General features: G+C 32.7%; 2 protein-coding genes, 2 long non-coding RNA genes and 1 pseudogene across 7 annotated transcripts in view; all 5 read left to right on the plus strand.

Moving 5' to 3' along the window:
• The first annotated feature begins 11,008 nt into the window (after window positions 1-11,008).
• On the plus strand, window positions 11,009-29,775 carry LOC128156702 (uncharacterized). Of its 4 annotated transcripts, XR_008239755.1 has the most exons (7): window positions 11,068-11,214; window positions 11,587-12,816; window positions 13,481-13,551; window positions 15,711-15,876; window positions 15,973-16,038; window positions 19,486-19,546; window positions 28,176-29,762. It is a non-coding gene; the product is annotated as an uncharacterized LOC128156702 (long non-coding RNA). The 4 variants fall into 4 exon arrangements; XR_008239757.1 differs by lacking the exons at window positions 11,068-11,214; window positions 11,587-12,816 and adding an exon at window positions 11,009-11,054 and having other exon boundaries at window positions 28,176-29,571; XR_008239754.1 differs by having other exon boundaries at window positions 11,587-13,551; window positions 15,973-16,051; window positions 28,176-29,775.
• A 1,439-nt stretch (window positions 29,776-31,214) lies between these two features.
• LOC128191890 (uncharacterized) lies at window positions 31,215-40,032 on the plus strand (annotated as a pseudogene).
• A 7,069-nt stretch (window positions 40,033-47,101) lies between these two features.
• On the plus strand, window positions 47,102-49,105 carry LOC128164269 (uncharacterized). Its single transcript, XM_052828080.1, has 4 exons — window positions 47,102-47,191; window positions 47,284-47,562; window positions 48,253-48,444; window positions 48,534-49,105. Exons 1-4 carry the CDS (start codon window positions 47,104-47,106, stop codon window positions 48,668-48,670), a joined length of 696 nt encoding a protein of 231 aa, XP_052684040.1. The 5' UTR covers window positions 47,102-47,103; the 3' UTR covers window positions 48,671-49,105.
• A 2,558-nt stretch (window positions 49,106-51,663) lies between these two features.
• On the plus strand, window positions 51,664-53,663 carry LOC128188483 (uncharacterized). Its single transcript, XR_008244159.1, has 2 exons — window positions 51,664-52,262; window positions 53,017-53,663. It is a non-coding gene; the product is annotated as an uncharacterized LOC128188483 (long non-coding RNA).
• Window positions 53,664-65,023: 11,360 nt separating this feature from the next.
• The window catches only part of LOC128160571 (uncharacterized), a 10,229-nt gene continuing 3,163 nt past the window's right edge, over window positions 65,024-72,089 (plus strand). Inside the window, exons 1-9 of the mRNA XM_052823908.1 lie at window positions 65,024-65,080; window positions 68,432-68,478; window positions 68,677-68,737; window positions 69,145-69,312; window positions 69,931-70,071; window positions 70,395-70,562; window positions 70,860-70,909; window positions 71,605-71,659; window positions 71,956-71,994. Coding sequence (XP_052679868.1) covers window positions 65,065-65,080; window positions 68,432-68,478; window positions 68,677-68,737; window positions 69,145-69,312; window positions 69,931-70,071; window positions 70,395-70,562; window positions 70,860-70,909; window positions 71,605-71,659; window positions 71,956-71,994 — 745 coding nt within the window. The 5' untranslated portion in view covers window positions 65,024-65,064. The remainder of the gene's footprint in view (window positions 65,081-68,431; window positions 68,479-68,676; window positions 68,738-69,144; window positions 69,313-69,930; window positions 70,072-70,394; window positions 70,563-70,859; window positions 70,910-71,604; window positions 71,660-71,955; window positions 71,995-72,089) is intronic.

The following is a 72,089-nucleotide window of genomic DNA, read 5'->3' on the forward strand; positions in this document are numbered from 1 at the left end:
TTCATTGGATGGTCAAGCGTCTCTTTTTTTGTCAATAGCCAATGGAAAACTTAATGACTTCAATGTAATCGGAATCAGTATTTGATGAAGCACACAATTTAAATGATAGAAAATTTATTAATTATTTGAACAAAATTAAATGTAAACATAGAAAGAAAACATACTGATCATTTCTATGAATTGCAGGAAGTAAGTTCTTTGGAATCCCGATTATAGATATTTTTACAAGTAATTATTTTAATTATTTAAACCACTGTTAACGGAAAACAAGAGGTCTTAAAAGTAATTAACGCACAGGGATTTTCCTACAATGTACACAGTCATGCAATTAATTATTATGGGAATCTTTACGTATGTTACTTAATTCTAATAGATCATATTTTTATTTCTTGTTCTTTTCAATACAATGTTAAATTACTTTGAAAAAAAAAATCCGAAATAGTAATTACAACTTTCTTTTTTAGTTTAATAAGTATTTTATTCAAAAATATACATATAAGTATATAAATGAATCTGGATTGAACAGCAGGCAACACTAGCCTATATTAGTTCTCTCCATCTGAGATCAAGGTATAAATATTTATAATACTAATAGTATTAAAAAATTAAAAAATTAACATTAAAAAAAATGTACATTGAATACACTCTTTTAACATGACTGAAACGGGGGGTTTCAATGTATTTACTTAATGCAATACACAGAAATACATCTAAGATTACCAATCTTAATCAATTTTTTCTTCGGGAACAAATAATTAGGAAATTCACTATCCAACAACCAAGCCCCTGTGAGAAGATCACGAACCGACCGTGGATCACTTATCTACTCGCGCCGGATCTCCTCAGCCATGTGCGATGGATGATCATCATTTAAATGTTTAATATTTAGGGGTTGTTGTTGTTGATTTAAAGCATTATTTGTACAGTTTATAAAATATTTTACATAAACAAACCAACCATTAATTTATGTCTGACGGTGTTCCGATTTGGAGTAATATCGTTCATTAATATTCATTTACACTCAAATTTAATTAAATAAATACTAAATGGACAAACTTTGATAACATAAAATTAAAACAGTTCTTGTATCTACGGCTATATTAACTCAAACACGTTCATATGCATGGAAATGTGCGTCTCGGTGTGCGAATCTTGTGTATTAAACAAGCATTCTGAGAGTATTGCATAAGCAATACACGTCCCCTACCGGTTTGTATTATTCTATGAAAGCTTCCAAGCACACAACTATTTCAGAGCTATTGTAAACGAGATGTCATGCTTTAATCAGAGATAAAAGAACAGAGGAAATTAAAACTATATAGTTGATATAGAAATTAAATAGGAAATAGGTAAAATAATACTCTTTATTTCATCTCCTGTAATTTCGCCAAGTCTATTCTGTATTCGCTAGTAAAAATTTGTGAAAACAATGCACTGTTATGCACAATATCATTTCTTACCGTCTTCTGTACCCCGAATCAAACCAAACAGTTAAACAGCCCAACCCGACAACGAACCCGATTGTAATAATAATACAAAAAAATTTACAACACAATGCTTGACACTATTTTATAGAATTCATTTGTTTGTTAGAAATGATAAAAGGAATGGTACAGGAAAAGGAATGGTACAAGTAACGCACAGTATACTGACTACATACTGACCTCGTTTAGGACACAGACCACAATTATTTTTCCCTCTTATTCCTTTATACAAAAATAAATCATATAAAAAATTCCACCGGCTCAAACGAGTTCAAATACAGCATACCTATAGAATGACACTAGTCCAACAACATATCTAAACTACAGGAAAATCAATCGAGAGGGGACTGAGATATGGCCCCTAAAATAACCCCTACCATGAAAAATTCACTTTCACTTTGGAATTTGTGTAAACATTGGCCTCTTTACACCCTTTCTATTGCGCCTGTAAAGATAATTTTTCTAAATTTTTTCCTGCCTGTATTTTTTTTCAAACCTTCTTCTTTCCATCCATGCCATAAAAGGAACCAAATTCTACCATTTAGTACCCTTAGGAATTTTTGAAATAATACATACATTTTTAGAATGGAACTACTTGCGTGATCAATGAGCACGGGGTAAAAATAGTGGTATGTGACCTAATAATTACACAATTCTTCTTTGATTTTGATGAAACTTGGTAGGTAGACACTTATACCCATAATACACCTCCCTGTGAAATTTGGCGGGAATTGTATATTCTGCATCAGAGTTATAGGCCTTTGAAATCTGGTCCAGGAAGGCTGAAATAACATGCAAAATCTAGCACGTTACACACAATATTCAAATTTCAAGAGCTACATTTAACATTAATTATTTGTCAAAAATTTCATTATTCTATTACATTTATTAACCTAACATGTCTACATGATGATGCTAATGATGATTTAATTCTTTTACACCTGGAACTATTTTTTGGAAATTTTTGAAAAAAATACCCCAAATATGGCTAAATTTTTCAGAAAATGCCAAAAATGAAACATTTAATCACATGCCATGAGCTTGAAAAAATATCTAAAAAATTCTGCATTAAGTTTGCTATAGAAATCAGGTATTTTGATAAATATACAGTGGCTAATCAGTTTACATTAAGCAGATAATCACATAGAACCATTCACACATTTTCAGGAAATGGCACTTGCTGACCAAAGTAGATTAACTCAGAGTACACAGGGCTGATATGGATAGGCATAAAATGCCTTTTGAAACAAAACTAACAATTTAGAAGAATTTAGAATGAATTCTATTTGTCCATTCATTACATATACACTGAATAAATTACTTAAATGTACCCTAATTCATAAGGAGCCTTGGTCCATGAAAACTGTACTCTTAAAACAAAGGGAGATAACTCTACACATCAAAATCCAAAGTAGGGATTTTTTACAAACATTAACGAGAAACTATTTTAGAAATTACAAGTCCATCACCTTCTTTCAGCATTATTTGGTGTGATTAATCTTGAGGAGATCATACCTTTTGTAGCGAGGATTCACCATTCAAAGTCATGGGTTTCCACATACATTGTGCATTTAGAGGTGAAAATGTCTGGTATGTTACCATGAACAATGATGACCAAGACTCAAATTAATGATGAGAGTGCCAAAAAAATATTACTACAGTATTACAAATAGTAAAGCTTCTAGCAGACCTCATATATCTTGGGCAATCACTGTTCAATGCCAGCAACCAAACTCATACACATGCTACATTTGTTGGTAGTTACATTTCTAGGACACAAAGAGGGGAAAAAACTGACATAATAAGACTTTAAAGCAGTAATTTAAATAGAAGTTTGCAAGGCATTGATAATTTAGATGCTAAAATGACTATTTCTAACCAGTAAAATGTATATGTCTCATATAAATATCTATACATGAAGGTTTACATATTCTAAAGTACTGAGGAAAATGTTGTGATGCCTACTCACCATCAGATTTCAAGTGTTAAATTGTAAGAAAATATGAATAAATTAATAAAATCAACTTACCATTTGTTGTTTTCTTCATTATTTCTCTGTCAAAATGGTGTTAACTGGGGGGGGGGGGGGGGGGGGGGGTGCAGGTGCCCCTTTACCAGCTTGTATGTCCTGTCATGCAATCTGCTAGGCAGTGAAATATGTCATCATTCATAGGAATCATAAAGTAACATAAGCCCTACTTTCCTCCTTATAATTTAATCAAAATAATATTAAAGGAAATATATATATACTTTTACATGTAATATGATTAATATGAGAGAGAGAGAGAGAGAGAGAGAGAGAGAGAGAGAGAGAGAGAGAGAGAGAGAGAGAGAGAGAGAGAGAGAGAGAGGGGGGGGGGGGTATATTTAAGGCTTTATAACTTAATGACAAATCGACCAATTCTTTTATGATTTGGGTGATAAGTAAAGTTAACATTAGAAAGTGTTTTTAGACATTTTGCAAGTACTTACGTCCCCTGTTTGACTCATTGATGACACCATGCTGTTCACACCCCGTTCAAATCCATTTCACACAATTTTTACCGTTGTTTTTTCATATTATCTGCCAAAATTGAAAAAGAACCCCACAAAATGTCATTATTCATCTTAATTGTTTGAAAAACAACGAAAAATTAGACTTAAGTTGATAAACGTGGATTTTGACCTTTGACCTGATAGGACACAGACCACAATTATTTTTCCCTCTTATTCCTTTATACAAAAATAAATCATATAAAAAATTCCACCGGCTCAAACGAGTTCAAATACAGCATACCTATAGAATGACACTAGTCCAACAACATATCTAAACTACAGGAAAATCAATCGAGAGGGGACTGAGATATGGCCCCTAAAATAACCCCTACCATGAAAAATTCACTTTCACTTTGGAATTTGTGTAAACATTGGCCTCTTTACACCCTTTCTATTGCGCCTGTAAAGATAATTTTTCTAAATTTTTTCCTGCCTGTATTTTTTTTCAAACCTTCTTCTTTCCATCCATGCCATAAAAGGAACCAAATTCTACCATTTAGTACCCTTAGGAATTTTTGAAATAATACATACATTTTTAGAATGGAACTACTTGCGTGATCAATGAGCACGGGGTAAAAATAGTGGTATGTGACCTTTATTCAGTTACACACCGAACCCGATAACGAACCCGAACATATAAAAAATTAATTTTCTCGAAAATATGTCAATCAGACGCTACAAAAGTGTAAACTTGATCTGTAGTTTGACATTTTGAAGCTGTTCAGCAAGTTTCATATTATTCCTCAAATGCATAAAGAAAAAAGTGTGGAAAACTGAAGTGGGACAGACAGACGGACTGACGGACGGACAGACAGACGGACGGACGGAGCAGGGTAACAACAATATACCCGAACTTTCTTTAGAAAGTGCGGGTATAAAAATCTATGTAATTGTAATTGCAAGTAAAGTAATTGACCCCAACCCTGATTTCAATGATGATTTATTGTTTTTAAAGCTTTTGTTTCAACTTACCGTATATATCACTTAATTAGACAGGTCTCTTTTAATTCATATTTTGGAGAATTACTTACCAGAAATGCCAATTCCTATCATGGAGAATTACTTAACAGAAATGCCAATACGTACAAAAAGTTTCTTGATGTATTGAGTATTCTTAACCATGTATCCAAATGTCAGTGATTCTCCATTTTGCTCATATGGTTTTGATGAGAATAGTAATACTATATCTTTATTGAAAATTTTTCAACCTTGCAAGAAACAATCTTTTGAAGGAATTACAAAAATTCAGCAATTGCATATAATAGATACACGCTGCTTGCATAAGGAAATGCACAATTTTTTAAATTACCCCATAACTACATAACGTCACTGATGCGTATTACAATACCTTTATTTGTATGATTATTATGTTTTTATTTTAAAACAAGCTTAATTCTTATAGCGCGAGATCTTTTACTTCAATGCTAGTAAGAAAATCTTCACAACATTCAGTGATATTTTAGCATGAAAATGTGTCATCGGAAGTATACATATCACTAGACGTTCAGCAGGTTTTGATATTGTGATATTATATTTGTAACGGGATGGGAGAAATAATGACGGACCAGACTGGGTTTCGAACCCGGGCCCCCTGAATTTCTAGTCAGGTGCTCTACCAACTGAGCTATCTGGCGCCGGTATTCGAACCGGTCTGACCGTCACATTCCTCCCCCCTTACAGGTATCACAACACTATTTTTTCGAAGGTTCACGTCAAAACATGGCTGAGTGAAAATAATTCCCGAATTCCCCTTCGTTTTTAGGAGTTTTCCGCCAGCGACAGGGACTGTACTTTTTTATGAGATAAAAAACAACATGTAAAATGCCTGATTTTCCCACCTATGTAAAAATACGAGGTCACTTGAATTTTTGATGCCAGTTGTTTAGGCAGGGGGGTGAAAGGGCTCGGACATGATTTTCAAGCACATGTGTAACTTTGATGTAAACAAACTCTCGTGCCTTTGTGGATGGCTGTGTGTTTTTTGCTACTAAATTGGTTAGGAACAATTGTTTTAAAAGTTGTAAAGAGGAATTTTCCCAGAAGTTTGATATAAACTTGCTACCCGTATCTAAAGTTGCGTAATTTTGGTAAGAATATATAGTAAAAATTAATAGTGTTGTGCAACCTGAAGGAAAATTGTTATGATGTGTTTTAAGTCATAAAGTGGAGTTTTTTGGCGTTCTATCGATGTGTGTAGATTAGAAATCACCAACAATGAGCCTTTGTGGCCGGCACCTCTCTTATTTTGCTGTCAATGGCGCATACAAAATTAGCCCAGATTTCCTCTGAAATTTCGTAGAACATCAAACAGCGACCCGATTATAGTGTATCGGACCGTCCAAACTGCCCCAAAAATATACAGCAGCTTATCCAGAAAGTTGGTTTTATCGTCGTAAATTAAAAAAGCTTCTATGTAATACGAATTTTGTGTAAAATGAGTTATTTAGACGCTTGTATGGTATACAGAATCTATAAAATTATGCCCCTAAAACGCCAATATTAAAGTGAAATATGAATTTAGCTATGATTCAGCACCCGCATTAGTTTTATTAGGACCTGACAATGCTAATTTATATGAAAATGCACGCCAATTCTTAAAAATTGAATAATATAACGGCAGTTTTTCAACCCCTCCCCCTAAAGGCAGGGTCCCCTAAACTTGTACATGTATATATTCTCGGGTCGTCATGATATAAACAAGTTTGCATTGTCTTGTGAATAGACATGCATATTTGCACAAATTAGAACCAAGAAATTCATTCAAAATTAACACGCCGTGAAATTACATACAGTATAACTTTTAACATATTTTCATAAATCAGAGGCCACCGCGAGCACCATGGTTTTAATAATCGCTCATAACTTTTTGATATAGCTACAGAATTCAGTAAAACTTTCCACATGTGTTCCACAATAAATGTTTTTGTGTTTTCAGATTTTATTTTTGCGAGTGTAAAATAATAGATTACTTGCAGGTATCACAACACTATTTTTTCGAAGGTTCACGTCAAAACATGGCTGAGTGAAAATAATTCCCGAATTCCCCTTCGTTTTTAGGAGTTTTCCGCCAGCGACAGGGACTGTACTTTTTTATGAGATAAAAAACAACATGTAAAATGCCTGATTTTCCCACCTATGTAAAAATACGAGGTCACTTGAATTTTTGATGCCAGTTGTTTAGGCAGGGGGGTGAAAGGGCTCGGACATGATTTTCAAGCACATGTGTAACTTTGATGTAAACAAACTCTCGTGCCTTTGTGGATGGCTGTGTGTTTTTTGCTACTAAATTGGTTAGGAACAATTGTTTTAAAAGTTGTAAAGAGGAATTTTCCCAGAAGTTTGATATAAACTTGCTACCCGTATCTAAAGTTGCGTAATTTTGGTAAGAATATATAGTAAAAATTAATAGTGTTGTGCAACCTGAAGGAAAATTGTTATGATGTGTTTTAAGTCATAAAGTGGAGTTTTTTGGCGTTCTATCGATGTGTGTAGATTAGAAATCACCAACAATGAGCCTTTGTGGCCGGCACCTCTCTTATTTTGCTGTCAATGGCGCATACAAAATTAGCCCAGATTTCCTCTGAAATTTCGTAGAACATCAAACAGCGACCCGATTATAGTGTATCGGACCGTCCAAACTGCCCCAAAAATATACAGCAGCTTATCCAGAAAGTTGGTTTTATCGTCGTAAATTAAAAAAGCTTCTATGTAATACGAATTTTGTGTAAAATGAGTTATTTAGACGCTTGTATGGTATACAGAATCTATAAAATTATGCCCCTAAAACGCCAATATTAAAGTGAAATATGAATTTAGCTATGATTCAGCACCCGCATTAGTTTTATTAGGACCTGACAATGCTAATTTATATGAAAATGCACGCCAATTCTTAAAAATTGAATAATATAACGGCAGTTTTTCAACCCCTCCCCCTAAAGGCAGGGTCCCCTAAACTTGTACATGTATATATTCTCGGGTCGTCATGATATAAACAAGTTTGCATTGTCTTGTGAATAGACATGCATATTTGCACAAATTAGAACCAAGAAATTCATTCAAAATTAACACGCCGTGAAATTACATACAGTATAACTTTTAACATATTTTCATAAATCAGAGGCCACCGCGAGCACCATGGTTTTAATAATCGCTCATAACTTTTTGATATAGCTACAGAATTCAGTAAAACTTTCCACATGTGTTCCACAATAAATGTTTTTGTGTTTTCAGATTTTATTTTTGCGAGTGTAAAATAATAGATTACTTGCAGGTATCACAACACTATTTTTTCGAAGGTTCACGTCAAAACATGGCTGAGTGAAAATAATTCCCGAATTCCCCTTCGTTTTTAGGAGTTTTCCGCCAGCGACAGGGACTGTACTTTTTTATGAGATAAAAAACAACATGTAAAATGCCTGATTTTCCCACCTATGTAAAAATACGAGGTCACTTGAATTTTTGATGCCAGTTGTTTAGGCAGGGGGGTGAAAGGGCTCGGACATGATTTTCAAGCACATGTGTAACTTTGATGTAAACAAACTCTCGTGCCTTTGTGGATGGCTGTGTGTTTTTTGCTACTAAATTGGTTAGGAACAATTGTTTTAAAAGTTGTAAAGAGGAATTTTCCCAGAAGTTTGATATAAACTTGCTACCCGTATCTAAAGTTGCGTAATTTTGGTAAGAATATATAGTAAAAATTAATAGTGTTGTGCAACCTGAAGGAAAATTGTTATGATGTGTTTTAAGTCATAAAGTGGAGTTTTTTGGCGTTCTATCGATGTGTGTAGATTAGAAATCACCAACAATGAGCCTTTGTGGCCGGCACCTCTCTTATTTTGCTGTCAATGGCGCATACAAAATTAGCCCAGATTTCCTCTGAAATTTCGTAGAACATCAAACAGCGACCCGATTATAGTGTATCGGACCGTCCAAACTGCCCCAAAAATATACAGCAGCTTATCCAGAAAGTTGGTTTTATCGTCGTAAATTAAAAAAGCTTCTATGTAATACGAATTTTGTGTAAAATGAGTTATTTAGACGCTTGTATGGTATACAGAATCTATAAAATTATGCCCCTAAAACGCCAATATTAAAGTGAAATATGAATTTAGCTATGATTCAGCACCCGCATTAGTTTTATTAGGACCTGACAATGCTAATTTATATGAAAATGCACGCCAATTCTTAAAAATTGAATAATATAACGGCAGTTTTTCAACCCCTCCCCCTAAAGGCAGGGTCCCCTAAACTTGTACATGTATATATTCTCGGGTCGTCATGATATAAACAAGTTTGCATTGTCTTGTGAATAGACATGCATATTTGCACAAATTAGAACCAAGAAATTCATTCAAAATTAACACGCCGTGAAATTACATACAGTATAACTTTTAACATATTTTCATAAATCAGAGGCCACCGCGAGCACCATGGTTTTAATAATCGCTCATAACTTTTTGATATAGCTACAGAATTCAGTAAAACTTTCCACATGTGTTCCACAATAAATGTTTTTGTGTTTTCAGATTTTATTTTTGCGAGTGTAAAATAATAGATTACTTGCAGGTATCACAACACTATTTTTTCGAAGGTTCACGTCAAAACATGGCTGAGTGAAAATAATTCCCGAATTCCCCTTCGTTTTTAGGAGTTTTCCGCCAGCGACAGGGACTGTACTTTTTTATGAGATAAAAAACAACATGTAAAATGCCTGATTTTCCCACCTATGTAAAAATACGAGGTCACTTGAATTTTTGATGCCAGTTGTTTAGGCAGGGGGGTGAAAGGGCTCGGACATGATTTTCAAGCACATGTGTAACTTTGATGTAAACAAACTCTCGTGCCTTTGTGGATGGCTGTGTGTTTTTTGCTACTAAATTGGTTAGGAACAATTGTTTTAAAAGTTGTAAAGAGGAATTTTCCCAGAAGTTTGATATAAACTTGCTACCCGTATCTAAAGTTGCGTAATTTTGGTAAGAATATATAGTAAAAATTAATAGTGTTGTGCAACCTGAATTAAATGATCTTCGCCCTCGAAGATCACCCCGGGCTCTTCCCCTGGCAGGAGTTAACCTGTCAGTTCCAGGGGTTGGTCACGGCACCAAATGTAACGGGATGGGAGAAATAATGACGGACCAGACTGGGTTTCGAACCCGGGCCCCCTGAATCTCTAGTCAGGTGCTCTACCAACTGAGCTATCTGGCGCCGGTATTCGAACCGGTCTGACCATCACATATTTATGATTTAAGACAATTTTAATGACTTTTATTAAAGAAATAACGGTAGTAAAAAATCAATTTTATTGGTCTCTTGAGTAAATGTGTTATCTAAACATTTCCTCGCAGCATAACATAGATGGTATATATGTATAATAGGGGTGGGTATTGCCCGAAAAATCATATTGCGATATTTTGTGGGCTATTACGAAAAATATTGCAATATATTGATTTTTTTCTTTATTTTTTTCTCGTATAGGTTTTTAAAAACTAGTTTTCATGAATTTTCTTCATTAAAATCAAAGTTAAATAACAACTTTTTAATCTCATTACATGACATTAAATAAGTGGAAACAAAGTACATGTACGTATATATTGCATAAGTGCACTAGAAAAGAACACATAAGTACATGACTAGTTTTTTTACTAGATGCGAGAAAAAAACATGACTCACACATTACTATGTGTTATAATTTGTTATTCTTTATAAAACTATAGTCTGAATCAGGAATATCAGTACTTTGGTCTGCGTTGTGTTCGTGTGATAAACACCTATTCTACACCGCAAAATGTTTCGACATGTATTCCGGAAAAGTGTTGTATAGTAACTTAGTAAGTGACCGTAACTTAAGAATGCAGTGAATACCACGTTATATATTGGTCGTTTTTTATTCAATCTCGATTTTTTATTCACTGTAATTAGTTCACACACGAAAATTAAATAATTACGGGTTTGGAATTCAGCTTAAAAACCATATTTAGCGTCTATTAAACACTTCCGGTTAGAATATCGTAAATACTGGTAATTGGAAAAATACAGGTATCACGGGAAAATGTAAAAATGCAGTCAAGGAAAAAAATAATTCTGAAGTATATATGGAACTACAATTGACGAAGTTTCAGTAGGCCTGTTTGGAGCTAGATATTTTGAGAAAATGCAGTATCGCTTGCCCTTTTTATGGTGTTAGCTGATGAGATAGGTAACAAATAACATTTCTTCCGAATATTTTGTCATGAGGAATACAAACTGATTTTTAAGAATTTTTTCCCCTCTATAGTGCTATATAGTGAAAACAATTACCGGTGTGATACCTTGAAGGGCTGTGTGTTAAATTGTAAAGATGCATGCAGATGCAAGTTTTCAGTATTTTATGTCAAATCTTGATGACAGAAATTAGTTTCTGCAGTCTGAAGATAGAAAAATGCTTTTAAAATTTTGTAACGAAGAAAATATGAAAAATGATGATTTTTGGTGTGGAAAAAATTTAATTTTCAATATATCATAATACAAACCTTTTGAAATGGATGATATGAAGTCACTGGAGCTTAGAATATTGGTTTCTGTGTTCTAGATGCTGTAAAAGTGTGCAGATCAGTTGTCGCAGTCGTATATGGTGCCCCCAGACTTTGTCGTAAGAGTACGCAGCGACTAGTTTTTCATCGAATGACCAATATTAAGGTTTACGGGCAAGTTACAGAATTAGGCGACAAGTGCGAAACAATGCGAAGAAGAACATGAACACTCTAACGAAGGATTATTTTGACAAAAACTTTAATTTTTTTGATTTTTGCTCACCTTATGTGAGATTTCATTTCATTTCCTACATAGTCATGATTCAAGGAATGAGAGGATTTGGACAAATATGTGCTATGTGTATGTCTATTTTACATTGAATTATCCATTTGTAATAATTTAAGGCAAAAACATGCTTTAACACCATTTACAAGATCACACAGATGCATATTTTGTGTAGAAAAGAGGTTTCATGCATTTAGTTGAGAAGGTCATTATGAGTCAAGTGTATATACTATCATCATGATTGAATCTAGGAGCTTTTCATGGTTTTCATCCTTAAAAACTGATGAATTTCAGTTTACCAGAAAATGTTTTTATGCATTATAGCCAAAAAATCAGTTTCTTCCCACATTTTGAGGGGAGTTCCTTATTTACAAAATACAAATACTTATATTTATGTTTGAATGACCTAAGATATTGAAACATTAGTCATTGTTAAAATGTTTAGAAGGAGATATTACTATTTTTTATATGGTAACCTCAGCACACCTGTCCTTTTCTTAGTAATGAAAGTCAAAATTTGAATGAAATCATTTCATGTAACATGTATGGGTACAATATAGATGCCCCACCCATATCCACAACTATGGGGGTTGGTATGATTCTTTTTTTAGTATTGTGATATGGCATGCACTTATGTGATTTCTCTTGTAAATATGCATAAGAAATGCATTGCCTTATTGAATTACTCCATGTATATGCTTATTGCTCTTGCTGTAAATTATCTAACATGTGTCAATCATCATTGATCAGTAATTCTCTTCAAATTCTATAGGGATGGCCTGATGAGGGGTATAATTAAGTGTGTCCAATTGAAATTTCATGGCTACTTTTGCTCTACAGATAGAATGTTACATAAATCACAGAATGAAGTTGCATCCCAGTTGTTTCTTTTACATTTCTTATCATCAAAGCAAGATTTATGGTTGTCAGAGCAGATCTGAGCTCCATTACATGCTGATATCATTTTGGCTGTCCTGTGTTACAATGCTGCTTTTAGATAAAAGTGAGTATGGCAGTGTGTGGACAAGTAAACAGGCTTTACCTGATATATAAATTTACCAGATACAGATTTCATTTTTGACCTGATAATTCACAATACAGTTATGAAATGTGTGAACAATAGGGGTAAATTTCTTCTTTGTTATGCAATGATTGCATAATGAAGTGACTCTAATGGAGTATTTTGATTTTGATTTAAAGAAAAATATATATGCTCTGATTTGGTACCAAGGTGATTTTGTATCTTGTTGTTTTAAGGATAAAAATTGGCTTCAGGTCATGCATGGTGTGAGGCTCCAAATGTGTTTCATCTGTGCTATTTTCTTCAGTCTGAGCAAGGGAGATAAATCCTCAATAGCTAAAGAAATATTGGGAGCCTGGGGACAGGGTTTTGGGGATTTGGTGACAGTTGATTGGGAATTCTCAGGTGCAAATTTGAAAGGGATCTGACATCTTTAGAGTCTCTTCAAGGTATCACACCGGTAATCGGCCAATCAAAATGAACTTCGTCAATTGTAGTTCCATATATACTTCAGAATTATTTTTTTCCTTGACTGCATTTTTACATTTTCCTTTACTCAGTTTTAAAATTTTTTGTACCACTGAGTAGGATATTTCATGTACTTTGTTAGGTGATGATCTTTTTTCACAGGGACTACTTCTTTCAGGGCACATGCAGCAGCTTCCTGGGGAGTGTGCAGTCTGTTTACATACAAATGGAAAACACGTGGTTTTGAGGGTAGGCCTGTTTGGAGCTAGATATTTTGAGAAAATGCATTATCGCTTGCCCTTTTTATGGTGTTAGCTGATGAGATAGGTAACAAATAACATTTCCTCCGAATATTTTGTCATGAGGGATACAAACTGAATTTTAAGAATTTTTTCCCCTCTATAGTGCTATATAGTGAAAACAATTACCGGTGTGATACCTACACGGGCCCTGGAAGTTATTGTAAATATATTGCATGTGCATGTATAATGCAATATATTTACAATAACTTCCAGGGCCCATGGAAAAATATATTGTGATATATTACCGTTGGGTTTAATATTGCAATATACGGATATATCGATAATATTGCACACCCCTAATGTATAAAGAGTTTAAAGACAAAAGGAGATTTCGGTCATCCAATGTAATAAATAATTTAAAAAGTGATGTCATTTTGGAGAAAACTCGTGTGACCAAATTAGACTATCGGAAACACATGACTATCGAAAAGACCTAACGGCATGATATTAAAAAACATGAAATACTCCAAATGATTTCATTCCTACAATTACCTTGGATAAATATCATTACTATGATGATTTAATTTGACCACATGATATAAGTTGATGCTTTACAGAAATATATTTTTAACTTGCATATGCATAATATGACCGATCAGTGCGCAGAAATTTTCAATCTTAACCATGATCATTAAATTATATTATATTGTGGAAAAATAAAAAAAAATCTTGTACTCAGTGGTTGGGTTTTTAATTCACAACCATTACAGGTTATAATCAACATTTGCTGTAATTATTTTGTCCCCGCAAACAAGTACTGTATTTTTCGAAAAATTAGGTAGATACTGTTTATTTGGCATAGGGCCCCGTTTTTAACCAAAAAATTTTTTAAAAAGTATAAATAGGTCGACCTCGAAGAGGTCGAAAAATTATCGCTAGCTTGAATTAGATGTATTCCTTAAGATTTGGATATATCCTACCGTATTGCTTAAACAATGTGTACATAATCATGATAATCGTTCACACCTCTGTGAAAATAGATCTATGTGTTCCATTATAAAAAGAAATCATTTTTATTTCTACCCGACAATATTTTTCCCTCCCTTAATTACCCTTTGTACGGTTCTCATTTTACTTTAGCCAATGCATGCAAAATCGATTTCTTGTTTATCATAAGCACACGATCAAAATGCATGACAGCATGTAATAATGATAGAAAAATGATTCAGTCTTAGCGAATAAAGTAAGAAATGTTATAAGAAATAAATCTATTCACATTTAATTTGTTTATGATAAATTACTACAGTATATTGATAAAAATCCATATGATTTTTATACACAGAAATTCAAGCAGTATTATAGTAAACACTCATGAGATTTGCATAAATTTGTGCAATATTTCATATCAAATTAATTAATTAAAAAAAAGACATAAATAGGGCGAAGTGATGAATAGGGCATTGTCCACGTGCCAGGAAAAAAAGTATCGACCTAATTTCCGAAAAATACGGTACCTTTAATGGGCTAAAAGGCCATTAATTGTTAAACATTCCATATTTAAAATTTTAAATGATGATTTTTTTTTCTATCTAAACTTGTAATAATCTTAACTAATGAAATTCATGTTAATTTAATATGTAGATGTTTTAAAAAAAGAAAATAAACATTAATTGTGAGAAATCAAATTCATAATTATTGGAAATGAACTATATGATCAATATGTTACTAGCACTGTATGATAATTTTTTTTACATGATATGATATGCTTCCTGTATGAAACATGTTTAACACTTTTTCATTCAGGAAGCATTATGATATCATATCGTGTGAAAAAAGACCATACAGCGCAAGTAACATTTATCATATCGTACAAAAAGCAACCGTGGTATGCTGTATAGCGTGTGAGAAGCATGCGAGAAACATACAGCTGGTATAGTAGTGTGTTTCAGGTTTTTATTTGTATGAAGGAAAAAAATTATTACCCCCTTCCTCCCCCTCCCCCCCCCCCCCTGGATACACCCCAGAGCGTGCATGGGGATAGGAATAAAAGGAATATTTTGAGTTACTCTTTCTGAAATATAGGGGAACATTTCAGTAACTACAGTAGACCTGTAGTAACTAAGTAACTAAAATTTCATTGACAATTATTCTTTGCCTGTACTCAAGGGAGGAATTGGAAGGCAAATCCTGTTGAAGCACACCCAGATGTTCCACAGATCCTGCAAAACAGTGAAGATCTGTTGCAGCACATAATTACCGTATATACTTGTTCTACAGATTCAACAGGTCATAAAGGACCGTGTTGCAGAATATGTTCAACAGCCTTGCATAGGTATTTTTATTACACAAATACATGTATTCTGAATGATAGGACATTTTTGTCAAGGCAGGACTTAACTAGAATGTCATTGTTCTTTGTATACTATAGAGAGCAGTTTGGAAGCGGTTCCTTTTGCAGCACATGTACAAGATCTACAGATTCCAAAGACTAAGGGTAATACACACTGGTACTATTTTTTTTTTTTTTTTTTTTTATTTCACACATTCTGCAGACATACAATGATGATTTTGATGCTTTAAATATAATAATTCAGAAGTGCAAAATTTTATTTGAGAGAGAGAGAAAGAGAGAGAGAGAGAGAAGGAAAATTCAAGTAAAAATTGGATTCCAGATGTTCCAATGAGTATCAAAAATCTCATTTTCACCATTTTTATAAGAAATAAATTTCTGTGTTTCATAGAAGAGCTTTAAAGACGACATCGCATAAGATACACTCAATTGTTTCTCTGTACACCTTGCTGTGTAAATATAGTACTTTAACCAAAGAAAAATGATATTAAGGATATCTTTGTTTTTACCAAGGATGCCTAGAATGAAAGTTTTCTTGGTAAATGTAACCTGAAAATTGATTTTTTCTTCTAAATAATGTGTAAAATTTTCTAAAAAAGATTGAACACATTCACAATCCCACAATATATGTTCTATAGTTTCCTCTTCTCTGTAACAAAAGGTACACATTGTAGAGTTTACTTTTTTAATTTTGAATAAAAAAGAGTTTGTTGCTAAAATTTTGTTAATTATTCTGTATTGGAACCATTGAAGTTTACAGTTTTTAGTTCACCGAGCTGAAAGCTCAAGTGAGCTATTCTGATCACATTTTGTTTGTCGTCCGTCTGTCTGTCTGTCTGTCTGTCCGTCTGTCTGTAAACTTTTCACATTTTCAACATCTTCTCAAAAACCACCGGGCCAATTTTAACCAAACTTGGCACAAAGCATCCTTAGCCTAAGGGGATTCAAATTTGTGAAAATAAAGGACCACGCCCTTTTGCAAAGGGAGATAATTAGGAATTTATGAAAATTTTTCCTTTTTCGAGAAATTTTCAAAAATCTTCTTCTCATGAACCATAAGACCAGGAAAGCTGAAACTTATGTGAAAGCATCCTCAGGTAGTGTAGATACAAAGTTGTGAAAATCATGACCCCTGGGGGTAGGGTGGGGCCACAATGGGGGGTCGAAGTTTAACATAGGAATATATAGAGTTAATCTTTAAAAATCTTCTTCTGAGAAACTAATCAGCCAGGAAAGCTGAAACTTGTGTGGAAGCATTCTCAGGTAGTGTAGATTCAAAGTTGTGAAAATCATGACCCCTTGGGGGTAGGGTGGGGCCACAATGGGGGGGTCGAAGTTTAACATAGGAATATGTATAGAGTAAATCTTTAAAAATCTTCTTCTCAGAAACTAATCAGCCAGGAAAGCTGTCACTTGTGTGAAAGCATCCTCTGGTAATGTAGATACAAAGTTGTGAAAATCAAGACCCCTGGGGGTAGGGTGGGGCCACAATGGGGTGTCAAACTTTTACATAGGAATATATAGAGTAAATCTTTAAAAATCTTCTTCTGAGAAACTAATCAGCCAGGAAAGCTGAAACTTGTGTGGAAGCATTCTCAGGTAGTGTAGATTCAAAGTTGTGAAAATCATGACCCCTTGGGGTAGGGTTGGGCCACAATGGGGGGTCGAAGTTTAACATAGGAATATGTAGAGTAAATCTTTAAAAATCTTCTTCTCAGACACTAATCAGCCAGGAAAGCTGAAACTTGTGTGGAAGCATCCTCAGGTGAGTCTGCAGTTGCGCCAGACTCCAATATATTATGCAGGTCAACCCATGCCTTAAACACATCTATCCAGAACTTGTTTTTAAATGATTTCAAAAGTATATTAATGTATTCAATACCACATGATGTAAACTTATTTTGATTAAAATTAAGTATGAATTGACTCAACCCCCTGTTTGTAACAATAAGCTGTCTCGCCCAGAATAATTTCATGGAAGATATAAATGCTTTGATATTTATCATCTTAAGACCACCTTCTTCATATTTTTGAACAAGAACATCCCTCTTTATTCTGTGAGTTGAGCCATTCAATATAAATGAAAAGATTAGCTTTTCTAATTCTTTACAATAAAAGACAGATGGGTTTGGGATAGACATTAGTATATGATTCAACATATATATGATTGTACTGGTACTATTTATATTCTGCAATACAAAATGTTTTACAACATATGACTTAGGGATTTTAATTGCAAAAGAATTCAGTTTTGCATATACCACAAAGTTTAGTGCTAGGATCTCTTTAAGAGGGCTTGATTGGCGCAACAATTTTTGGACTATCTTTATCTCCTTAATAAGAAGAGCTATGTATAACGATATAGAAAAGTAATAAGATTTGAAAGCTAAAATATTGAGATTTTTTTCTTTTGTAAATGATAGTTTATAGCTAGACAAATCATATCAAAAAATTTAAAGAAGATCTGATGGTTAATTTATTAACCACCCAGCCTCCTTAACGTAGCTCGCGGGTTTGCTGACGTCACAATAGGAATCGACGTTAAGAGTTGACCGTCATAGTAAACTCATAATTTTATTTTAAAATGACAAATGAGATATTTAGAAGTATAAAAGAAAATATTTTTAAAAGCTTATATGCGGTTTATGACTGTTTATACAAAGATTTATAATATCAAGTGCTGAAAATTTAAAGATGTCACATACATTGGCACATTTTGTTCTAGAAAGATAAAGAATGAGTGTGCGTTAGAACTCTTCCATTTAAAGTCATGTTTTAAATTAGAATGTATGCATTAACTTCGCCTTTTTTTTTTTACAATTATAACTTCCGTAATCTGTACTACCGATTAAATTCTTAAATTTCTTTTGGCTTGAGATAACTGTTTTATTCGATTACTTACTTATAATGTCAGTATTGCCTGGCATTTTATTTTTGCATTGATTGACTCAGAGTTTCATAAAAACAAAAATAGCAATTTTCTGTATCTTTACAGCCTTACATTAATTGCATTTAATAACATTCACAATAATGTGTAATAAGCATTAACATGTTCTAAAATGTGTTAAATAGCTAGTTTAAATGCATTTCATTTTGGTGTTCTAAGAAGTAAGGAAATGATGACGTCAGGCTAACGTCGTAATGAAAAAATAAGGTTTTGAGAAATCTTTTAAATCTTTGAAGTTTTTTTGCCAAAAATTGGCTGAGAACACATACTGATATTTTTTTATGAATTGATTCATAATTATCTCCTCTGTTTTTGTGTTGAGTATGATTAATTTCGTCTGAATCGTTTAAAAGTTTGGAGCATAGTTTTGATATGCGTTTCTCGGTTAAAATGTGCATTTTACTATATATTTCATTGAAATGGCGTTGCTTGATTTTAATAATGACACTGTATTTGAAACACGATAACATTATTACCGCGCAGACGAATCTTAAATAAATTTTAGAAATAAAACTATGAAACCTATGGATCACGTGGACAAATTTTCAAGGTAGGTTTTCTCACAAGCAAGTAAACCCGCGAGCTACCTTAAAGGATACCATCTGAGTACTAATTGGTCACCAAATCATTTTATTTCATTTCAGAATAGTAGATAGAAGCTTGTAATGGTAGTAGCATCAGCATTGTCTGGAAGGAACAGTGAAGGTAATATATGCAGATATGCTACTTGAGGGTCCTCAACACCTGTAAAAAGTTCAGCATACAAGCCCATTCTCTTAATTAAAGATATTGAATTTTACCATGTGTTTTGACTTAAAAATTACCCCCCCCCCTCCCAATAATCAGTTTTTTAAGGGGGGACTTTAAATTTCATCTCTCTTCATTAAAATAAATGTCCCTCCTGTATTCACACTCAGAACTTGTGGGTTGGTAGACTGAGGGTAAACCCATAGCTGCACAGAGATTTTAAAAACACCAATTATTGGCGATATAAACTGTTTCACATGGCTATAAACTGTTTCACATGGCGTTGAAATTGCCATGTTGTGACGTATTGTCTTAAAAGTAGAAGTCACAGGATCACAGAAGTTCGAGGATCCTTAATTTCGTTATTGTTTCAGTTATATTTTGTCACCACTTCTAAATCAGCCTTTATCCTTAACTTTGACAATGACAGCTTTTTCTCTGAAGTGGGATTGTTTGTTCTGACATTTTCCCTGTAGATTGTTCATGATTTTTTTTTTGTGTCTTTATAACATTTTGTATATGCAAACATATCACTGTGTGATTGCTCATGGTTGTTGGGTCACTGTCAAATATTGTGTTTGTATCTGTTCATAGATTAAATGTGGGTCATTGTCATATATATATGTTTGTGTCTGTTCATGGATTAAGTGCAGGTCATTGTCACACATACATGTTTGTGTCTGTTCATGGATTAAATGCAGGTCATTGTCTGCACACATACATGTTTGTGTCTGTTCATGGATTAAATGCAGGTCATTGTCACACATGTGTCTGTTCATTGATTAAATGCAGGTCATTGTCATATATACATGTTTGTGTCTGTTCATGGATTAAATGCAGGTCATTGTCACACATACATGTTTGTGTCTGTTCATGGATTAAATGCAGGTCATTGTCTGCACACATACATGTTTGTGTCTGTTCATGGATTAAATGCAGGTCATTGTCACACATACATGTTTGTGTCTGTTCATATAATATATATATATTCACCAGGGTTGTCCAAATAAGTTTGTGGACAATTGTGTTATTGTCATTTTAAATGGGTTAATAAGTGGTTTTTAATGTTTTCTTTAGAAATAAAGTAAAATTTTAATGTATCAAAGGCGGATCCCAGCGTAAAAATTGTCCAAACTTTGTAATTGAGTTTGTAGATATGAATATTTACAGTTTTCATAATCTTCTATTGTGATGTAGTCTGTATTGCGTACGTTATTTTCATACGTCATTTGAAAATATTTTTAAACCAGCAGAGAATTTTTAAAAGATATTATGCCAAGAATATGTCTTTAAAAACGCATGAAAAAGCGACTTCATCTGACCGCACGGAACAGCGGGCAATAAAAAAATTGTGTCAACTGAGGTAAAAAACTGAAATAAATGAATGAAACGATTAAGGAAACTTAATATCCACAAGTGCCACAAGTGATATGTTGATGGAATATGCGATTGTACCTTCTGACCAAACGGTGAATGCGGCATATTACTCTCAAATAAACCAAGGACTACGACGTTATAGAAACGTTGTTATAACTTAACGTCATACTGGGCTGTGCGGCCTGTATAGGCAATGTATATACATTCATAACTCCGTTACAAAAATATACATTGCTCTGATTTTTATACATATACATTATTATGCTCTTTATTACAATCTTAATATAATACTTTCCTGATAATGGGGCTTCTATTTTGAATAAAATTACATGTGTCCACAAACTTTTTGGACAACCCTCGTGTGTATATATATATATATATATATATATATATAAAAATATATATATATATATATATATATATATATATATATATATATATATATATATATATATATATATATATATATATATATATATATATATATATAAGTTTGTGTCTGTTCATGGATTGTAGGTCACCGTCATAGAGTTTTTGTTCTGCAATTTTCTGTGGATTGTTCATGGGTTTTTGTGTCTTTCAGTTTAAACATTTGTGCATATGCATGCATACATATTTAGTTTAGACATGTACATTCAAAGATATATATGTGAATGTTTATGGTTTTTGGGTTGCTCTCATATCTACATGTTTGTGTTTGTTCATGGGATGTGGGTCACTGTCATGGATTGGTTGTTCTAACATTTTTCCTGTAGTTTGTTCACGCCTATTTTGTATCTTTGAGTTTAGAAATTTGTTTAAGTGCAAATATATATGTGAATGCTAATGATTTTTGGGTTGCTGTCATATATACATGCATAATGTACAGGTAAACAAAACTAAAAATGACAAAAGTTCAGAATTAATTAGAATGTGTCATTGCATATTAAGTAAACTTACAGTACTCATAAAATTGGCATCCAATTTGAAGGCGCCTAAACTAGGGGACTATGGAGTTGTTTGACACAGAGAGATTTCGGTGCAAGTTCCAACAAATATAATGAAAGTGATGGTGCCCCCATTCCCTCCAGCATCCAGTTTCAGCTGAGTGGCACAAGCCCTAGTTTTGGGAATATAGGTCTTGATAATAACCAATGGGGTGTCCATATTCATATAAGGAAATAAGCATAAAAGAAGCTTGTTTAAATTGTTGGGTACAATGTAGCTTGAATTAAGTCTATTCTCTCTTCTTAGTAATATCCCTGAGTTTTACCGAATCACGATCCTGCTGCTTATAGCGAATTTAGAATCACCGCACACTGTTATACCATCATTTCATGAAATATCAGCATGTATTAGTGAAAGCATATAGTGAATAAGTATCATCATATAATGAAAAATTATCAGCATGTAATGTTATACTATCAGCATGTAATGATAATTGATAAATTATCATATAATGAAGAAGTATCAGCATGTAATTTTGATGTATCAGCATGTAATGTTGATGATCAGTATGAAATGTTGAACTATCAGCATATTATGGGGATTATCTACATAAGGCAGTTGGGGTGTTCCATATCTGAGTTTCATTTGTGTTTACATGTATATGTATATATATGTGAATGCTTATAGTTCTAAGGTTGCTATAGTAATTAATACATGTTTGTGTCTGTTCATGGATTGTGGGTCACTGTCATATATACATGTTTGTGTCTGTTCATGGATTGTGGGTCACTATCGCAGATTAATTGTTGTAATATTTCTCCTGTACCAGGTAGTTTGTTGATGACTTTTTTGTGTCTTTGAGTTTAGACATTTGTTTATATGCAAATATTTTAAAGGGGCACTGTCATGATTTTGGTCAAATTTTGTTTTTCTGTTTTCATTATTTACAATGCTTTAGGGTATATTTCTAATGATCAAATGGAATTTGAGAGTCAGTCATTGAGTTACAAGCAAGATACAGAGCTCACAATTCTTTGTCATGTAAACCAGGCTTGTGCCCTATTTTTATTTACAAAGGTTTAATATACAAGTCTTTTTCAAGCTGATTTGTCTATCTTTTTATTCATTTTAAGAATAAATAAACAGTTCCTAACATTTAACACATTCATTTTAGGTCTAAAACTGGAATTTTTGCTTCAACATTCAAAATTTTGTTTACATAGCAAAGTAACTTCTTATTTAATTTTGGTTTCAAGCATTTTGATATTAGTATGATAGAATGCTGGAGAAAATTGTATCTACATGTAATTTGTTTGATGAATTATTGAACTGTATATACATCTTTGTGCCTGTTCATGGATTGTGGGTCATTGTCATGTATATACATGTTTGTATCTGTTCATGGATTGTGAGTCATTGTTGTATATTTAAATCTACAAAGTATAATTTCTTTGATTTCTTATGGAAGGTTATGGTTAATTCATAGCTCTATAGAAACAGCCAGACTGAAATCTACACGCCCCATTTATCTATTGGTCAAAATCTACAGCGGCTGAAAGTGACAGGACTGAAATTGACATGCCCTGTTTATCTATTGGTCTGAACCTACAGCGACCTAAGTAAAATCACGGACTGCTTGAAATAATCATGATGATACTAGACTCAAAGTCTCACAGGAGACGATTTGGCTGTTTCTTTTAGCTAACTTACATGTGTACGTTAACAGTAATTTGGTGAATTTTACTAACTTTTCATAATCAATTTATTAATTAGTTAAAGAAAGATGTTAATATAAACAATAAAATGCTTTCTTTGATGATTCATGCAGGTTATGAAGGTAGCGATCATTGCAGGAAAAATTTACATAACCCGCTAACACGGGTTGTTCATGAGTTTACTCAATAAATATATGCTTTTACGGCGCCGGCATATTGAACAACTTGTAACTTCCAAATAAAATGACTTGCTTATGGAAAGGAACGATATGATTAACATAATAGGATAAACAGAAAAACCGTGAAGTTAAATGATAAACTTTCTAGGATTAACACTCGGTACTACTGGATTTGTGCATGATGATAGATCTGTATACATGCTTGATACGATAGGTCTGATAAATGATATGATAGTATAAGATTGTAAAAAATATTGATGCGGGTACCATATATATATCTTTGTATTTGTTCATGAATTGTGGGTCACTATCATATATTGTTAGTTTAAACATTTTTCATGTTATTTGTTTATGGGTTTTTTGTGTCTTCAAGTTTAGTCAATTGTGTATATGCATTGATTTCATACATATTGAGTTCAGACATTTGTAAATTCAAAGATATATATGTGAATGCTCATTGCTTTTGGAGTGCTGTCATATATAAATGTTTTTGTCTGTTCATGGGATGTGGGTCACTCTCATAGAATGTTTGCTCAAACATTTTTCCTGTAGATTGTTCATTAGGTTTTTGTGTCTTTGAGTTTAGATATTTGTGTTTATGAGTATAAATATATATGTGAATACTCCTGGTTTTTGGGTCGCTGTCATAAATACCGTACATGTTAATATGTGTTAATGGATTGTGGGTCACTGTCGTAGATTACTGGTATATGCTCAAAATTTTCCCTTTTAGTTTACCAGGTAGTTTGTTCACACCTTTTTTGTGACTTTGAGTTAGATATTTGATCTTTATGTTGATTTTTGGTTCTCTGTTATACTGTACCCGCAATGAATTTAACATGATAATAAAATGATAGGATAGAAACCACGCACGATATGATAGGATTGACGCATGTTATACATGTACATTGAAAAGTGTACATGCAAGATACGATAGGAATGATACACCAGAGGAAAGGATAAATGATGTTCATGATAAACATATAATATATTAGCTCTAAATGATCTTCAAAATTAATGTGATGAATTAATGGCATAGTTTGATAAAAAAAAAATGTACAAATTAAGATACTCGCAGAAATCTTTTTATTAACAATTGCCTACTTGTTAATCCTAGCTGCTTCATCTAAAGGGTATACAAAAATGACTCATTGGCTTACATGATTAATAAATTATCTGTATTTCTACATTTTTTTCATTACCGAACATCCCAGCCAAACACTACTAACATATCAGCCCAACATCGAATCCTGTGGAAAATAACAGGTTCAATAAAAATTCAACTGTCGTTTTAAATAAATATGTAAAATCTATTATGAATATTTTTGTTGTTGAAAAAAATAATCCATACAATAACAAATTATATACAAATTACATGTAATGTTTACGCAGTTATAAACTCTAGTACATATGATTAAATGTAATACTATGAGCATTTAGTCTAGAAAAAAATGTTACTGTAACCATGTTCCTATAAAGATCTTCAATTGTTCACATTAATCTTTTATTTCCATTACTTACAGATATGATTAACATGTATAATTTCTAATTTGATTTTTGTCACAAGAGTTTTGATATTAGTATGATAGAATGCTGGAGAAAATTTTACCTAATTTGTTTGATGAACTATTGTACTGTAAAAAAAATGTTGGTGTCTGTTCATGGATTGTGGGTCATTGTCTTGTATATACATGTGGATTGTAGGACATTGTCATGTATATGTATACCTGTTTGTGTCTGTTCATGGATTGTGGGTTATCATCATATATTTCTTATTCTAACATTTTTCAGTTGATTGTTCATGAGTTTTTGTGTCTTTGAGTTTACTTAATTGACATTTGTATACCGGATATATGCGTCCATACATATTGAGTTTGTACATATGTACAATGAAAGATATGTATGGGAATGCTTGTGGTTTTTGAATCTCTTTCATGTATAAATTTTGTGTCTATTCATGAATTGTAGGTCACTGTCAGAGATTATTTGTTCTAACATTTTTCCTATAGTTTGTTACTGTGTCTTTGAGTTTAGTTATCTGCTTATTTGCAAACATAATTACCAGGTACATGGGATGTTGGTCACTGTCATAGATTGTTTGCTCAAATATTTTTGCGATGGGTTGTTTATGAGTTTTTTGTGTCATTGAGGTCAGATATTTGACTGTTCATATGCGTACATATATATAGCAAGTTTAGACATATGTTTATATGCAAATATATACATTGATATGTGATCGCAGATAATTTTTTAGTTTTTAAACATTAAAGCATTATTACTTGAAAGATGTGGTCACAATTTACTGCAACATAGTGTGTATACAAATTGAATACCAAGCACTAGCATGTTATGAAAATGTGTTGCGTACACTGTTGCAGTAATCAGATCACCTGTCTCGAAAAAATAAGGATGAAATGGTTATATTTGTGGTTTTTACCTTTCTGCAATTATGATTTTTTTCTTCAAAATCTCTGTTAATTTATTCTATGAGTAATGCGCATTTAACAGAAGAGCCTTTGGAATAGCTGAATCATGCTGACAAGAATAGTGCACAATGCTATAAATTGTATTCAATGAATACTTATAACCTTTGATAAAGGTATTAAATTGATAAATTGCATTCATTTTACTGTTGACAAATGTTAACTGCATAAATGAAACGTGTATAAGCATTAGTATATCAGGTCATGATGCAATTGAAGTTACGAGATGAGTCAGTGAATTGTGATCTTCAAGAAATACTGAAAGAAGATACTATGCGTATGCACCAGATTTGGTGATTAGGTCTTCTTTGTTATTTGTTAATATCAATCAGATCAATCAATGCAAATTAATTGATGGAAAGAAGGTGAAAGTAAATATTGTCATATACAGGTTTGTGTCTGTTCTTGGGATGTGGTTCACTGTTGTGGTTTGTTGATCACTAGGTAACCAACATGTTCATGGAATTTCAGTCACTGTTTTAGGATTTTTTGTATTCAAACGTGTATGATTATGGGGTTATTTGTATGATTATGGGGTTTTGTTCAATATAAGTATGACTATATGATACAGAGAATTAATTTGTCAGTTCTTGTTTTTGGGTCACAGTTGAAGATGCTTGATTGTGATGATTTTCTAATGATTGTCATAAATAAGTCTGTATGTATGTAAGTCTGTATGTGTGTGTGTGTGTGTGTGCGTGCGTGTCCACAATCATTTTTTTAACCACCATGAAGGATGTGTGTATGTAACTTGTACAAAGTGGAATTCTGACAGTTTGATCATTATGGAAGCTGTACACCGCTTGTAAATATATTGTCACTGTCTGCCATAATTCTTTTGACTTTTCTATCATTATGTCCAATGAAAATGATTTTTTCTCATCACTGCTATCCCTCTATAAACCTAATATAAGGCCTAAACATCTAAACAATTGAAAGTTTTTCGCTGTAGAGGTTTCACCTGTGAGGACATACACCTTGCCTTGCCGTGCTACTCAGTCGCAATGAAATAATCAAATTTATGCACTTTTTCAAGCAAGAAGAATACTGACATCAAATAAACAGGTTAATGCATTATTTACCAACAGTATATGCACATAAAATAAGAAATAAATGCATACAAACCAAAGACCAAAGAAAGAATACTATATGGCAACAAGTAACAGTTGTGCAATCGGTTGTAACGAAATCAAATGGTATATATATTATACATATATAACTTGTGACGGTGCTTATGTACGAGCAGTGTTTAGTTTTAATTACCGTAATAATGTAAAGACCTTAATTTTATCTTTACTCATTGTGAATACTCATATTTTTGTTGTAAATAGGAATATATTCCACTGATATCCCAATTGCTAAATGCTTGGGGCGAATTGCTAAACGGTTGTAACTGTCAATAAAATTCTACATTGTAATTAAGTTCCATTTGCGCAGTAAGAATTGTTGAGCAGATGTGCTTTTGATGTATTGAAAAAGTGATAGTTTGTTCATTTATTGATATATTTGTATTCAATTCTTCATAAGCGAAAGAAAGATATATGTATTGTACATGTATTTATGAAAGGAATATCTTCTTTGAATTTTTTCTTTCTTTTTATAAGAAACCAATGTCTAAACAGGAAAAGAAAAGTTGCTTTCAATGCAGAAATAGATCAAGGTGTGAATAGAAGTATTTCTAATTAATATTTAAGGGATTTCTGTGACAATTGGTCCTTAAAACATATCCCATTTCACAGACTTTTCAAGAAAACTGTTATTTAAGGATATGAACAATTCTTCTCATGCAGCACAAAGTGATTGTGCACATTTTCTTAAGTTATTGTAAAACATTATTTTAACTTACATGCATCATGTACAATTGTAGAATTTAATTCACTGAACCTTACTTATATTTGATTCACAGATTCTATTGAAGAACACAAGGATTATGTCCCAAGTGGTATAGAATCAGTGGATAAACCATCATGCACCACATTACCATCAAAGAAAAAATGGACAATGGAATAGGACATTTGAATGTTATATGGACTTTAAAGATTAAAGTGTACCAAGAGAGGCAGAAGCACTGAAAGTAAAAAACAAATGCAAATTTCTTGCTGATAGAAGTATTCATCAGAAAAAGAGTAAAATGCAACATATGCTGAGACTTAAATGAGTTAACAAATTTAGGACATTTGGTCTTGCAGTAACAAATGATTCTGTGATAAACCCTTTAAATTTAAACAGTAATTGGAAGATTATCTCCTCATGAAATACCCTGGACTTATTTATAAACAAGAGTCGTCTGTATGCTTCATGTTTTAGATTGAAGATTGAATGTGTATGTGTTATATCTGTATTACTCTCTCTGCTTCCCATCTGCAACATGTGTACCTGTGGTGTAACCTCATGGTTAGTTTTTATTCGTTTTAAAATCTTAATATCAGCAATAAGATGTTGTAATTTCTTATGTGTTACTTTTATGTTTAAGGTTAAGTGAACATGATTGAAATATGTATTGCATATATTGTAAAAGTATATTACAATGTAATTTAGAATACGGTACTTATAGTTTTTAAAAAAGGACAATCATATTAATATCTAATATTTACATGTAGTGTATATTTCCCCTTATGTTTGCAGAGGACATCTGTGACGTTCAATTTCTCACCTCTGAGTTTTAGCTCTGCTGGCCATAGACCAGAAGAGTGTATGCGATGATCTGTTTGTGTAGCTTTCTGTTTGTCTCTCTGTGAACAATTTTCAAATGCTACTACTATTACAGCTATCAAGAATGTTCACATATATATACATGTCTTGTGTTTGAAATCATGCATGACACATTTTTCTAACTTTGAGAAATAAAATATATAATCTTTAACTGACAAAAGTGTTCCCTTATTAATGTTGTTTTACCTCTGCAAATAAAGGTATCATGGTATAAAGGATTTACCTTGTCTGTCTGTTAATCTGTGTGTCTACATTACAAGTGTTGAGGATGGATTCCTATGCCATAGCAATATTTTTGGTGGGGGTTATGCATTTGCTGCAGCCTTTATTTGACACAGAGATGGTCATGGTCATGTAGGGATTCGTCATGACCTAGACGTGGTAGTACATGGACAAGGTGACAAGGAAAATAATGATTTGGGGTATTACCCTAATACAAAGTCACAAGGAAAAGCGTATAGGACATTTTGATGTGTCCTAAGCTATAACCGAGATAAGTTGTTCACACCTTAATTTTTACAAGTAGTTTCAAACCAATGGCATTTGACACTTTAGGCGTCAATTATTTTAGTGAAGAGGTTTTCTGGTCTGTTACCATATTCTCTTTGAAGATAATTGTAGAAACCAAACTTAGAAAAACAATGTATTTGAAGATATTTTTTTTTATCTTTGACACCGGTTAAGGACAATGTTTTGATCTATGTTCATCTTATCAAAAGGGGTACACAGACCAAACTTCTTCCTGAGATGCATTAACATATACTAGTATATGATCATTTCAAAGCATGCTATCTTCTGACTTAAATTACATAAGTCTGTGATTCATAAGCACAGTATCTAAATCTTTTTATTTCAAGGGGTTTACAAAGTAAATTTCTTCAGTGCATCACTGCATGGCTGCTCTGTTCAATGCATTACATCTAGTAAAAAAAATCTGCCACCTTTTCAGGAATGCCCCATACTATGCACTGTTGCCATTAGGATACAACGTTAGTAATTCTTCGGTTACTTTTATAAAACAAATTCCCTTAAAAAAGCCTATATATATATAAGTCTGATAAAATGATATTTTGTATTTTGTGTTCCTATACAAATCATATTCAGCTGTATGCTATATATCATTGTTTTTGCACCCATATTTGGTGTGTGGGATATATCCCATAAAGAATCTATATATATATTGCCATGACATGGTTTGTGGGTTCCTACCCACAAGTATGTTATATATATTATCTACTATATAATATATCACTGTGGGTATGTATACCCACAATGTGGTGACCCACAACGTTATCTATAACTTTGAAACCAAATATGAGTAATCTTTATATTTATCTTATATTTGGCTTCTTCATCAAAAACTATTCCTAAAAATGCGTTTCCTTTTGTAATAAGCCTACCACTAATGCAGGGTCCCACAACCCATGTTTATGGATCATGACCTGCAAACCATGTCAAGTACACACACACACACACACACACACACACACACACACACACACATATATATATATATACAGTATATATATATATATATATATATTGAAAAACAATAAAATCCACAGTGGTCGGCGAGTTATAGATAAAAATTAAATAAGAAAACACGAAAAACGTTTTTGATAGATAGATAGATATAAATATAAATATAATATAAAAAATGCCTAGATTATCTGTTTTGAAACGCCTCCTCTACCGCTGCAGGTTTCAATACACATCCCAAAAAGTCCACGGAGATTTTGCATTGCAACAGCCATTAATAAGCCCGGATGATAACGTTAAAAAATTGCGCAATGTATTCCGAGTGTATTCCGAATGGAGAAAAGCTTCCCCATTATAAATCTCCGTAAGGAATCTGTTTTCGTTCCTGTGAATTTTTCTGAGTGAAAATGGATAATTGTTCAATGAAAATATATTGGATATATTCCCTTTTAACGATTTCAACTGTATTAATTTCTTTCACAGGTATGTGTAATTTTATTAAAAATCATCAAAAAGCAATGGAAGCAATAACTTGGGACAGACTATAATTATAGGAGAGAAATGCCTGCTGTTCAATCCATTTACTTGAATAAAATACTTCTTATATTAAAAATTAAACCATAAAAATCTGCGCTCGGCCAAACAGTCACACCGGTTTACATATTATTCCGTTTTCTAGACTTTACATGAAATATCTAAATCTAGTGGTGCAGAAAAGCTACAACGTAAGGTTATCAATTGATCACCAAGTCTGATGTGAGACACGAACGACAACTTTGGTAGAAAAAATTACACCGGGTTCGAAATACTCAAAATACTTTTCAGCAGACGATTTTTGTGTAATGACATTTATTTATATATTGAACTAGTCATAGCAACAAATAACCGTTAGTGGGAATGAATTTGTTTCAACGTGAGTGAAACTTTTAACATATATTAATTTACTGACTTGAAATTTGAAATTGAAACATGCACAATTGTAATGTATTGATATAGTAACGTTACATGTAACAGAACTGTATGTGCACATTATCGAAAAAAAATTCAACACAATAACAAATTTAAATTTATTTCAGTTTTCTTTCTTGCTAGCTGTATGAAAATCATAGTTTTGGTAAGAATGTTTTTGTTTGCAATTAAAAATTAAAAAACATGTCAAAAGCTGTCATGGTATAGTTTTCCGTTCTTTTATTTAAGGCATCAGATTCGCCATCTGAAGACAGAGGAAAATTGAGCATTGATAAAAAATACACGAAAAAATACTTCAGTAAGAAAAAAACTACACTCGTTATTTCGCTCTTATATTATAAATGCTACACATATAAGTGATTGTTGTGGCTTTCGTTTTGGAGTTTATGATTTTGTTAAAAATATTAATTTTGTTTTTTATGAATTTTTACAGAAAAAAGATATCTAACCTTTGACGGTAATATCAAAGTTGTGGGTGACGCAAAATTAGTTGGAATAGCATGCTTTCCAAATACAAAAGTCAAACACGAAGATGGTCGGCTATTTATTAAGGCATTCGTTATTAAATGCAAACATTTCTTTATGAGATGGGCACCTGATTCAAGAAGTTATGATGCTGACAAGTTCTACACATTAGCTGGTAAGGTAAAATATGAATATAAAGATAATGTAGTACAACAAATATAAGATTTAGTTTTTCTATGAAACCTGTATGGATGAATGCATATTTTTGGATATCGTCGGTACACTAATACGCGCCAGGCAGTGAAGACTTCTACAGATTTCTACCATGCTCGCTATCTTTATACTTATGAATCACAAAAGAAAGCATTTTATTGCTTAATAATAACAGTGTCAGAAAACAATATTTTTTGAACCATTTATGATTAATTCCAGTCAAAATGTATTACTCTTAATCGTAATTTTGTATTTCAAATATTGGTTTTATTCGATCGGCCCATTTGACAAACAGTTAATCAACTGCAGTACTGAGGCATGTCAGGGTCGTTAATGATGGCTTTTACTGTCTTTGAGGGCAAGACAATTTAAAGAGTCGGAATTTAAACTTATACATGTACTACTGATATATTAAAAGACTTCTAGTACGAGTATGTCTTACATACCAGTGGAGTTTGGACTGATGCGTTTTCGTAATTCTAGAGGCCTCATACAATGACGGAAAAAGAGGGGAATGCAATGCAAAATGGGAATCCACTGCAGAAATGAAGGATATGCCAAATTATTTAAAGTCAGCGTTGGAGAGCAGAAATATTGCTGAGGATGTCACCACTGACAGTCAGTATCAGTTCAAAACGCTCTGCATGATCTCTTGCATGACCTTTTTCCCTATCTTTGTCCTGATCTGCTGTAGAAGGTGAGGAAATATGTACATTCATGTGTTATTTAAATCCCTATTGAATGTACGTACATGTACATGTATTCAATAAAACATGTTTATGTATGCTGAATTTATATTGGAAACCCATTTATACTGATTACTGAAGAAAGAAGCACATTAATTGTGTTGCTGCAGCTCATCAGTCAGGTCAATAAGTTGATATGTTAGTACAAATGTACATGTATGTAGTTATAGGCTCACATTGTCTTTATGCTTTGCTTCGTAACAATGAAATTAATTATTATTACATGTATTCTTTATGTGTGTGGATATTTAGTGGTATTTTCCTGTTATAATGTCATAGACCATTGCCTATACAATTGAACTTAACGGATAATTTATACAAATGCACTCGTGGCTTTAATATAAATAATGTAAACGTTGACTATAATTAAGTTATAACACAAAGATTTGTGTTATAACACTACATTTACCAAATAACTACTAGTAATCATAAACTTGTTGTTTGCATATTCAAATTACATTGAAAAACACTATGAAATGTTTTTATTTTCTCAGGGTTTAAAAGCTTTATGAATATGTATTTCATACTACATCGATGTGACCCAATTCCTGGGCGGTTTCTCTGTGAAAATGCAGTAGACGCTTACCATGTAAAAAGAGGCCATGTTACATTGTTATCCGACTTTTACAAACCCTCAGACGAGGAAGCATCACCAAAATGTATGTATGGATGTTCGACCTATCCATCTAAAACACATTCATAAAAATTTTATCCATCTTATTTCACGTTTCAGGCCCAGATTACAAAGACGAAAGCAAATTCTACCAAATGGCAAGTTATTAAGTTATCACAGTTTCCAAATTGTTTTTTTTTTTAAATATTTTTTGCATGTATACATCTTCAGCCTAGTATTTTAAGACCATTACACCAAAAAGGCATGAATCGGACGTATTAAAAGAATTTGTAGTTGTAGTTACGTTGTAAGTTTGTGACTCAAACTCGCACCCACTTTGAGGTTAGAAATGACCACTACTGGCAATCAAAGTGCAGGTCTTGAACAATATAGTTTATAACTTTGATCTACGACGCAGATATATTTTAAAATAACCTTTGTGAAAGGCGCAGTGTCATACAGAGAATGGTTATATGGTGAGTGATATAATTAAAAGCTTTTATTGCTTTTTTTGTTTCCTTCATCACAAAATCTGGCCACAAAAACATGATAAATTCCAAGAGTCACGCATTTTAGTTTAAATGAAAGTCTACACCATGTATAATATCCCTTTATCAACAGCGTAGAGCTTTTGACAATAGCTTTGAAATGGATTTTGATTTACTATTTGTTATATGTATTCGCAAATGGTAATTCTTCAAAGACGTGTATTACATATTGCATCAAACTTGTTATTCTTATTTTGACTGGTACCTCTTAATTCCAAGAAAAAACCCAATAAACTTTCTTTAACGATGCAATTTTAAGCGTATACAAGTAGGTGAAGTAACCACATTTTTATTTAACTAAATCGCAGTACTTTACATTTAATTTATTGCACACTGTTGAATGGCATATGAAAAACTTAGACTTACACAGAAAGTTGTCTTTCAGAATCTTATGGAAGAGCCTTGAGACATGTATCCCAAGCTAAACCATAAAGAACCGAATTGCGCTCGTGTTCGATATATTTTTTGTAACAAAGGGTTTTGAACATTCTTCTTGGAATTTCCAATTGATTCGCTATTTTATTAATGACAAATAATTTCCTAAACAAGACAAAACAAATGATTTAAAATGAAAATTGACATGTTGCTCGATCTGCAATATACAGGTAAATATCGGTATCTCGAACTTGGGGGGGGGGGGGGGGGGGGGGGGGGGCTCATCAAAACTTCGAGACATCCGGGAGTTGGAGATATCCGAAGTGGCTTTCCAATTCTAAATCTGTGATGTTCTTATGTCAACACTTTCTTTAGTACCGGTATATACCGAACTTTTCTATCAATAAACGAATAATCAACCATTTGATTAGATAGTTTTAGTTTGTGTGTTTTATTTGTGAAATATAATCCATATTTGTAAAAGCAATCAAATTATAAAATCAATATTTCGTCAACAATACGACTTCCCGTCCTCATCACTCTCGATGGTTCAGAACTTTGAATAGAAAGAAGCAGTTGCAATGTAATTTTTGAAATTCATCACATCGTAAACGAAAAATACGAATTTGAAAATTAAAAAAACCCCATCAATAAATAATCTAGAATTAACAATTAACATATCTTTATATCATATGTGTTTGTGAAATAACGTATCTTATATTAATTCATTACGCTCAAAGCTTTAGTACTCATATTGGAAACAACCCGTGTATGATGAACCGGAAGTCACTTTACACGCTACGTGTTCAATACATGGACTGTTTCTGTTAAATTTGAATTATTTTTCTTTTCAATCTTCGTATTGGAATCTTGCTTCATTGTTATTGGACCGCACATGAAAAAAGAAATAAGCTCGATTCCGTAATTAATCGTTTTTGTAAATTGACAATTATCAATATTAGATCGATTCTCCGTACAAAGTGAGTTTTATCAAATACAATATCGGTAACCGTGGCTGTGTTTTTATCTGAATTTTATAAAAAGGGTACTTAATGTAAAAACTTACACCGTGCATGTACATAACAAGAGGCCCACAGGCCTTGACAGTTTCCTAAGTACCATAGTCTTTTTAACCTACCACTCCTTATCTAAAATAATAGTAAAATGGCAGAATTTTAGTACTCTTTGAATTGGGAATAAGAAAAGAACATACTGATGGACACAGTCTTCAGTTCAGTTCGGTGTCATGGATGTTAGGATGATATTATATCAAGGTCAAAAACTTCGATTCAGGCTGTTTAAGTAACTTTTGGTCGTAAACTATCATTCTAAGTACAGTTTCAAAGCATAGATATTGCATGTATGCAAAGCAATGCATTGTTACATGTTTGCAGATATTTTCTGTCCATATGAGAGCGTCTAGTGCATGTTCTTTGTATTCGTCCAAAGCGATACGATTTAGTTGATGAGTATAACCGAAAAATGAAGGAAAGCGTCAACTCTGAAGGTACACTGTATTACTTTGAACTTTGTTATTTGAAAAGTATGCTTAAACAGATATCAACAATAACTTAGAGAAGATTAATGTGATTTTTAGTTTTAGGATTAGCAGAAGTAGCTTATACCGCTGATAGGTTAAGCGAATAGAGAAAGATGAATATTCGATGCAGTGTTCATCCACATTTCGCGAGGCTATTAAAGTCTGTTTCGGACTTTTTCATCTTCTACCAGCCTTTGAGTGGTGCGTCTCTAGCCCGCAGCTTACTGGTGGGATGCCAAGGCGAAATGCTGTGGACAGATCTGTACAGAATTCGAATGTTTCCACAATTTAAAAATCTGCTGAAGGAGAAGGATGCTAGCTGTACTGTTGGCCACGGTGTGTCGATTACCTGTATTTGTTGCTTGTGTTGTATTTATTCAGGCTTTATGAAAAAGGTACACATCTTATTGAACACCACGTCTGTTTTAAACACAATTGAACGATGCAGTAATAGTATACATTTATTTATGGAAGGGAATTACCGCCAAAATTCTATGTATCTTGCTTTTATTGTTATTATGCTTACTTCTTTATTCCTTTTTACAGTTACACTTGCATGTCACTTTATTGTTTTCATATTCATGCTTATCTAATTTCACTTTGATTCTCTTTGATCCTTCATTGTTTGCTTAATTCTATGTTGCAACATTCTCTTCTTATTCGTGTTAATTCTTTCTTCTATCTCTGTTACAAACGTGATTCAAACACGCAAACCATAGAGCACTTTCAATAAAGACGAATACATGTTGCATGAATTGAATGCTGCATTATGACGCCAGGCGGCAGTGTGCGCGCTACAATTGCTGCTCCCTGAAGAAGAAAAAACGTAACTTGCTAAATGTGTGCTGTTTCGCACCATGACATTTCGCTCCAATGTTTATATGTTCAGATCAAGAAATGGAGGGGAGGTTTATGTACTAAGGGTTAATTTATAATTTTGTTTGCCGGGGAGGGGGGTAGGTCGAGTTCTATTTTCAGTAGGTTTACAATGTGGATTTAAAAATGTTTGAATTTTCAAGGGTGGTGGGGTGACTGGAACCCCCCCCCCTCCTAAAATAAAATAAAATTCTAAGTCTGCGCATCAGTTATTTACATGAGACGATATAATCTTACAGTTCTCATAATTAGCACCCGTATCATAATTATCATTATCGCAAGCTTGATATTGAAGCCGGTCAATTCAACTCTTCATTAAATCAAGACCAGTTGACAGTTAGACATGTATGAGGTTCATGTCTCTAAGTTACCTGTATCATAGCTTATATAAACACCTTCAAATCTAAACATGGACATTCAGTTACATGTACTTGATTTATATTAAAATAAACAAAGTTAACCTACAATAAACATGGCTGTGAATGATACATACACATTTTTATCACTTCGAAAATTTGTGTAAATAAGAAGCATACATTATTTATGTTTTGTATTTTGGAAAAAAAATATTTCTAGAACGTTATATAAGAATTTTTATTAAGATTTGATTTAGATTTTAAACCAAAACATATAAACAGTTATATCACATACAGTATATATTTTAATCTCTTTGCCTGGTTTGTTTTCGTTTACTTATTGTGTAATTAAGTCACTGATAATTTAGATTCGTTAATTTTACCGCGTATACTTCTGCGATTCCACCGTGCTGTGCCGAATCGCAAGAATATAAAATCGCGTGCACCAAACTTTGTTTTCATATCACAAGTTCAAAACCTTTAGAAAAATAAGTGAGCCATGATTTTAAAACCTGCAGTTTTAAGTTTTTTAACCCGGAATTTCACGCGGATATTAATTCATCGCATTTAATCAGGGGTACACAATACTGTAGCCTAACGAGAGGTACATAGTGATTCATGCAAGTGATAATTTTCACACGTACTAGAGTTCAGGAAAAGCTACTTCTTAGCATTTCGTACCCCAGTCCTTTTATTGTTTTTCAAAAACATCTTTAAATTTGGTTTAAATTTATTTTTTTCATCTACATGTTCCACGGGTACCTTTGGACAGAACCGTGCATCACCCCACCTCTTTTCACCTTAAATGAAAATAATATCCTGTCGACAAGTACTAATGACATGTTCCTCTTCTAAAAATTAACCGTTCCTGCAAATAATTTGCAAAAAATTTGTTACTGCATATATATATACAATACATTGCATTGCGGATCTAGAACGAGATCAGATCCACCCCAATGGAAAATTCACACTTATTTATAACCAATAAAAAAATTAATACAAAATAATCTCTCAGACCCCCCCCCCCCCCCCCCCCCTTATGATTTATTTTAGAACCGCGCGGAGACTTTTTACATGTATACCAAAAAAAAACGTATCTTTTTGAGTCTGCGTATATCGTGGCTTGTTTTAAAAAGTTGACTATATTAACATGCATTTCATATTCCTATACTAAGCCCTTAATTTGAGATGTTTTCACGAATTTATTAAATTTATGCCATTTGTTAGTTTCGTTTTAATAAATCTTCGGGAGCAGCAATTGTAGCGCACACACTGCTGCCTGGCGTCATAATGCAGTATTAAATTCATACAACTTGTATTCGTTATTGAAAGTGCCTTATGGTTTGCGTGTTTGAATTCACGTTTGTAACAGAGATAGAAGAAAGAATTTACACGAGTAAGAAGAGAATATTGGAACATAGAAATAAGCAAGCAATAAAGAATTAAAGAGGATCAAAGTGAAATTAGATAAGCACGAATATGAAAACAATAAAGTGACATGCAAGACTAAATGTACTGAAGAATAAAGAAGTAAGCATAATAAGAATAAAAGCAAGATACATAGAATTTTGGCAGTAATTCCCTTCCATATTTATTTCCCTTGGATTTGTCTCTTCCGCATCCGACCTTTGCCAAAAAATTAAAATTCCATATCCCAAGACTAATATATGTACGGAACAATACCCAAAGTGAGTCTAAGATCTGGAAAATAGTTCCAATCTCAACCTATGATTCTTGAAAATTTTAATATGAGATGTGCTTGAGATAAACGTCAGTCGTTTATTAAATCACATGTAGATGCTGGATTTTAAAGTAATATGAGCTGTATTTTTTAGAATATAATTTTGCTATTAAAACCTGCTAGTATGATAAGACTGCATGTAACTTAAACTTTTATTATATTTACTAGTATAAAAGAATCATTTAAGATTTGAAAAAATCATTAATTTCTGTCAGAAGAAAGATTTCTCTTCGAAGGAATGTATAGCAGATCAATTTTTGTACAGGACGACAATAATTCAAAAACATTTATAAAAGAATCATTTAAGATTTGAAAAAATCATTAATTTCTGTCAGAAGAAAGATTTCTCTTCAAAGGAATATATAGCAGATCAATTTTTGTACAGGACGACAATAATTCAAAAATATGGCTAACAGAAATTTAAAAACCGTGATATTTTTGTCATTTTAGTAGAAAATAACATTTTCATAAAAGAATAAATTGCAGCTCACATTGCTTTATTTCTTGTTTGTCAATACAAGCATCTATAACACTTATATTTTCTAAATATAATGAAAAAGAACCCAATCACAACAATCAAGCACAGAATTCTCACTCGATAGTAGGATGAGAGATTAAGGGCAGGGGGGGGGGGGGGGGTGGTGGTGGTCACATGTAATTTTATCTTCTTCATATTTCGTGGTGTTTAACTTTCAGCTTCCAAAGCCGAAATGAAAGTAAACATTGTGTTGAATGAATGTGACGTACTGAGCGGGGCATTTCAATGTGCAATAGTAGGTAAACATAAAAGATCCGGCAAATCTGTGATCCTTCGAGGCATTTACGAACTGAAGGATACAGTAGCTTCAAAACCAGAACCAGGCTTGGGATGTACAGAATCGAAAGGTAATTAAGAGAGTTACCAGTTAAAGCCAACTATGCATTTCTATATGTTTTTGAAATATATACAGCATAAAGAACCTTAATGAAATGATTCGCTTTTCATTCAAGGTAAATCAGCAAAAGCCGACGCGTCCGTTTCATTGACGGCAGCGGTAAAATCAAGAAAGAAGGGCAAATCAGCTGGGTATAGAACAGTCCCAGAAGTTGGCTGGATGATGTTAATTTGGATTCTTTTGTTTATCCAATAAACAAACTGCTTGGTTATTTATAAAGTAATAAATATGTTTGAACCATTTATTTGCTTGTGTATGACAAAAAGGGCCTGCGACACTGCATGTCATTTTTTAAGGACACAAACAAAATATTTGGACCGGAAAAATATATAATGCGTCATATATGTAATGCAATTTCCATTGGACAACTAAATTCAAAGTGATAGTTTAATCGTTTTACACAAAGCGAAATCCTGATTTGATTACATAATATGTATTCTACGGTTTTCCGGTAACTAACCAAAGGAATTTATTTGTCTAACGTTACAAGAGTACCTCTTTGAAAGGACAGGTGCGTACAAGGTGTTATATACATGTATATCCTCCAATAGAAACAATAGAAAAGATTTATTTCAAAATGTTGCTAAATATTTATTTTTGCCTAGTTTATTTTGCTTATACTATAAATTTTACGTTGCATGTCAAAAACGTGCTTTCATTCTGTTAACACAAGAGGTACATGTACATATGTTTTCAAATTAAGCCACGTGCACACAACGTTTTACGCCATTGACTTGACCATTTACTGTGCTAAATTTAAAATTGCGAATTTTGGTATGAATGGCTCTTGAAAAGTACTTTTATTTAAAGGATACATTTTTAGCTCACCTGAGCTGAAAGCTCTGATCACATTTTGTCAGTCGTCCGTCTGTCCGTCTGTCTGTAAACTTTTTACATTTTGAACTTCTTCCATAAAACCGCTTGGCCAATTCCAACCAAATTTGGCACAAAAGCATCCTTATGGGAAGGCAAATATACATTGCAAAAATGAAAGACCGATTTTTATTCAAAGCGGAAAAAACCTCGAAACTGTAGAAAAATGGGGATGCATTTAAAAAAAATCTTCTTCTCAAGAACTACTGAGTCAAATTCAACGTAATTTAGCATAAATCATTCTTATGGGAAGGGAAATATAAATTGCAAAAATTAAGGGCTAATTCTGTTTCAAATTCGAGTAATTTACGAAAGTAATATTAAGACAGAGAGAATGGGGGTCAATCATTTTAACTTCGATATTTCATGTATCGAAAACCAGTTTAGAGGACCAGTCTATGCTAAGGCCCTGTCACACCAAGCTGCGTCCCCCACGGCGTGTTCACGGCGTTGTAAAATTCATGAAATCGCCGTAGGATCGCAAGGAAAATTCAGAAAAAATGTACAATTTTATTTGAAAGTTTTACAAGTGGAAATGTCACGGCGTCCTGACGGCGATTGAGGCGTTCTTACGGAGCTCCCATGGCGTGAAACTGCGTTTCCACGGAGTTCTACTTGGCGATTAACTGCGTTCTCGCTGAGTCTCTGCCGAGCGCTTATGACGTGCTAGGAGTTTTTACCGCGCGTCCACGGCGTGCTGTGCGCGCTGACTGCGTGCACAAGACGTTCTTTACTTCTTGGTAGGTCAATATTGATTTGTACAATTGTATGGGAAAGAAACAAGAATTTACAACTAGTAATTAAATAAATGATTAAAAAGTTGTTTTGATTTTATGAAAAGGTTCGTTGTAATTGAGACATACTAGTAACTACTTCTAAACAATTTGTGAAGGACTAGGACAAAATTCTTAGTAGTCAGATCTACAAAAGAGATCCGTTATTAGTTGTTAGAAAACAAAGAAAAGATGTGAAAACATCAGAACCAAATGGCATGAATTCCATCTACGTCCATTGATAGGTCTTATATTAGCAAATGCTACTTTTTACATTGTCATCTACATCCAGATTGATAATTATTACTCCGCTTGCTATTGTACAACAGCCATTGTTCGAGTTTTCGTGGTCCTGATGACAACGCACTAGAAACGCCGTGGGAGCGTGGTATAAACGCAGAAGAAACGTCGCGAGAGCGCGATGAACACAGCAACAGCTCTTTGGGGTCGCTGTGTGAACGCAGCCAAATGAAAAACAACTTGTTTAAACGCTGCGGATGCGCAGTGAGAGCGCGATAGAGACGCAGTGAGATCCCAAAGGACTCTGTGAGGTCTCCTTGCAAGCGCAGTTGACTTATCACTGCGTCTACACTGCGATTAGCTGCGTTCCTTGAGCGCGCCGACGGAGCTCTCGTGGCGCTGTTGGAGATCTTACGGCGCTGTCACATCGACCTCACTACGCTTCTACGGCGTGTTTATCAGAATGTAGAGCCACGGCGCGTACTTTGTGCATGTTCAAAGTGCACGCCGTCTCATGGCGTTCTAAAATGTTCAAGGCGATCTCACCGCGACGGACGAAGATGCCGTTGCGTTGTTACGGCGCTGTAGTAGACTCTACTGCGTTTACCTTGGCGTCTTGAAGTTGAATGGACATGAATTTAATATATTTGTGCCGTTTAAGTGAAGTAAATTGAGGTTAAATATTTCAGTGCGTTGACATTTTCATTTGTGACGGTGGTTTTAGCTTGTTTTGATTTTCGTTTAGCATGTTTAGTTTCTTTTTTTTTAACCAGAGAGGAACCATCGTCTTTATTTTAGAATTAAAATTTTTTACGTGTAGACCGGTAAATCAGACAGCTGATTGTTGACATGTATCTGCGCAAAATCTATGCACTAACAACATATTATAGATTACTATTCATTATGTTGGTACATGTAATTCGTTACGATCTCTACGTAATGGTTGATTAATGCAACATGTTTTATTAAAATGCTCAGCAATTTCAATCTAAACAGAGATTATTCTCGCAGCATCTCTACGATTGACACTGAAATTTTGGTTAATCAATAGAAATGTCTTGCTAAGAGGATGATATTCTGTAACTACTTTCTGGTGCCCCTTCTTAAACGACGAATTGCATAAAATCTACACAAATTTTTGATAGTTTCTCGAACACAAGTAAATAAAAACAACGTCTTTTAAAGAGTTTCCATAGTCCTGACACATTATCATTATGAGGATAAAAGCATTATCGGTGTTCTTAAAAAATTATTGCAATGGAAAATCATCTTTGTAGACATTTGTTGTTTTTTAATAAGGATGAAAATAATAGGTGGATTCATAGCTCAAACTCTAGTTTTCGTTCAGCAACCAGGGACCTCTTGAATGAAAGCTCATCAAATTGTCTCTCTCCTGTTAAAATTTCGTGGCATGAAGTCAAAATCGTTTTACGGCAAAATGCGTCTGGATTGAAAAAATCTGAAAATTAAAGTAAAAGGAGGGAATTTCACAGTTTTGGAAAGGGTGTACATCAAATAGTTTCAATTCTTTCTTTCAAATGATAATTCAATTTTGACACTTGCTTTTAAAATTGCAAATCCTCTTTTCTGACATGTGTCAAGCATTCTGATTTAAGATATCCCAATGTATATACGCTCTGCAAGTATAGGAACTATTTTACTACTTTGTTGTTCTACCGATTCTAAAAATAGTTAGAGCAATATGCCCTGCTAAGTCGTGTGGATAGGCGGAGGATTGTAGACAGTACCTAGATCTTGCAGCTGAGAGGGTGTTCGACTCGCGTTTTCCTTTAAATTTTGTGCTTTTACTTTATCTTAGGAAATTAAACCATATTTTCTCAAAGTGTTCATGGATTAATAGAAAATATTTGAAACTGTTTATATAACGATAAAAAATACACGATAGTTTTCTTGCCCATTAAAATGATGTCAAATATCAATTACCTGGATTAGCGTTAGCACAGTCAGGGATTGTTTTGAGATCAAGTTTTTAAGAAAATAAACATAGAATTGAAACTAAGGAAAAAGTATGAATGTAAATGTATGTTTGATGATGGTCAGATATCCCACATGTACTAATGCACACCTTCTAGTGTATGATTTCTCGATAAGATATGTAATTAAGTCATTTAAATATCCGAGGTGATGGGAAGTGTATGCACGTGTCTTTCATTTATTTAGAACAATTATGCAGGATGCATAAAGCTATTATAATAATGGCGTTTCTTATTGCGATTTGTCTTTTGTTAAATTGTTGCCTATATAGCCGCCTCAAGTCAACTTAAAAAAAAACTATATCAATATATAGTAAATGTAACACATAAGTGATCAAGGAGGAGATAGCTTGGTTCTTGAAGTAAAAAGTTTTCACAATTCGCGGTTTTTAGCCTCTCTAAGATTTACCAAGGAACACTCATTTGAGGTCGGGAATTGGAGAACAATTTGAAAGAATGGAGTGTATTTATTCAAAAAAGCATTCAGTAAATAAGACTTAGCAAAATAATTGCAATTTTAATTGGGTTCAAAATCGTGGAGAAAAATTCTAAAATACCAGTAAGAATTAAAACAGCTTCCGCTATACCAAATACTAGTAGCTATACAAAAGGTCACGTTTTGTCAATTGTATTGATTTTTTTATGCTTGCGAATAATTTTTGCGAGAAGTGTTTTTCTGTTGTTGTCCTTTTTCCCTCTTGATTACGTGTTTATGAAACAATACTCTGTATTTTGACACGTACAATGCGCATGAATTACCATGATCTACTTTACAAAGCACTCGTATGCTGCTGCACATAGAAAAAACTGTGTTTTTGGCTCTGACGCTCTGCCGATATTAAAAGCATGGGAGAGAGAGAGAGAGAGAGAGAGAGAGAGAGAGAGAGAGAGAGAGAGAGAGTATTAACTACACAATATGCAAAATGGCACATCAAATTTAAAGAGAGCCCGGCTTTCTGTTCTTCAGTACTTTGATAAATAGTAGTTATGCATAGAAATGTTGTCACAGGAGTGAACTATTTTAAAACTAGATATGGGTCATTATCAAAATGTGCAGACTTTTAAAATATGTAAAACATGAGAAAATTATTGGTGAAAAAATTACTTTGATTGCAAAAAACACATTTAACAAACAATGAAGTATAACATCTAAAAATTTGCAAACATTGGAATCTACCATTTGGTTGATAATTTAGACTAAAATTAAATGAACTGTGAAAATTTTGTCAGTGGTGTAACAGGCATATAGTATAGGAAAAAATTCTTAAATAAAATAAAATAATTCTTTTAAAATGATGGACATAAAGTTTATATCAACAAACTTCATTTAAAGTTATTAGAATTAGATAACAGAAAATATTTGACACATTTACATAGTGACCAACATAACATTTGAGACAAAGTCTTGATGTTACTCAACAAATTTTTAATTTGAGCATTAAAAAGAACACAACTGGATTTTTCTTTTAATGGAGCATAAAGAAGACATTATTGTAAATGCACTGGTGTTTTCAAATATACATGAATCATTATCAGTTAATTTTATTTGGAGAAAAATGTACACGTTACACCACTGATTATTATGTTTTACCACTGACTAAAAGTTACACCACTGACCTAGCGATAATAAATAAGAGATAAGCGTGTTAAATTTTGTAAAATAAACTAATTTCTATTTTTGATTGCATTTAAAACATGATAAATTTGATCTTAAATAAAAGTTTTCATGCCTCCTTCTTTCATAATCTGAAGATAGACACACTGTTACACCACTTATAATCAGTGTTACACCACTGAAACAAAAAAGGCATGTAGATGTTTTTTTTACATGAATTCACTCATTCTTTGATGTTATATTTTTTACTATTGGCATCCACACACTTTTATCCACCTTGTACCGAGTTCGAACTTTCTTCGGCTCATCAATCTCACAAACAACATCTTCAATACTATACCAGCTCATATCAATCATACACTTTGGATAATAAAATTGAAATTTCTCCAATTTTCTCCAAAATCTATGCATACAATGCATATACACTTCCTCTTTGTCTATATATGTTTTTTGAAGCTCAGCTAGCATTTGTTACCTTTAAGTATTTGAAAGATTTTAGTATAACATAATAGGGAATGTGAAATGTCAGTGGAATAACATATATTATTGTACACTATAAGTCATTAAAAAAATTGATTTTTTAATAAAAATATGATGTGGATAATTTCATTTCTTTATTAGAATAAATTTGTGTTTACTTTTATCTTTTAATCAAGTATTTAAATGGGTAAAACATAATTAGAGCATACAAAATGTCAATGGTGTTTCAAATAATGTCAATGGTGTAACATGTCTCATTTTCCAGATTAAGAAAACACAATTACAATTAAATAGTCAAGCTTTCTTTATTGTGATGGTGTCTAACTTGTAAAATTGATAAATAACAATTGTTCAAAATGCTCAAAATATAAATGAAATGGAAGAAAAAGTAAAATAATTAAATAATGTCATGTGGTGTAACAGTTTTTTCAGTGGTGTAACAACAATTTTTGGTTACACCACTGACCGTTATACCACTGATGTATCCATAGTAAATGTAGCAGTATGACCCAAGAGAACAGATACTACACGAAGCTACATAGCCTTTGTTATAATGTGATAAACATTCATCATTTATGTGAAAAACTTTTTTGTTCTTTCATAATAGAAAACCTTAAATAGCACGTTATCCCACTGACACAGTTTACATTGTATTTTTCGGAGCATACTAACATTTTCTGCCATATTTTCTATCACAATGATGTCATCACTGATACATTTATCTTTTTAGTAGCAGGGAATGATGTCACTATGATATGGGGGATTCCAACTGTAGTACAATATTATTTACATGATGTATTTTAAGAAATTTTTATATAATTTGCCTTGTAACACCAATGACAAAAATTTTTTGTACAAGCATATATCTCATCAAATTCATTATTTTTAAAAGAGAACTTGTTAAGGAGCATAGCAGAAATTAAAATATGAATGTTGTTTTGAAAATTAACGGCGATTTTTGGAATAAAACATCAATATTATTGAAGATAGTGTAGGTTAAAGACGTTGGAAAAATTTAATGACAACATAAATTCACTGAAATCTCATAACAAATAATTATTTTTTTATACTTTAAGCAGTAAAATTGTCGATTTATTTGTTCAACAATATGGGTTTAAGTTTCTAAAATCCAATGGTACTGTATATATTCCCCAGAACATTATTTTTCCCCCTTTAAATTGACACTGACGCAAAAGGCTGCATATTTTGATAATGACCCATATATATAGATAAAAAGAACGAAAAATGTAGGGATTTATTATTGTTTAAATACAAAAACATAACAACAAAAATGAAAAATAATTTTTGTTGTATTTCTCTGCAGGACACTTTAGTAGCCGAGTACAACAAAATAATGCTGGAAAGTTTCAACATCAAAGGTATATGCTTACGTTGACACTTGTAACCGTTATTATGAACGATGTTCTTTTCTTTTATTGAACGAAAATATGTTATTTTTATTATTTACTAGATTTCGGAATGGCGAAAGTGGTTTATAGGGATATTAAGGGAAGTGGCAAGAGAAAGATAAATATCGAATGCAGATTAAGCCCAAAGTTTATACAGAATGTAAAGACGGTATCGGCGTTTTTTATTTTCTACCAGCCTTTTAGTAATATACATCAAGCACGTCATCTCCTGGTTGGCTACAGTCAAGACATACTGTGGGCGCAACCGTACAGAATAAGAATGTTTCCGCAGTTTAAGACTATGTTGCAGGACAAAAGTGCAACATGTACTGCGGATAAAGGTAATGGAGTACCAGTATTTGATACATTTTTATTATATTTTTTTCAATTAATATCAGTGTTACTACCAATAATTACAGTTGAATAACTTGTGCAAAACAATGCATGCTACAGTTGACGACTTTCTAGAAAACCCAAAGCGAACTCTTCAAGGTTCAAGTAAACTTTTCTGAACGTTACGTGTCCGTCTGTCTTTTCACACCAATGACTTCTATTCAAGAACTACATCTGCTGAAATCTTTTTTGCAAGAGCCATATACAATGCTATAGTATTAAAATATGTAAAACTAACTTGATAAAGAGTTAAAAGATTATATATACATAACAGCAATGCACAAAATTTGATGCAAGAAATTATGGAGACGACTCTTCAGAAATTTAACAAATGAAATACTAGTTAACAGCATGTGCTATATTTGGTAAAGTATATCAGAATATGAAATGTTGATTTTGATTTTAGTTTTATTTGATAGTTATAAAAATCTGATTTGGAAAATATTGAAGCATAAAAATTCATTTAACCTTAACATCAATATTAAAATAGGCATAATACTAAAAAATTGTTTTAGACATGAAAACGTAATACGAATACATATAAGTATTTTTTATGTGATGTTAGTTATGATGAACCGTTTATTCTCCAAATATGTAGTTTATTTTACTTGATTTCTATAATTAACATTTTTTTTTAGCTAACATCGCCCATATGAAAGTGGATATAGTGTTAAATGAATGCGACGCACTTAGCGGCGGGTTTCAATGTGCAATTGTGGCTGAGGTTAAAAAAAGACATAAGGGGCACAATGATAGATCCGTCAAGTTTGAAATTCTACGAGGCTTGTATAAATTAAGGGAGACCTCAGCCTCAAAACCAAGCCCAAAATGTAAGGGAATTGTGAAAGTAAAATAAAATCAATGAAAAGAATTAAAATGTTTTATTTTTCAAACTTAAATGTTTGGTGATTTTTTCCAGGCAAATCTTGGTCTGATGCCTCATATAGAATAACGGCTGCGCGAAATGCGGGAGAGTCGGCTGGATATAGAATACACCCCGGAGGTGGCTGGATGCTGACCTTAGGAATTCTTTTGCTAATCAGTAGTAGTTTTTAAACTTCTAGAAGTTCTTTTGGGGATGAGCGTGAAAAATAAAATTGGGCTGATATTAATTGTACATATTGGGTGTTTCATATTAAAATACGCCTGTAACATGTATGAAGTTTTGTGTATATCAACATATATTTCTATTTTGATCCGGGTACAAACACTGAATTACGGGAACAATGCTGATCAGATTTGTACCACATACCATTTATGTTGCTCAGTATGTATTGTTTCAGGACATGTCACATAGATGTTTTTGGTATTGTTAAATCTTTGATTATTTTTTTTTTTTGAATAAGTGGACGTAATCTACAATTTGTCTATCTTACAATGTATCAAATTATGTCTCCTCTAAAACCATTTTAATTGGCTATTTTATTTATTTTCTTTATTGTTAATGAATATATTAAGTAATGACTGATAAATGTGACTTAATTAATAAAGCTTGATGACACATGGTGAGTTTATATAAAGCGCACTTTGCAATCAAACAAAGTTTTCGAGGACCGAGGTCGAAACAATGATGCAAGTCAATTAAATAAATCAATCTGGATGATACATGTAGACTTATTCATACCAATAAACATGTATAAAGTATAATATATATAATACAGACAATTTAATTTATCATAATAATCAGTATAGTTTTCTACCCAAGAAGGATATCACTTATATTTTATTATTAACCAGATATATCTTATAAAAACACATTCAGATAGAGGGACACAGTCAGCATATATATCTGTAAGAGACAAATAGAGTGTTAACACTATTAACGGTGTTAACATTATAAAGATATTACAAATTCAATCTAATTCGAATCCATCGGTTTGCATTTATACTGTGTTGGATCTAATTTTGATGATATTAATTTTCATTGAACAAAATATGAGTGGATTTCAGAAAAAAGCATATTGCAAACCGTCCGCATAGTCGGATATAATTACTGTGTAAAACTATCGAAGATGCCAATCTACCGAGGAACTCTTTTTTATTGCGTTTACATCAAGGTAAATGTATAATTTGATCAAACTCCGACATTGTTGACGATGAGATTGTTTTATAATAGTGGCAGTAATAGTAAAACAGCTATAGAATTATACCAAGAAAATTAGTTGCAAATGTCATCTCAGTAGCCATCTCAACGTCAAATTTAGTAAAGCTGGACCCAAGATGCAAAGTAGTTTTACATCTTTACACATACATTTTCTGGTGTCTTTGTCTGTGATAACTCGACGAATCAAACTTGTAACGAACAGTCCAAAACATTTTACATTACTGACGCAGTATGGGGCGCTAAGCGGGATTATTATACGAAATGAAAATAACTTATAATATCAATAATTTTAAAGGTATATTTGGCGTATTTGGAGTAAAGTTTTGACAGGAGTTTGAGTAAAAATATACATTGTGCTTCTTATAATTAGACGTTTCACAAACTTTAGGCCCGTAAAACATGTTCTTTATTAGTTATTTGTCTCTAAACTTTGCTACACGTCTGATGAATATTAATGTGATCCGCCATTTGTAACACCACTGCGCATGAATGCGGGAAAACCTTGTATTGAAAACACGATGGAAGACCAGTTTGTTTACAAATTAGATTCATGTTTTTCATGTCTTAAATTAGATACATGTAATTCTAATATCAGATGATACCTGAAGCATTCTTATTCCGTTATTCATTAATGTAGAAAGGTATAAATTGCTAATTATTACGAGCCGCCAGAAGGCGGTCCGTTATTTGATATACATTTAGATATTGTAACTGCGTTTCTGCGGGATATTATTTTTATAAGGAGGCCGATTTGGGTTATTTTTGCAGAAAAACTACAATAGCATAACTCTTTATTTTTTAACCATATGTAATTTAAACCAACTCTAGTTTATTTGCGAAGGTTCATAAAAATCGACCGTCTGGTTCTTTTTAGGGACCATCTCAAAATAAAGGGACATTTACTATAGGAATATATAGGAAACTGTCATTTTCCGCACATCAAAGCAATTTAAAAAAATACTACAATAGCTTTTTTTCTCAAATTGTTATATATGATTAGTAATATCATGTCCTACCTTATATGTAAAAAACACAAAATTCTACCGTCTGGTTTTTAGTGGGGGCCATCTCAAAATATTAAAATGCGCCAAATTTTGCTATATATTTGGATCATCACGAATGATGATTGGTATAATGGATTAATTCCAAAAATGAGGAAAATATCCTCGAGGATAGCATCATTCTGTATATAAAATTTCAACAGCGTACAAATTTTGCTTTTTCTTTTATGTTATTTCTTATAACGTACTCCTACAAAGCTTCATTTTATCATAACGTCATAAAAGCGCAATGGCAATGCTCCCCTACCGCACAACGTAAAAAATCGTGTTAAAAATAAAACTTTCCTTTAAAAATCTAAATATTTTTATCTGTATTTTGTTTATTGTGTTCGATTTTATAAATGATATCGAAAAAAATTCATAAGATGTATAAATCAACTGTGTTATATTAGAATGCGCAAAAACATGCGCAATGCAAACTAAAGTCGGCCTCCTTAAAAGTAAATTTGCACGTAGAAATATGTTTTATGCCTTTAAAAAATATTACATATTTTTTGTTTTTACTCGTAAATGTAAAATGGGTCATAGACTGTCGTGTAAGGCGCGATTTTACCGAGACCATAATCTATTCGGAAAATTTCGGAGTTTTTTGACAGAGGCTGTCCAAGCAAACATCAGGCGAATATATAAGAAAACATCGCACATCGATTATCACGAATTTTTTGTTTTCCCTCTGAAATAGTTTCTTTGTATTCTCTTTTAACCCACAATAATGATGATTTGCTTGAAAAAATAATTTAAGTGGATATTCGGACGGGAAGATATATATTTCATTCTCTTATATAAATCATTGAAACCATGTACCAAACTGTGAGCTTTAAAATCCAATACATTGTTATTGGTGAGGGTTTGTAGTTTTTATAAATGAGAAAAATATTTTGACTTTTTATTGATAAAATAAAATGAGTGGGAAAAGCTTGCGTTGAAAAATTGTAGACAAGTATATTTTGGTAATGTTTGATAATTTCAGTTACCTCCCTTGCCAAATGAATATTTGGAGGCTTAAAAACTTAAGAAAAAAATAAAAGCAATAAATTGTCAACTATAAATAATTCATATAAAATCAGCTTAATTGTTTATGATAGACATAATTTTTTTTAACGCTGAAATATATTTTTAAAAAATATTCAGTGCGGGTATATTTTCAAAACCAATGTAAACAAAGATGGCCGCCACTAACGTCTGTGCACAGCATGCTGCCAGATTTGATTGTTTTTCGGTGTTTTGGTGATGTTGTCTTAATCTCAAATACCATTGGAAGTTAAATCAGGTCGCCAATAATAGTAAGCATCCCGAACATTTTATTGAAACTGAGATGAATTACTGTTACCAGACGAATTTCAACAAGTCAGCCAACAAATTATGCAGCTATGGGTACATCGATGTACACATCCACTCCTCATAAAAAAAGGCAAGAGGTGTTCACCTGATGACGACAGAGGAATGTTATTTCTTGACAAATGGGTAGTTCAAGAGGGGTCAGGTAAATAATATGCATTGAGAGAGAGAGAGAGAGAGAGAGAGAGAGAGAGAGAGAGAGCATTCTTACATTTAAATTATTTAATATCAGATGTTTACTCGTACATTTAATTTGTATTAATTGCATTCACATACCATGAATAAATCTTTGTAAAAAGAAATTTCAACAATAATCATAGAGTGTTTCATGCACAGGCACTTGTTTCGGAGAAAAAAAATTACCCTATATTATAGGGTAACTTTTTTTCTCAGAAACAAGTGCCTGTGGCTTCATGTGGGTAATATTGGGAAAATATCCTACAAAATTTTTAGATAGGATTGTGTTGAGATTTGGAATACTCTTTTTTTCCTTTGATAGGTCAATTTAGTCTTCAATCTTCATCTCTTTAATTTTCGTAATTGAAAAATGTTGCTTTTTTAAAAAATTGAAGAAAAAAAATGTTATGAAATGATGAGTTTTTATAACATACACAGCAGAAAATATGGGGTGGTTTTTTTTTTTGTTAGCACAGCAATATTATTTAACACAGCAGCTATTGACTTGGCAATCGGTAGGAATACATATCTGACATGTGACAAGAAATGTAAATAAACAATTTCACACAACAGTATGATATTAGTTTTGTTAATGATAATCAGAATATGAAATGGAATCTCTGTATGTGTTCCACAATATTTATTATCAATTTTAAGATCTTAACACTTGAAGGTAAATGAATTTGTTTTATTATGTGTTTCTCTATTTATTTATTTTTTAGAGAAGTGCAAATGAATTATTCTTCTGGAAAGTACTGTCCTTCTATATTTAAACTTGGATAAAACATAGAAGAAAAAAAACCTACAAGATTGCTGAAAGAAAAAAAACCCATCAAGTTGCTTGGCATGATGGATCTGGATGACTTTTACAGCATCTAATATCATGGGTAAAAATGATATTCCTGCATATGAAACAGTGAAAGTGTGCCGAATAAGAAAGAAGATCAAGAAGGGGGTTCAGGGATTATGTGAAGCAGTAATTTGAAAGGATATATTTAGATGGCAGAGAAACTAACTAGATTTGCAAGTCATTATATAAATTGCCACATTCATTTAAATTAACCAATGTTTTCCTAAGGAGTGGTTGAATATCCAGAAGATATCACTTGGAATTTGTTTTTCTCAATTTAATCATCTGCACACTGCACATTTTTCTTCAATGAATAAAAGATGCAAACAAGACTAAAATAAGATGCTTTGAAGTTTGTCGGATTGACCACATAAGAGAGAGAGAGAGAGAGAGAGAGAGAGAGAGAGAGAGAGAGAGAGAGAGAGAGAGAAGTTGAATGAACTTGTCTTCATGCATCATGCACTGTATGAACATGTTATCATTTAGCATTTTAATGCTCAATAAATTGTTAAATTGTTATCTTGCATGAGTTTATTCTCTGTTTATATTCCAAATTGCTACTGCACACTTTCTTAGATAACTGAATTAATTTTAATGTTATTATTAGTTTGATATCTTCATCTATTATGGTTGTTTGTCATAATTAATTTTAATGTTATTATTAGTTTGATATCTTCATCTATTATGGTTGTTTGTCATACTATGAAAGTAACTTATACTAGCCTAGTTAATATGTATGTTAAGAGATTTCAATATCTTGAGTAAATAACTTAATATAATTAAATATATTAGTTAGTACAACAGTATCCACTGTTAACATGCAAATACATGTACTGACATCACTTAACATTACCAATATTATAAAATAAATCTGTCCAAGTAAATTGTCCAAACGTAGCATTGATACATGTAAATGAAATGTATTCTTTCACTCTTAAGCACTGCTTATTTATTCAAATATGTACAACATGCTTGAAAGTTAGTCAGCTGAGTAATTTAGAAATACATTTTTAAAAAGAGGAAAATACAGTTTAAAAGAGGCACACTGATTCTTATATGACCATGGATTTGATTTGGGAATAGGATTTCAAGAGGGGGGGGGGGGGGGGGGTGTTTTAAAGCATACTGTCCCATGTATATTTTAGCTGCTCAACATACATGGATTATAAAATGGATTAGTATGGGGGATCCAAAAATGGGGGGGGGGGGGGGGTTCTGATGTCTGACATTTCTGCTAGATTCATTGTGGACTTAGTCTGACTAAATAATTGTTGTATACCAGTCTGTTTATGCTAATTTTTACCCAAAAGTTACACCTGCCTAGAATTTCCAAAAGCTACCTGACTGAAAGTAGAGGTCACATTTCTTAGTTCTCATTCCAAAACAGTTGTATGCATTCATTTTGAAACTTTGGATTGAACAAGTTGCTAATGGCACTAATATAGAGATAATTACAAATTCAAATGTTACTACTAAGAAGAAATGATTTGATATATTTATGTGTATTTGTACATTATGGAATTGTGTTATAATTGTTTTGTTTAAAAAAAAACAACAACAAAAACCCCTCAAGTTCAGTAGTACCAATGATAAATTGGATTTGACCTTTTCGCACAATTTGATAAAAAAAACCGTCTTTATTTAAGCTAATTATACCGCTTCAATATTATTATCCCACCAAGTTTATTACCAGTTTAAGAAGAAAGTTTTAGTTAATACTTATTGAAAACTCACAAAAACAATTGAATTTGAAAAATACATTTAGTTTTACTCTGCATTAATTATTATTCCTTAATCAGTGATTAACACATTTTGAATCCTTCTTCTCAAATTTATGTACTTAATGAAATACTGAAAATCCTTTGAATGTATATTAGACCATCCAAATAGTGAAATGTTCAGCCAATTTTCTTCAGTTGTGAATAGTTTTAGCAGACTTAAACTCAGTTTTCAACATTTTTGTCAAAATGACCTTTTTGCACTTAAAATTATGAAAAATGTTGGTTTTTGATGAGTGATCATTATTTCTTTCGTCATAAAGCATTTCTTATTATAAAGATATAAGCATGTATTAAATTATAGTCAATATTTGTGACATTAACTCTGTCATTCACTGTCTTTTAACAATAATAATGACACGTTATGCATGGAAAAACTTCATTTTCAATGTTAAAAATGAGTAATTTTGTGCAACTGCTTCTATGAGACCAATGCTGTTCCCACTGAATTTTTTTTTGTTTCTCAAAATTTCATTTTTCAGGTTTATAAAGATGCCTCATTTTTTCCTTTCATGAAAATGTATTGGATTTTATTGAAATTTCAAATTAACATTAAAAGACCCGAATTTTTGTTTACAAAATATGCATCAACTTTGATAAGGCATATCTTTTTGTTTGAAATATATTTATACTTTAAAAGCAGTCTAAATTAAAGAGTTCAGTGTGTTTAAACTAAATAATATAATTTTTAAAAAGTTTTAATAGAATTAAATAGTTTTACAACTGATCAAACTTCACAATATTTTTACAACTTCTGTGACCTTTTTGCACTAAACATGTTCCAAATTCAAAAATAGACATTTTTCTGCCAAGTTAGGCATACAATGAACTTTTTCTTTCACATGTATTACAATCATGTTAAAATGAAGTGATACACAAAAATTTATTGAAATCCAAGACATAGCATGTGCAAAGCCCTGCCTGAATTTTGCTTGGACAGCCTCTTCCATTGTATCAGGATCGGTATGCGGGGCATTCTAAAGACCTGAAATACAAAAGAACTGAATGAAATGAAATTTTAAATAAATGATATATTTGAATGTCAAGTAAGTTTGAAATACATTTCATTCGATTCTTAATAATAATAATAATACAAGAGGCCCATGGGCCACATCGCTCACCTGAGGAACAATAGGTATGATAAAATCAGCTCAGTGGAGTCATGATACAAACTATCTGGACAATGTACAATAATTCATGTAAATCCTGTATAAATAAAATCCATTTTTCCCTGGATATTCTTATGTTTATAATCATTAGTCCCTTTTCTAACAGGATGATTTAATAGTCATATCATATGTTGAGTATTGCAGTTTTAAAAAAGATCCCTAACAATAGTTTATATATGGGATATAAATGTACATCAAACTCTAAACCTTCTCCTGAGGCCAAAGAATTGTCCTGGGGCCAAAGTCTTAACAATTATAAAGAATCATCTGGCTGATTAGTTTCTGAGAAGATTTTTAAAGATTTACCCTATATATTCCTTTGTTAAACTTTGACCCCCCCCCCCCCATTGTGGCCCCACCCTACCCCTGGGGATCATTATTTTCACAACTTTGAATCTACACTACCTGAGGATGCTTTCACACAAGTTCCAGCTTTCCAGGCTGATTAGTTTCTGAGAAGAAGATTTTTAAAGATGACTCTGTTTATTCCTATGTAAAACATCGACCTCCCATTGTGGCCCAAACCTACCCCCAGGGGTCATGATTTTCACAAATTTGAATTTACACTACCTGAGGATGCATCCACACAAGTGTCAGCTTTCCTGGCTGATTAGTTTCTGAGAAGAAATTTTTTAAAGATTAACTGTATATATTCCTATGTAAAACGTCGATCTCCCATTGTGGCCCCACCCTACACCCGGGGGTCATGATTTTCAAAAATTTGAATCTTCACTACATAAGGATGCATCCACACAAGTGTCAGCTTTCCTGGCCAATTAGTTTCTGAGAAGAAGATTTTTAAAGATTTACTTTTTATATTCATATGTTAAACTTCGACCCTCCATTGTGGCCCCACCCTACCCCCAGGGGTCATGATTTTCACCTATTGAATCTACACTACCTGAGGATGCTTAATTTACGGGCTATTGTGAAATTAATGTACGGGGCTTACATACATCATTGCAGGGACTGTCATGCAGTGATGAGGAAATATAGTGCGTATACAGAAGATGAACTGCTATATACATATATCTGTTATATACATACAGAAGCTGGGTTTGCGCTTTTCAGTACTATCAGTACTTTGATTTAATCTTAAGCTTTTAAGATCTGTGTACAAACATAGAATTGTGAGCAAATCTCTGTATCTTGCTTATAATTCGAAGCTTAACACTCAAATATGGTTAGTAAATAGAAATTGTAAACAATTAAACACAAGAAACATGCACTACATGTATAACAAATAAAGAACAAAATTTATTTCTTCGAAATGAATCATATATACACATGTATATACCTACATATTTCCGTAAGCGATATCAAACTCTATTTAAACTGAATAAACTAGAGAAAATGCCGAGCATCTCAACAAAAACCTATTGCATTTATCTACCATTACGCAAAAGATAATGCCGAATTACCGATAGAATGAATTGTATTTCAGTACTCCTACATCCGATTTTGCTTAATTTGCGCAGGTAAACAATAAACGTAACTGTTTGATTTACCGAAGTCTCTGTTTGATTTGATACGTAAAAATCACGAAATACAGACGACAGTTTCCAGGTTACAAAGCATGAATAATGAAAACGAAACGAAAATCAGAACAAGCTAACATCAACGTCCTGTGTGAAAACTGTCAACGCATTGAAATATTTAGCCTCAATTTACTTCACAAAATCGGCACCAATATATTTTTCATGTTTCAAAAATTTCCCTTCATACGCGAACTGTTGCACAACAAGCAAATTCATCATAGTCAGATCGACCCTTTTTCGTATAATGTCATGGCTGCTTTAAACAAAGAACCTCCTTTTAGAAGTATGGAATACGAGTCTTGGTAAAATGGGTATGCAAACCCGGGCCGTGGCAAAATAAAAGCCGGGGCAGATCGGCAATCGTCAATTCCAAATACGCATTATTTTGCAGCAATATTTACAGCAAATACAAATATACTGGTCCATCAAATATCCTGAAATTTTAATGAGATTGGCAGATTAATAACTGCCAATCTTTTGTTTTGCCCAGGCCAAGTCTTGTCTACCCATTTTACCGGATGCCGAATCCGAAGCTATTAAACTGATTGAAACACGCCTTTCCTTTATTATCATTTTCGTAATAACTCAGATTTGAAACAGAATTAGACCTTAATTTTTGCAATTTATATTTTCCTTCCCATAAGGATAATTTATGCTAATCTACGTTGAATTGGAATCAGTAGTTCTTGAGAAGAAGATTTTTAAAAATGCACCACCTTTTTCTACAGTTTCAAGGTTTTCTCCGCTTTGAATACAGATCGGACTTTTATTTCTGCAATTTATATTTGCCCTCCCATAAGGATGCTTTGTGCCGAATTTGGTTGAAATTGGATAAGCGGTTTTAGAGAAGAAGTTCAAAATGTAAAAAGTTTACAGACGGACAGACAGACGGACGGACGGACAGACGGACGACGGACAAAAAGTGATCAGAATAGCTCACTTGAGCTTTCAGCTCAGGTGAGCTAAAAACGTGTTGCTGAAAAATATATTAAAATTTACCATAAAGAGTACAACCAACTCGTTATTATCTTCATTGTGGTGTGTTTTTTATGTAAACAGCTAATGGTGGTTCTTACAACAACTATATTTTTTGCGGCCCATTTGACGCTTGCGTCAATATTTGTTCTTGTGTGAAATCATAGACATAAATAACGTATTTATGTCTCTGGTGTAATAAAGATGGAACACGATTTTAGCATCAACGACACGGTAAAATGAGTGAATACCCCCTTTCCCTGAGGGATGCATGTACTGGGAGTGTTTGTTTAATCTTTATTAAAAAATTCTTCTACTTGTGGTTTATAATTAACTTATTAAGTAAAGACATAGAACATATGGAGTACGTCCGAACCTGACTAACAAAACCCCTACAACTTAATGATAAAAAGTTTAATTCGGCTTTAATTCCTATTCTATCATTCTACATGGTCTCCGATGACAATGTTCCCTTTGTTCCTATCCTTGTCAGTCTGTCTCTTTTTTCGTTCTTTGCCAAATCTGTCAAACTTAACGGTATATCTATCTTTCTCGTCGTCGCCACAGTTGTTGTAATAGACTGAACGTGGTATCACGTAACCGATTTAAGGCGGGGGTTATTCAAATGCTGGATTTATTTTCGACTCCACAATGATTATAAAAATTATTTATTTATTTCTATATTTTTTTAACACGAATGATGTAAACTGCGTAATTTATTGTTAAGATCTATCTTCATATAACTTATTTCAATAAATAAATCAATCAAATATTTCTGAGCATGAAAAAATACGCCACATATTCCTTTAATCGTACACTTGTAGAAATTTATATAAATATAGGTAACAAGGGATAATTCTTTGAATATCATGAAGTGATATTTTGGGCCGGGGCGTGATCAAAGCTATCATAAACACGTTTGGGCTTTACCATTTGGATTTGATCACGCCCCGACTAAAACGACCATCTCAAAACACTCAAAGAATGAATCCATATTCCATAAATGTAATTAGATAGCGTACACCTATAAGTTTGACATCATACCGCATGAAGCGGTCCTTTAAAAACGACGAAAAAATAGAAATATCAGAAACACATAACCAGCTAATAAAAAGACGTCAAAAAATAATTTAACAGCGCTTTAATTTATGCTCTTGTCTGAATACGTTTATTGTATATTTTGATATAGAAAGAAATTAACATAATTACCTTGCATGTTGACATACCTTTTCCCGCATGTTCATATAATTTGTCTTGCATTATAGGGAAAACGGGGAGGGGCAAAATTATGCCACTATAAGATAAATTGACTTAAGGCTCGAAAAGCATAGACTAGTGAATGTTTTTAACTTGGATTATCACCAATAAACTAGATTTTAGTCGACAAAATTCAGGTACATGTATATCCTAAAAATATTTATATATATATATATATATATATATATATATATATATACATGCAACGGCGGATCCAAGATTTGAAGTTAGAGGTGGCGCCAGTTTTAGATAGGGGATCTGGGCAGCCTTGGTGGGGGCCTAGGGGGCTAAGCCCACGGAAGCTCGTGGATTCTAGATATTTAGTGGGCTAAAAATAAATCCTTCAAATTTAGACTTTTGTGGTATTTCTTCTTGTACATGTAATTATACTTTAAAGTAATACACTACTGATAAACATTTATTTACAATTTTGAAACGTTTGTAGATATACATGTAAGACCTGCAGTAATCCCATCAAAACCCTCTGCAATCCAGAAATATAAGAAACATTTCTTCTTTCTTTTTTTTCTTACTAATGGCTGTAAATTAATAAGCTTAAAAAACAACAAGTTCAATTGGAAGATGTTTTGAAGTTAAAAAAAGATAACCATGCCAGCTTGTTTTAAAATAAAAATGGAAAAGTCGTTTAAAATACTAATACCTTGTTTAACCAATTACTTAAAGTTGGGTGACTGGCCACATCTGAACCCATGGAGAGGGTACTAGTAGTTAAAGTGGGCTTTTTATGTACGTTACACACGTGGGTTTTTTTTCATACTACACTGTTGAAATCAGTTTAATGCAGAAAAATTTCCAAAAAGTTCGTAATTAGAATTCACAAGCTGTACATTTTCTTTGCCAGTAGGAGTATTATTTAACCTTATTTGACAATTTTAGAGGGGGTGCGCGCCGGGTGCGCCCCCTCTGAATCCGCCTCTGAATTGTAAATGTTTAATTAACATTGGCCAGGTGATTATCACCAACGATGTAACGATAGATTGAGAGATTTTTATCATCAAGATTAAATCGGGTATTTCTTTTTTAATAGAATTAAGAAAGACACAGTGTACACACCATGATTTTAAATGTGTGTTCATCACTTGCTCATTGTGAAGTGGTGTTAAAAAGGTCATCAGTCGATCAAATAAGGAAGTAATGCTCGGTCTTTTGTTTGTAAGTTAATATTGTTATGGCAATTGACGTAAAAATGAAAATTCACACTATTTTAAGAATACTGTTTACGTGGATATTGACAATGTTGTCAGTGTTGTAAGCTAGTCGATAAGATACTAGGTCTATTCATTAAACAGTGACGCTACATGTACTTCGTTATACATTTTCGCCTGATTAAACCGACAATTTGTCAGAAATGTTTTAATCGTCATCCATACAATTGAATTGATACAAAATAACAAATTTTTAACAAAGTGATATCCCATTTCATCCTCCAGATCGCCACACCGTAAAACATGTATATCGGAGCATAAAATATTTTATTTTTATTCACGTTGATGCATCCATTTGATAAACCACGCTTTAAAGGGGAAGGAAACTAAATCAATCAATTATCATCTACTATAATTATAAATCATATTTTCTTTTCATATTTCTTTTCATTAAAAACCTCAGAACAATGAATAAATTAAAAATAGATCGCTTAATTTAAGTTTCCCGCCGCCATGGGAGCTGCCATGGAACTCTAGAATCTATGACGTCACACCATCTATTTGTTTTATCAACATATAGCATCAGTATCAGTATCAAATCATGATATTCGCTATAAATGACAACTTCTGGAAAATTTGTAACAATATCGACTTGAGACCATATTTCTACCTTTGACTTTCCACTAAGTTACAAACCAACCTCAAACAGAGCATGTTCGTTGAAATTAAAAAGCGGAGGTCAGTGTCGGTGGAATCTCTGCCTAGTTGTGGAAATTGTCAACAGATGCCAAGTATCCTAGAAAACCTAAACCTAAACACTATCAATATTTTGTATAGTCGATTACTTGAGTAACGGAAAGGCATAAATCAGCGTTTTCTTCCGGCAGAGCACTGTGTACATTGTACATCTAAACCAAACCAGAATAGATGGTGTGAAGTCAAAATAACTATTTTTTTGTTTTTGTTATTAATACACAAAAGTTCTACATCATGTCAGCCTCCAGTAAGTACGATTTCTATAACTTCATTAAAGATTAATTATTTAATAGAGGGCAAAGCCCTCTCACGGGCCCGAAGGGCCCGTGAGAGCGAAGCTCTCCCTATAGACAACTCGTGTATTTATGTCTAAAAATAGAAATTACACTCTATACCTATGAAGTTGAAAAACTTTTCCAAGATGGAGGAAAAAAGAATAACTTCACGCGCAGTGACATCAACCATGCTGAATTGAATCTCGTACTAACTTCAAGTTTGTTTTTAACCAACGTTAACTTTGACGTCACAATAAGGGGAAATTACTCTAACTAAAGTTATTGTAAATCTGCTGAAATTCCTCTCAAAATCTTGCAAAGCTAAAGAATGAGGACATTTCTTCAGATCATAGATATATATGTCTATGTTCAGATATAGGAAACAGTTGTAACTTGCACTCATTTAGATGAATGCTAACATTTATTTTATTCACTATAATTACGGTAATGTTAATTTCCAGGAACGTACACATAGCATCGTTTTTTAACAGGGGTTGGGTCCGGTGGACGGCAGCCTCATCCAAAAAATCTTTGCAAGCAAAAAAGAAAAAAAAATGATAATTCTCAAATTCATGAAAGAAAATTCTAATACTTCAGCTCTTTAGCAGTTCAATAGTTTCTTTATTTTCACTTCCATTTATTACATGCTCCCAATCCCAATGTTGGGGGGGGGGGGGGATTCCATTTTCTTTTTATAATATGATAAGCAAATTTTTTAAAGCGTAAATTAAATTCATTTTTCATGCTGCGCTCGCCCCAACGGTTGCACCGTAAAACATATTAGATAAAATGTGTTTTGACTTTCCTTCCCCCTTTAATTTATGATCATGTAATCTTGTATATTGACAGTTCAATTTATGGAAAATCCCTCCCCACCATGCTTTTCCCCAGAGAAAAAACCCCCTGGATTTTATACGAAACTGTGTTTAGCTACCTTAAAGGAAATAAAATATTTGTGTATGCCACTTTTTAATGCTTTGATGCAAAGAGGAGAATATTACAAACATTTTGGTGTACACAAAGTTGAATTTAGTGAAAAAATGGCCGAGAAATTGTCATTTAGGTAGGATGTGTCAAATACAAAGATAGCCCTTTCAAACACGACTATGCAGTTCAAAATTCAAAACTGACTTTCCACTTACTAATTCTACTTTTTGTTAATGAATTAAACATAACCAATGGTACTGCGCATTTGATACTGATGACACACAAATGAAAAAAAAATAACTACCCCCCCCCCCCCCGTGTCAAACTTTACACAATTGTCTATTTGAATTATGCACATATGTGTAATCATTTTATATGACATTTTGTTGAATTAATAGAGCGACTCAAAAGTCCATATCCGGATACTCATTTTAATACACATAATTAAATACACTTGAAATTAGTGTATCATATTTTTCTCTATTCTATTATTGGAACTATTAAGAAATAAACAACGTAATTTAGTGAACATGGCGTTATGAATAGCAATTGCTCTGTTGGCATATTCCATGATGCGCGCTAGCGCATCATGGAAAATATGCCAGCAGAGCAGTTGCTATTCATAACGCCATGTTCACTAAATAATCGTTGTTTATTACTTATATTTGCATTTTACCACTCGCAAATACCATTTATTAGCCTAGACCTTGACATTTAGCTATTACATTAAAAGTAAACATTCAGACTGTAATGTATCTTTTTAATTCACATAGATTTGTTAACAGAATCAATGATATGTTATAACAGTAATTCCTTTAAAATGTTATCAAAAACATGTTTTAATATTACATGTAAATACGTCAATTTTAATGGAGTTGGAGAAAAACACATGATGTATCGTATAGTGGTTTAAATCTATAACGTCATGGAAAAGTATATATAACGTTACACCTTTATGACGTCATAGTATACTGACAGAGCAATTGCGATTATAGAGAAATAATTGCAGCTCCTCCGTATGGGCTTACAGTGGGAAAGAACAATAGAAATGCAAATATAAAGTTATGAACTCATGATCGGAGCGGCTTTGTTTACATGACGTCACACTAACAATTGTCACAATGCATCACAATGTAAAACAACACGTCACAATACACAATCATATACCGAACGTCATAAAGTGAGAAATGAAACATGCACATAGCATGCTATTAATTTATCTAATGTTTGAGGGTCAAAATAAAACTCCACTGACTGAACAAAATGCTAACGCAGCAATTTTGTAAGATAAAGACATATCAACGTTATATTATGTTTTCCCTTAAGGGTGCAAAACACAGTTTTATTTGTCACATTATAAGGACGTTTTCAGATGAGGGGAAAGCAAAACTGACCCCTATAAAGATAAATTGTAAAAACATGTTACATATATATCTATATATCAATAGAAAGATAAAATTGTCAATTTTTTAAATATATAAGAATAATGCACATGTGACTTAATGCTAGAATTTATTTGGCACTCAAAACATGCGGAAAATAGACAAAAGAATGCCTCTAAATGCAGTACACCCATGCATTTTAGGCTCCCCCTAAAAGCAGAATGCAACCAAATCAGCAAATTTAATTTCTGTACATTTTTAAGAACAAGTCCTTAGGAATCGTTTCATAGTATTTTCAGGGTACATTCGCCAGCTTTTTAAAGAGCTATGTCAGCCGCTAAAAAAATCATTAAATTCTGCATGTGTTAAATCCGGATGCTTTTGGAGTTACCTCCCTTTATTTTAGAGTCTCACAAAATTAATTTTTTCTACATTCTTTTTCATGTATTCGACAGATAACCCACTATATCATGCAATTGAGAATTTAAAAAATTAATTTTCATGTATACCGCATAAAAATAGCAGGAAAATCCCTACCCATCATGCTTTTCCCCAGAGATTTTATACGAAACTGTGTTTAGCTACCACATCAATTGAGTCCGTTTAGTACTCTCAGTACTTTGATTTTAAACAGCATTAAGGGTCGGGCTCGAAAAGCAGAATATTTGAAATAGTACACAGCAGACGAAGTCTAAATATGAAGATTTTATTTTGTGAGTCAATGTTTGAAAGAATATATTAATGATATTGCAATAGACAGACTAGTAATACCGACACAGACCGGTGTTGTATAGCAGTTTTTCCCCCATAGAAGCTTTTCCCCCCGGAAAACCTACTATGTAGTAGCCTTTCCCCCCGGGGGGAAAAGCTACTATATAGTAGCTTTTCCCCCATAGTAGGGTTTCTCCCTCACGTTTTTGGTTCAGATTTTATAAAAAATATTTATGGAAATCCAGTAAGGATTAAAATCAATGTTTCTACACTCCCAGGTTGCATACATGTATATCTGCATTCATCTGTACAAGTTAAGTTTCGTTTTGCCGATTTATTATTTTTATAGCCAATGCTGAAAGTTGACATGTGTGTAATAGAATTACACATATAACTTCATTTAGGTAGTTTATTGAAAAAAGTTTTACAAGTTATACACTTAAATGCATAACTCTGTGTTTTGAAATTGTATTAAGCGAATGTTTTAGGAATTTTTTGATAAATCTATCAGACTGTTTGTTTGTTTGTGAAAATTTCATCCAGGCTAAACCTCTGTTTTAGAGAAATTTGATCGAAATCCAATTATAAAGAATATGTATTATTGGGGCCCCATATCTCAAAAACTATAGATGACCACATGAACATATTTTTACGGTCATTTAAAAGTAAAAACATCATTTAAAAATACACAATCACTCATATATTTCTTTATCAAAATGATTGAAAATTACGTTTAATTCTGCTACTTTTTTTTAAATTTACGAACAATTTTTTTAAAAAGGGACGCGGGTAAAATTCCTTATTCTTCAAAACATTTAATCAATTCATAAGATGACTAATGATATAATAAATAATTAGATAAATAAATCATTGAACTTTTATCCATAAAAGGAGAAACCGAACATCAAAAATAAATAACCAACCTAAGCGCATATACGACTTTTTTTACTTGTTAGATGATTACAAAACAAGCTTATATTCTAAAAAAGTCAGCTCATCACAATTAATGTGTTGGTTGTTTTTGGGGTTTGTTTTTGTTTTGTTTTGTTTTTTTAATTACTCTTGTTTAATTGTTCGAAGAAATAATATGGTACACAAGTAAATCTTTATTGCAAAAATATGAGACAAATAGTATAAAATATTTAGGTAATTGAATCGTATATCTTGATTTATATGGCATCGTTTTCAAAATTGTATATTTATAAATCACGTTGCAAACTTGAAAGTGGAAAAATGAGCAAATAGTGAGTGACAATATAAACATAAAGTTAGTTCAGGTTCCATTTAACATTTTCCAAAGTAACCAGCAAAGATACCGACATTGTTCTGGTTGTGAATTAAAATACCCCTTACCCATGATTTAGAACCCCATCAGTCAAGTAAATCTTAAACATTTCAGTTTCTCATCATATCATTGCATCCTGTCTCCCGTTCGATATTTAGAAGAAGAAATATATAATAAATTGTTTTTAAGATCGTCAATTCTAACGGTATTCATTTAAAATTGATAGCCTTTTGGACGAAGGGAGTAATACATTTCCACTTTTTATTTCCTTCCTTTACAAAATTAAGTCAAGATTGGTCAGTTAGTTCCCTGGGAGAAGCTTATACATTGATGGTAATACATTGGGAAATTAAAGTTCCAAACCGGCGTATTTTCACTCAAATGTGTTCTCACGTGTTCATAACGCCGAGGTCAAAACTGTAGATAAGCATCAATTAGATGAAAAAGATTCGAGGTATTCCGAAATCCGTGTAAAAGGCATTCCAATAAGGCGTGAGAACAGGTGAAATAAACGATGATGACACATAAATGTTATGAAGGCGCATGCCTTAGTTCATATTTGGGGTTGAAAAACCATGTATTTTATTCTATGTATTAATAAATGCCAAAATTATCCTTTTTTGTGAGAAATTAATATCATATCAATTATTGCAAATTATTGTCACGAATGGTCCGCAATAAACATGGCCGGAAAGTAAAAATGGGGGAAAATCCACTATATAGTAGGTTTTCCGTGGGGGTAATCTGGCTATAAAAAGGGGGAAAGCCCACTATATAGTCAGCTTTCCGTGGGGGAAAAACTGCTATATAGCCATTTTTCCGGGGGGAAGAACTGCTATATAGCCATTTTTCCGGGGGGAAAGATGGCTAGGGGGAAAAGGCACTATATAACACCGGTATTCCAACACTTAAGCCTTATAGAATAGCAAATAGCGGGGGGGGGGGGGGTTCTATATAAAAAAAAATGCATTCATCAGCGTTAAATATAGGTGTTGAACTGTATATATTTTGCTCATAAAAAGTTGAGCACGGTTTTGGACTTATGAAACTAATAAAGTATTCTGTGCAAATTTCTGCTAAATAATTTCTGAGATATTTTACTCTATACACTGTCCCGAGTTTTTGCTTCCACCACTTTTCGCTTGATATTTCGAAAATAATAAATACCTTTGTGCTTAAACTACGTTCATCCACTAATATGAAAAATGTCCAGATTATCTGTTTTGAAACGCCCCCTCTACCGCTTCAGGTTTCAATACACATCCCAAAATAGAAAGTCTACGGGAATTTTCCATTGCATCAGCCATTAATAAGCCCGGATGATAACGTTGAAAAATTGCGCGAGATGGCCCGAGTACTTCCGAATGGAGAAAAGTGTAAACATTTCCCATTATAAATCTCCGTAAGAAATTTGTTTTCGTTCCTGTGAAATTTTATGAGTGAAAAGGGATAATTTGTCAATGAAGATATCTTGGATATTTTCCATTTCATTGATATCAACTGTACTTCTTTCACATGTATATGTATTTTTATTAAAAATCATAAAAAAATGATGGAAGCAATAACTTGGAACAGATTATAGATGTCATTACTTTACTTGTCTCTAAATATCCTTTAGACACGTAAACACGTTTTATTCCCGTAAAGGCATACGGATGTCAGCAAAAACAATAGTAATGACTTCAGCACTTTATTGCCCATTGAATTTGGTCGAGAATTCCATCTGTTGCATGACAACATATAAACAACCCCTAAGATACAAAACAAATAACTAAAATCATGCAATACAAATGCAATATTTTATAATGGAAATGAATTTTTTCACCATGCAAATAAAATACTTTAAAATATAAATGGAAAATTTATTTAATTTGATAAATTTTCCATTCATATTTAAAATATGCAATTCAAATAGTAATTATACAAAACAAACGAGATGATATGAAATACAAATGAAATATTATACAATACAAAGTGAAACTTTTAATTATTAAATATTGTTGAAGATTATAGCCATATTATCTAGATAGAATACTTAATTTGTTTTATTTTTTTTTCATATCTGTAGTTTTTCTGCTGATGTGGACATTTTATTTTGGTACAGATACAAAACGGGTAATTTGATTTTCTTTTTTAAATTCATTTTAGAAGCATAGTACATGTATTGTGATTTTTGGCTTATGTTGCTTGGATGAACAATATGGACAAAGAGTTTCTTGTATATAGACCAACTTTGCATGCAGATGCATCTTTGTTGAGGAAACACAAATGATTGGAATGAACATAGCATATACTTGTACTTTTTTGTTCTAGACATTGCGAGAAGAATATGATAACAGACCTTTTGACAAGACAAACACAAAGGCATGGTCAGGTACATACCTTTTAAATATTGCGGGAGATTATGAATTTCTCATTTAATTTAGTTAAAGTAAATATTTTTTACAATTCCTTTTAGGACAAAATGATCAAAATGAAATAATTTTGCCATGGTTCTAAATTTAATTTTGCAATTAGATATTTTCCTTTTTCGCAGCTAATGCTAACTTATAATAAGTGTTTTAGCGATTTACAAAATTGTTGCAAATGTACAAATTTTAAGACTACCCACTTTTTAAAATGGGCTACTGATGTGGCCGTTGAAAAATGTTAATTTTCAATAATATTTTTGATTTTCTAAATGGTGAGAAAACATGCAAAGTTTTTTCAAAGAAATTGTTTCAAGTCGTTTTTCTTTTTAATTTATAAACTATCTTTTGAGATTCAATAAAACCATTTCAGACAAAGGTGTAGTCAAAGCGATTGGGGAGGTGAGGCGTATTGGCAATTCCAAAATTGTGTCTGTAACGTGTCGTCTAGACCCCACCAAATTTAAGATGGTGAAATTTATCGTATGGTGGGTCATGTTGTGGCGACCCAAAACCGCTAAAACTTACGGTCTCATTGCAGGTAAGATATAAAAGATGAAAGTACGGACCGACAAATAAAGGTTTATTGTTAGTTCAGACAATACGGGGAATGATTCTTTCGTGTGTTGGCTACTTTAATTTTCGTCCACACAGAGAAACTACACCCTGAAATCTTCATTTACTTTATTAGGTATTTTAATTTTGATACACAGGAGAATTACACGCTTTACAATTAATTGTCAAGGAAGCTGCGTTTGAAAACAATTATTGATATCCTGTTAACGTCCATCTGTACGCACGCACGCGACTTTTTTGTTTGTTTTTTTTTTCTCAGCTTATGTTTGGTTAAATATATCAATCTTTTAAGTGTCTGTGAATCGAATTAAGTGACCTTATTTATTGGATCATTAGACACAGATGCATATCATATAGTTTGTTAATCCAAATGTTTAAACCATATTGTATGGATAATCTAGCATGATATTGCCCATAGAGTTTTTCATCACAGAAAAAAACCCAATGATTATGTTCAAAACAAATGCTTATAAGAAATACAATGGACGTTAGAAACTATTGAAAATGATAAGAAATGATCGAAATATTTATGTTTAACAAGCATTTCTCTGAAAAAAGTGATGGTAAACTTTCTACACTTCAGCTTCAGACTTGAACGATATGCCTGTCATGGGTAGAAATAACCTAAGATGGGAGAAAAGGAACAATCTTGTGACCAATCTGAAACCTCATTTAGTATGTGCTGTCGAAAACATGAACTCGGAGATATACATGAAACGAAACAGTTGGTATTATTGGTCATTTAGAGAACTCCAAAGTATGCAGGGCACATTGTATATTATATACATGTATGAAAATACATGTATATAAAAATTTAGTTACCATATGGTTAAATAGAATAACATAATTAATGTGAATTTTCTGTGTGGTTTATTAGAAGTTACGATACTTGCTAATTACATGTACATGTACAAACTATCTCATATTGTTGCATGGAAATGCTGTTACTGTGAGAGTAGTAGACAAAGTATTTTTTGTTAGCATACAAATGGTTCTGATAGATTGTTCTACTAATCCACTTTCTATTGGTTTTTTTCCTGAGAAAAGACAGGGATGATTACCTGCGCATGTACTTTATCATGGATAAGTGCGACCCCCCGGGGGTGTTCCGCTGTGAGGCGTTGATCAGGACGCATAACAATCCACGGGCAGAAATGCCTATTCGTAGAGAATTCGATGCCGAAACGACTAAGGAAGGAAAAGTGGAATCAACGTGTATGCCAAGCAGTTTTTCAATCACATTTTATGATTATTGCTTTAGATTTTTAGTAGCAAGGAAAATTCATTGCATATTGCATTGAAACTGTAAAGTTTGCAATGAATCGAGAATTACCCTAAAACTAAATGAGTTGATCTTCAATGCATACATATATGTAAATGTATTTAGACAAGAAATAGAGTAAAGAGAGCTGTTGAAACTGTTGTATCTATATTTCGACAAAATATTTTAAATATCACACAAAATTTCATAGAATTCTAGCAAACTTTGTTCTCATCTTATTAACTTTGTAGGTGAAAAGAATCAATTTAAGGACCTCGCTCGAAACTTCATGGAGATCTATGTACGTAGTAAACTCAAAGTTGAAATTTGTAAATTCAAAGTTAAAAGAATACTAGTAGTTAAATATATAATCGTTTGTCTTCATTCGCTTAAGATGAGCGAAATATCAATTTAATACGAATTCTTCTTTCTCAAAAAGTTACACCCTTAAAGTAAAACCATCTTGTATTATACTTAGGTAAATTTTGTTTGCATGACAATAGTAAAGTTACATCCAAAAGTGATAAATGTTCATAAATTAAACAAAGATACTATCCTATGCATCAGATCTAGTGACGTCAAATTACATAATTTGGTATTCTATATATCATTACCGGTATATATGCATCCAATGTGATTATTTCTTCCTAGTTTTGAAGAGATTTGATTGTGTAGATACAACTTCAAACGAAACCGAATCACAAATCTATTTGTATTCTGAAATAAAGTTTTCCAACACTTATGATATATGCGTTAGAAGAAATCCACACACGGACAAAATTGTGGGGTTTTTTTTTTTGCAATGATTGCTACGAAATGAGCCACCAAAGATTAAGTAACTAATGTTTCTTATACCTGTAAAATTAATAACGAAATGCGACCCCTTGGACTGATACAAATATTACTTACAACATAATGTTGTTATGTAAGATTTTATTTTAAAAATGCGTTTTATATTACTTGAACAATATTCACTTTCTCTTAACTCTTTTTCAGGACTCCCTACCCGGGTTTTACATGGATTCAATGGAACATGCTTTTCTCATGACAGGTATAAAAATACATGTACATACGATAATATCAACCCAGAAATAGCAAACTGGCCTTTCCCTGTATCTGGTACTGATATGAAGAGAATATATACATATGCGTTGGAACGTTGGGGGTTGCTTGTCAAGATTTTTGATAAGTCTACCCCCCTCCCCCCACCACTTTCAATTTGATTCCGACGCCATTGATTTGTATCTGTTTGCATCAAAGTAAATAAATGTCGGTTTGTATGTTTGCAATGCAAATAAAAATGTGTTATGTTGAGCAAAGAATATTGGCCTTGTTTTGTCTTTTCAGATGAGGAAAAGGGAGACCCGAAGAAGTGGCGAAGCGAGGGTAGGCTGTAGCGATGTGAAAAGTCACTTCATCATGGATGATGTCTTGATAGGGAGATAATTTAATAATATACTCCAAAAACATTTATTCTTTTA

This window comes from Crassostrea angulata, chromosome 1 (genome assembly GCF_025612915.1).
Source record: "Crassostrea angulata isolate pt1a10 chromosome 1, ASM2561291v2, whole genome shotgun sequence".
In the NCBI taxonomy this organism is placed as follows: Eukaryota; Metazoa; Mollusca; class Bivalvia; order Ostreida; family Ostreidae; genus Magallana; species Magallana angulata.

What these genes read in the sequence shown, in the direction of transcription:
- LOC128164269 (XM_052828080.1), top strand. Translation starts at nt 47,104, where the DNA reads ATGAAAAATAATTTTTGTTGTATTTCTCTGCAGGACACTTTAGTAGCC. An exon ending in AACATGTACTGCGGATAAAG is followed by an intron (nt 47,563 to 48,252) that starts GTAATGGAGTAC and finishes ATTTTTTTTTAG; the next exon opens with CTAACATCGCCCATATGAAA. An exon ending in CTCAAAACCAAGCCCAAAAT is followed by an intron (nt 48,445 to 48,533) that starts GTAAGGGAATTG and finishes GATTTTTTCCAG; the next exon opens with GCAAATCTTGGTCTGATGCC.